Below are 72,089 nucleotides of genomic sequence, written 5' to 3'. Positions count from 1 at the left end.
GATATTTTATGTAATTTTCTTAGAGATATATTTGGGCAAAAGTCTGCCACAAAGACTTATGGTATCTTAGAGTTTGTTAGAGATAAGAGTCGTGTCCGATATGGACATATTTTGTAATCTCGGTTATAAATAGACCCCGAACCCCATGTAATACAACAACACACGTTCAATACAATCTCGGTGCATCGCCATCCTTTTACTTTTGTTTTGTTTCGACGAGTTCTTGCTTTCGGGTAGAGCTGCATTGGTTTCGATCTTCAACTAGAGGTAAAACTTGTTATGGCGGCTTGCGTTCTCGGGATTAGTGCTTCCATCTTTATGATACTCTAATCTTGCTTATGTAATTCGTCGAGTTATCATATATTCTATATAATCTTTGGCAATATTGTTATCTAACCTCCAGTCGGCTAACATCTGTCGCTATAAGGCAGCCGATTAGGTTAAATACCAATGTTGACTTAAATTATATAGAATATCCACCACTCTATGAAACATCCAACGGCTTGATTGTCTAGATATTGTCCTTCTTTTCATACTTATAGCTGCATCAGTTGAGTTTGACCTTATAAGTCGTGATTAGAATCTCAATATCTAGCCTGCTTTTGGTTGCCGATTAGGGTAGCATCGGGGTTTCAGCCGATTTTATCTGATTTAACTACTTTTATTTTATATGCTTGATTGACATGTTAAGTATGCCTTTTATATTAAGATCTTGTTGCATTCAAGTATAGTAGGCTTTTGTTTAGTATATTCTACTTGCTTTAATATCTTAATATAGAGTAATATCGGAGTATTAGCCGGTACATGCTAGATCTATCTGATCGGCTATGCTATGAACATATATAGTCTTGTTGTTAATATATATTTCGATAAGTGATTTATACTGTCTCGACATGGCGACCGATCTATCCCAATCACTTGATTCAAGTATATATCGACATAAAGATTATATATCGTTAATATCTACAGCTGATCGGGTAGATTTAGTTCTTTCTTGTTCATTCATGATTGCCGATCGATTCACATATGACATCGGCTCAGAGATAAATGATACGTCATCGGCAACTAGCCGATCAGCTATCGTTTATGGATTTAACCGCGTTCTCTTTGTTTTTATTTCTTGTTGATTGCAGGATCAAATCAACTGGCATGCTCACACACTTAAAGGCAAGCTTTTGGACCTGCACTGGAGTTAAGCAGATCTCTCAGGCCTCGTGTTTTCACATCAACAGGCTCGGAGGAGGAGCCGCGGCCCCTGCGCTCCTACGACGAGAAGGAGGAGCCCGCCGCCCACAGCGCTTGCCCGCTCGCCCGGTCGTCCTCCGCCTCCGTCGCCGGCCGCTGTCGTCCTCACCTCACCGCCGCCACGCTCCTCCACCACCTCCGACTCCGTCTCCGCGCCAACGTCCACGCTGTCCGCGCCGTCCTCGCCGACCACCCGTCCCCGCGCCGTCCTCGCCGACCGCCCGCGCCCACCGCCCGTGGCCCCGTCCTCGCCGTGCGCGCTGTGCGAAAGAGAGAATAGAGAGAGGGGAAGAAAGTATGACAGGTGGGTCCCACGTTTTTTATTAAATAAAATGCTGACTGGACTGCCACGCGTACGCTACGTAGACCAAAACCACCGTGGATTGGGTCGAGGAGGGTAATTCGTCCGGTTTGCATAGTTGGGGGTAAAGAATGTTCGGTTTTGTTGTTCAGGGGGGTAATTCGGACGACCGCGATAGTTTGTGGAGGTAATTCTTACTTTTTCCTTTCAGAAATAAATTAATAAAACACTAAATCTAGAGTGATATGGATTAATATTTATTATACTTTACAATTATTAAATATAGGAAAACTGAAGAGTTCATAATATTTACAATTGCATATTGTATCTAACGTGAGTTATCAATATGATCTACAATTACGATAATACGAACTATCTAATCAACAACTAGATTTTTCTAATTAGCGTGGGAGCTCCACTCGAGTGCAAAAATAATAAAGGTATAAATAAATTTTGTAATAAACATGAGAAATTTTGAACGATACGTATCATTTAGATGATACACATGGAAGAAATGTAGCATTTTAGTAACCCGTGGACGGTCCCTTTTTAAAGCAAGAAATCGTTAAAAACACCGGGTAAGCGCCTATAGGAGAACGATGAAGTCATTAGGACCGAACATGGATGGGGCAAGTTCCTCGATTTTGTGATAACTTCTACTTCTTTATAAAATGTGTAATTTTACGATACTTTGCCTCAATACTTCATTTGATAAATTAGTCGCTAACTATATAGTTTTGTGATAAAAACATCTTAAATATATAGTTCTTCCGATAGCTAAACAAGTTTTGATGCTACCAATGTATTGGTGGAGATTTCTATTGTTTGGCAAGTTTTAAAATCAACCCAATCAAACAAGTACTATTTCGTGTAGGATAAGATTTGACACCAAACCAAAATAGTCCTAACACCCGGGTGCAACTAGAGTAAATGCTCCCACCATTTGTCTTATAATTTACAATCCACTGATAGAATTTAAAAATTAAATATTTTTAAATTTAAAGTTGATTATAACTTCTCCCGTCGTAATTTACATCTCGCATTAATTTTTTAATATCTAAATACACATATACTCCCACCATATTATAATATTATAAGTTGTTTTGAATTTTTTTCATTCAAACTTATTTAGATTTGACCAAGTTTATATAAAGATTTAATAACATCTTCGACCTCAAATTAGTTTCATTAAATATATCCTTAAATAAATAATATGTTTATTTTCTATTAAAAATATTACTATATTTTTATAAATATAGTTAAACTTAAAATTATTGATTATAAAGAAAATCAAATGATTTAAAAATAAAATAGATGGAGTACATATTAATAATAGGCCAACGGATAACAACCCTGACCAGGCAGCCGGCCTGTCACCGGGTGGGTCCCAGGGAGAATGTGAACTAATACTAGGTGGGACCGACCAGGCCGGTGGCACAGTGGGGTAGTGTTGACCGCTCTACACCCTTCGTTCCATAAAAAACTAATTTCTAGAAATAAATCTAGATAAAATATTTGTCCAGATTCATTCTCAGATATTATCTTTTTTTTCTTTTCTTGGCCGGAGAGAGTACTCGGCAAAGCTTCCGGGAGTGTGGGTTCCCAGGAGGGAAGTATGGGCCCACGAATGTTGTTTTGGCTACAATGAACTTGTTGGCAGTTGGCTGAGGCCTTGTTGGTTGCCTTGGGGAAGCAATTTCGTTCGAAACATTCGGATTTGTTCGGATGTTTGTCTGTTGGATTTTCTGCAACTATTGTTTCCCAAGCTAATTAGGACCACTACTTATCCCATACTGTGGATTACTACATTTGTCCCAAAATAGTTATAATTCTAAATTATTTACTATATAATAAGATTTTAAAAGAAAAAAAAAATGATGTCCCTCATTAAATTGTGTATAGATAAAAGTGAGAGAGTAATTATTTAGCATATATTAAGATTTTAGAAGAAAGACCAAATGGTGTATAGATAAGAATTGCTGAGTGAGAGAAAGAAATTAGAATGATAAGTGATTGTTGAGATAATTAGTACACTATTGTGATAATTATTTTGAGACAAAATTAAATAAAAAATACAATTATTATGTGCCTGAGATAGTACTATTTAACTCATGTTTAGTAGTAGTATCTTGCTACCTTGCTTTATTCTCTTTTCTCATCTAATAGGTTGACATATCAAGTTTTAATCTATGTGATATATTATTTAATGCTACGAAAATCATTGTATGAGAAATACTGGGACCACTTGACCAGAGAGCACGTTTTAATTATAGGACGTGATTGGTTTGACAGTCCTCTAAAATAAACTTCGACTAACTCTTTTTAATTAAACTTCTTTTAACTTCAATTAAGTTTATAAAAGGACTGTTTAACACATTTTTCGCGAACGTAAAAAGATTGCACGTCAATATATTAGAAGAAAAAGAATTTTTGTTACACAACGTAATAAGCAAGACCGGTTTATGCCAGGGAAGGGAGAAAAAAACAAAACAAAAGTTGCAGCAAGGAAAAGGAGAAAATTTTACTACGACGGCTAAATGCAACTCCGATCAGCAGGAAGGGGGCAGAGCCACACTACACTCACATGAAATCCCAAAGACTTTTTACCACAATAAAAAATGTTCAAGACTAGATTTAACGAAACTAATTTGGTATTCAAGGCATAGGTACATTTTTCTATAAATATTGTCAAGCTTAAACAAGTTATAAAAAAATTTATAATATGAAACGAACAGGGTAGCTTCCCATGCATACGTGCTCAGGCTAAACTATGATACTCTAGAATTTATTTTTGAAAACTATTTATTTATGCTTACATAAGAGTAAATTTTAGAAAAACTACAACTTTAGTGATAAAACTATCAGTATACTACAACATTAGCGACATGTTTCAGTTTGCTGCAATAATAGTGTGGGAAATTATCATAAAACTACAACTTTTACGTTATATACTGCTACAGTACATACAGGTGACAACTGTAGCAGCATATAGTGTTAAAGTTGCGGTTTTATGATAATTTCTTACGCTATTGTTGCAGCAAACTGAAACATGTCGCTAATGTTGCAGTAAACTGATAGTTCTGTCACTCAAGTTACAGTTTTCTGAAATTTACTCCTTACATAATGAACTTCTAATTATTGTTGGTTTAGTGGTTAAAAAGTGATTACTCCCTCCGGTTTCATTTTTATTGACATTTTGGACAATGACACGGTCTACAAAATATATCTTTGACCTTATTTTTTTATTATAATATACACAATAAATAAATACATGTTTATTTTTATTATAGTGCTTTGAAAGACAAATCTATACATGTTGTTCTAGTTTCTTTAAACTAAATATTTTTAAAGTTATTGATAGTCAAAGTTATAAAAATTTGACATTAACCTTGTCTAAAACGTCAATTATTATAGAACAGAGGTAGTAGTGGATAAGAAATATCTGTCACCTAGTGAATAGATGGATCTCTCTTAACCTCTTTCTGTGTCTCTTAAGGTAGGGGATTAGGCTCTTGTTTGAGGAGATTATAGTGCCTGCAGCTCCCCTCAGACAATCCGGATTCTCATCCAAATTCTAAAAATTTATAGCAATAGAATTTTTTTAAAAAACTAGAAGTTAGAAATCGTGAAACCCCAATTTTCTATATTCCAAGCAACTAACTACTTACTAATGTTCCTCTGAATTTTCTATATAGCAGCATAAAAATTGTGCCTCCAATAGTTGTCCTTGCATGTGTAATTTATATATGAGTTATGGGTCCCCTAACAATTAAATATGGACTAACCAAACTTTTAGTAGTGGCATACGACCATTTTCTTATGAGCACATTTCACTAAATTAGAGGCATTTTAACTAAACAATTGTAAAACTATAGATTTAAGGTATTGTTTCATAAAACTATAGATTTAAAGTATTATTTCATAAAACTATAGATCAATGGTAAATTTATGACAAAACTATAGATTAAGGCTTAATAGCACTAAACTACAGATTTAATATTAAAGTTATCACAAAACTACTTATTCTAAAATTTAAATCCCTAGCACTACCATTATGTTGGACCTAAGAACATTATAGTTTTGTGATTTAATTGGCACTAAACATGTAGGTTCGTGATAAATTTTTCATCTAATTTTATTTTTATGATAACCTATCTTACATATGTAGTTTTGTGCTAATTTAATCCAAGTATATGTAGTTATATAAAATTTACTAATTTCTGGTCAATAGTCAACCCGACTTATTCATTGTCGTTTGCCTGTCGTTTATGTCCTGCCATATTTTGAATTGTAAGATATAAAAAAGATAGAAATCCAAATGCCATGTTTGTCTAATTATATAGAAATGTTAAGCACAGAAAAGAACGAAGTCGAAACTTTTATTAAACAGACAAAATAAAGGAAAATTATCAAGAGATTAGATCTCTTTGCTTATTTTATCTATAAAATTAAACCATAAGAACGTAATACTATGAAAAATATTCTTATTCTTCCCTATGAACAAAGGTTTTTAGGAAATTTTCCTAGGAAATTAAATCCTCTAAAATTCATATGGTAATCCTTAATTCATTTCAAATAGGACCTTAGAGTGGGCATATCCTTAAAATGTGCACTCACGCAGAAGAAATAGTCGGTCGTGGTTATGCAGGTGTAGGAGTGAAAATGGGGTGGGTATTTCCCGCCCGCCCGCTTGACCACATTATTTCGGGACAAATTCCGGTCGAAAATTCGGGTACCTGGGACTTTTCATGGATATCGGGTCCAAATACGAGTCTTTTTTGGCGGATACGAGATCAGGTTCGGGAACGTAGTATCCGACGGATACGGATTATCCGGTAAATAATCCGGGTATTACCCGGATAATTATACGGATATTACCCGTATTATATTTTTGTGAGGCACTTTTTGGTACTATATATTGGTTCTATTATAAAAACAACCTTCATAAAACACTGCCAAAACAACCTTCATAGGCACTTTTTGTGTGTTTAGTTCACGTTAAAATTGGAAGTTTGATTGAAATTGAAATGGTGTGACGGAAAAGTTGGAAGTTTATATGTGTATGAAAATTTTGATGTGATGGAAAAGTTGAAAGTTTGAAGAAAAAAATTGGAACTAAACAAGGCCATAAAATATGGGTTAGGATATAGAAAAGATGAGATCTCACTAATATGTGTTAGGATATGGAAAAGGTGCGTAAGCAGAAAGCCGGTAACGTTCTAGTAGTTGGGTGAACCGGCTTTACCCACCAGTTTCTTAGCTAACTCCAAATATCTTCACATAAAAACAACCTTCATAAACACTGCCTTCTTAGATAAAAGAACAAAATTTAAACGAAAGAATGCTGTTGTGCACTGACTCAATGCAATGACCTTTTAGTATAGTCGTCCTCTATCACGTACTACCTGCTCGTCATCTAGTATACGAGGGCCATCGCTGTCGTGGATGTCACATGGATTTCTCGTGTGGCCCGAGGAATGGATCGTGGCCGCGCGAGCAAGTAGTTGTAGTATCCCCAACTATGAAAGTGGGAGTAGCATTTAATATGATCAAGAAAGGCAACCAACAATCGCCTTGGCACCCTGAAATATGCCAAATTGCAAAGGTTTTTTTAAGCTATGTAATCATGCGGAGCAAAGCAACGTGGACAGATTCCTAAAGTAAAGTTGTCCCTGCGAACTGAGAACACATGAAAAGACCCTCAAGGCGGTTCTGAACTGGAGTAAACACCCTAGCGATGTGTTTACCGCTAATAAAAAGTTGTGGTGGTTACTTGGTTATCTCCGCAAGATACCCCGGTATCAAAAAACGTAAGCATGTACGAATCTGTGGCGGCAGGTGAAGTACAGTTGTAGAGAAGTTTCTCTCTCTTCAACCGCGAGTCCCCGCACCAACGGATTCAGACTCCACATGACTCGTCAGAAAAATCAGGGATTCAACCATGCCATGGAATCAGGAGCTGTTTCCACAAAAACACCCAGCTAAACACGCTAGGCCGGCTGTTTCGTCCCGATCGTGCGCAGCCGGCGGCGCCGCACGCGATCGTGTGGTCGTCGCTTCGCTTGGAAACGCACCGCGTTGGCGCGCCCTGCCTCTCCCGTTTTTTCCCATCCCTTCACACAACAATCACACCACCACGCAAGTTCTCACCTCGTCATTACGGATTTTACACTTGCACACGCATCCAAACCTTTCGCCATGGAGTACACGATCGCCCTCCCGGCTCTCCTCTCATTTACTCCGTACTATTTGCGCACTACCGGAGCGGAGGAGTGGGCCCCACATCCACGGCAGCGAAGGCTCAGGTCCCACGCACCGATTCACCGGACGTGGGGCCAAACTGTCAGCGTCACTGCTGCCGTATGGGTGTGGATCCACGAGTCAGTCCTTTCTTTTTTATTATTCGGGGAGTATATTAACGTCAGGGTGGGCCGTAAAAAGGTAGGCGTTTTATTAGGGGGAAGCCATTGAATGGCGCAAGCGGTTTATAGCCGCTGTAGGTAGGATTCCTCCACGGTAAGGTTCGTTCCATCCAAAGGCCTTTTTATTTCTCCTTTCTCTGTGTCTCGCTCGTTTCCATTGAGCCTTTGCTCTCGCGTCTCTCGTGTCTCGTGGTGTTTTTGGTCTTGGCCTTCCTCTCGCCATGGACCCGGCGGGTGCGCCGTGGTGCGACCCTCGCCGAGGGTACGGCGGCTACGGTGTTGGATCGGCGGCGTTGCAGGCGGCGGCGCGGCAACAATCGCAGCAGCCGCGATCTGATGGTGCGGGAGGCGCGGGCGTCACCGGAGGCGTGCTCAAGAGGAGCCTGGGGGAGATGGAGAGGTGGCAGCAGCAGCGGCAGGTGGCGGCGCAGCAGGCCATGTACCTGCGCTCGGTGAGGCAGCGCATGGATATCGGCGCTGTGCTCGGTGGGGCCGCCTCCTCGCCGGCCTATGGCATTTCCGGCTTGTCGTCTGGTTTTGGCGGTATCTCGCAGCAGCAGCCGTCGTCGACGATGTCGTCGTTGACCACCGCGTCGCGCACGGTGATGCCAGGGATGCAGCAGCGGCGGCGGATGATGGCCGTTCCGACCGCGCAGAATCAAGCGGTGGCGAGGGCGCCCGCTGCTAGGCCGGCAACGGCGACCGAACTGGTCTTGTTGCAAGAGCTGGAGAAGCAGCTGCTGGGCGACGACGAGGAGGCGGACGCGGCAGGGAGCGGTTGCGGCTCTGGTATCACAAGCTCCGATTGGGGCGACACGATCCAGAGGCTTAACTCCGTCACCGCCGCGTCGTCGCCGTCGCTTCCCCTGCCGACCGCCGTGAACAGCACCGCGCTATTGGCGCGGTCCCCGACGAACTCCTCTTCGTCCACGGCTTCGTCGTCAGCGTCCAGCTCGCCGCCGATCTCCGCGGCCTCGTCGCGGCAGCTTCTTTCCGAGGCAGCCGCTGCCGTCGCCGATGGCAACCACACGGCGGCGGCCTCTCTCCTGTCTGCCCTGAAGCTGTCGGCTAACCCGCGCGGCGACGCGGAGCAGAGGCTGGTGGCGATGATGGTGGCCGCCCTATCCTCCCGCGTTGGCACAGGCCCGTCTCAACATCTCGCGGACCTCTACAGCGGTGAGCACCGCGCGGCGTGCCAACTCCTCCAAGACGTCTCGCCATGCTTCGGCCTCGCACTCCACGGAGCCAACCTCGCCATCCTCGACGCCGTGGCGGGCCACCGTGCCATCCACCTCGTCGACTTCGACGTCAGCGCCGCGCAGCACGTCGCCCTCATCAAAGCCCTCGCCGACCGGCGCGTGCCCGCCACTTCCCTCAAGGTCACCGTCGTGGCGGATCCCACCTCGCCATTCACCCCGGCGATGACACAATCGCTCGCGGCCACATGCGAGCGGCTCAAGAAGCTCGCGCAGCAAGCCGGGATAGACTTCCGCTTCAGGGCAGTCAGCTGCCGAGCACCGGAGATCGAGGCATCCAAGCTAGGGTGCGAGCCGGGAGAGGCGCTGGCCGTGAACCTCGCCTTCACGCTGTCGCGCGTGCCCGACGAGAGCGTGTCGCCGGCGAACCCGCGCGACGAGCTACTCCGGCGCGTGCGCGCGCTGGGCCCGCGGGTCGTGACCCTGGTGGAGCAGGAGCTGAACACGAACACGGCGCCGATGGCGGCGCGCTTCTCCGACGCGAGCGCGCACTACGGCGCCGTGCTGGAGTCGCTGGACGCGACCCTGGGCCGGGACAGCGCGGACAGAACCCGGGCCGAGGCGGCCCTGGCGAGCAAGGTGGCCAACGCGGTGGGCCGGGAGGGCCCGGACCGGGTGGAGCGGTGCGAGGTGTTCGGCAAGTGGCGCGCCCGGTTCGGCATGGCGGGGTTCCGCGCCGTGGCGATCGGGGAGGACATCGGCGGCCGCGTCAGGGCTCGGCTCGGCCCTGCGCTGCCGGCGTTCGACGTGAAGCTCGACAATGGCCGGCTCGGGGTCGGGTGGATGGGCCGCGTCGTCACTGTCGCATCCGCCTGGCGTTAATCCACAAGGTGAGCCCGCATGCAGCATTATTGCCGTGATCAAATCGATTGATAAGCTTCTATTTTTAGCGTTTTTCTCCTTTGGTAAGGAGTAGTGAACCTGTTCATACCCACCTCAGTTTACCTTAGCTGTCATTAGCCTGCTACGTCAGGTAATTTCTTGATCGCTTTTAAAGTACTGCACTACTGCTAGAACTGATATGGAGTACTAGTATGTGGAGAAAATAGTAAACTATAGTAATTGGATGTGTAGTACTAGTACTGTAGTGTGTTTCTCTATTCCCACTGGGAAAAATTCGTTGCATGGGGCCGCCTGGTCTACTGTCTTCCGGGATCAATGCTATCCTGCCACGTCGGCGCTAGAGAAGGGACCCATCCGTGACGTGAGCCGTGACAAAACAGCGACTAGCGAGTGGCGGTGGCATGCGACCTGAGCTGTGTAGTGGCAACGATCGTGTTACAGCCCGCGGTATGGGCCGTCATAAATACTAGTACTCCCTTTCGCAAGTGAAAGTAGGGGAAGAAGATTAGCATGAAAATCGAAAAAAGGTTGAACACTGATACGAAAAATCTAGCGATGTAAGTCGAGTGATGAACTGATGACACGCAAGGGAAGAAGCAGTGTGGGTCGCGTTCAATTGCGCCGTGACGAGGAAAAGATCATCATCCTGCCTGCCGCCGTTGTCATGAGTGAGAGCCGCTGCGCGAGACAGCGGAAGGAACCACACTGCCCCGCTTCGATGAACTGCCGCCGGCAATCCGGCAACGAATCGTCGTCTTGTGTAACAGCCTCCGCATGCGGCTGATGCCGCTAGGCAGGTTGCCCGCTTCATATCGCTTCCTCGTCCGGCTAAAGCTAGACTGCTAGAGCCAGCGCGCATGCATGCATGGACGCTGAGTCCCCCATGTGGGGTGGGGACTTTGGAACCGTGCCGGCTTAACCTATGCCGGAACATGATGCATTTCGCAAGGACAATCTGTCGACTTGGGCAGGGTGCAAACGTGCAAGTTGCTCGATGCACCTTGCAATCCTGCATCACCACGCATGCACAAGAGAATGAAGGGTAGGAGTAGTCTACTTATATGTGTTGTGTGTGTCAGTGTGTGTATGCATTTCCACGCAGACGAGCTGAGGACCAGACTAGCTAAGCAGTGTGTGTAGTAGCACCAGCGTGCTCCTGTGGTGGCCGGTGAGTACGACGTACGACTTGGGGGGTGGTTATTATTAGTTGTTGGATGCGTTGACGTGCCACCGGCGCCACGAGAGAGAACACGGAGAGTTAATACGAGACTCCGAATACGGGCGTCAGGTTTGTTGGGTGAATGATACGTACTACCTGGTAGGTGTACTGAAAAGCAAACCAACCAACGTGGCAGGAATGAGTTGTGTTGCATCCACAATGTATCCACATTGTATTATAAAAGTTTCATAGAAAATAAACTATTCCATTCAACCACCTAGTAACATTGTACAACTAGTCCATATAAAAAAAATAACTAAAATACCTATATGCATATGGACGACCTATATGAAATAAATAATATTATCTATATCTACTTCTTTCTTTTTCTAATACTACCTTGTATCCATATACTACCTCCGTTTTTTAATAGATGACGCCGTTGACTTTTTCTCACATGTTTGACCATTCGTCTTATTCAAAAATTTTATGTAAATGTATAAGATATAAATCACACTTAAAGGACTATGAGTGATAAAACAACTCGTAACAAAATAAATTATAATTACGTAAATTTTTTGAATAAAACGAATGGTCAAACATGTGAGAAAAAGTCAACGGCGTCATCTATTAAAAAACGGAGGGAGTATATTGTGAGGATTGCCATAGTTAAAGTTTATTTATATTGGTCCTATCTATAGACCACTTTTACCATATATATTGGTGATGTCCTAACGACGACAGCCCAAGTTTCTAGTATGAATGGAGCAAAAACATATGGAAAACCAAGGTAGTGTGTATCTCCCGAATCATGTCAATCGCGAGCGTACTCAACCGCATTGTTACTGTATACATTCAGCCATTCAGGTCTTCTTTGCTTCAGAAATCGTCAGGGGATAATAGTCGTAAGGAAATTTCGCCACCGAGTGTGTACGTACTCTCTCTGTCGCCTAGCTCCGATGAAACGCCTCGTGTTTGGACTGAGAAATTAGGATTTCTTCATTTGTTGACTGTCGAGACCTTCAGCCACGGACATATCAAATATAGGCGAAAAGGTATTATTTCTTGTGCGTATCCTGAGAATGGGATGACCTCGAAACGTAAAGTTCAATATGTGGTATGGTATTTTGCCATTGCAAAATTAGGATCAGCTTATATAGTCCTCGAATGTATATACGAAGTTACAATCTTACCCTAAAGAATACACAGGAAGGGTGTGTTTGCTAATGGGGGTTGGGAACCCATCTTCTCTGCACGGAAAATAGAGCAATCCATTAGCGCGTGATTAATTTAATTTTGTAAGCAACTTTCGCATAGAAACTTTTTTTTTAAAAAGTACCATTTAGCAATTTAAAAAGCATGCGTGTGGAAAACGAGGGAGAGGGGTTGGGAACCCAGGACAAAGAACACTGCCTAAGTTACTACAATACCCCTAAATTCTAAGAGTACAATTGTACATTTGGTGGTCCCTGAAACTTTCAGTGCCAACTTATAATAGTGGTTAAAGCGATTTCCGCGGTATATTCGAGGGAATTTTTCTCATTTGATGGCTTAACCTTCAAATTTTATCCGCCCTGGTTGAATAGTGCTTTTCTCTTGTCGTAGGCTTGAATGCTTATTTCGAGACGCCGGTCATTTTGTATTTGCATTAAGTATTTACCATAAGTAAAAGTTTATTTGGTTGGCGAATGAGAAACTGTTTCGGTTGAATATGGGATGATTTTTTGCCTCCTATTACAACATTAACCATTATCTTTTCTGTTTTATCCGTAACACTTTTTTATATAGGTCGGCTTATCCTCTTCCAAGAAATATTATTTTGTGACACTAGATGTGGACTCACCAACATAGATTTTTTTTAATGCCGCAAACGTAGTTCCACACCACCACACGAGGACAAGACTACAAGATTATTATTTTCTTCAAATTCCCCCATTGGGTGATGTGGGAATGGTCAACTGCTAAACTCGGTGTGAAACGAGCTTCCAGAATATTCAGCCTATCCATTCACATTCATCCAGTAACCAACCTAAAATTCAGTCCAGTTGGAGAACGATGTTTTTATGCCTAGGGGCCTGCCTTCCCGTACGCTTCTTTCTGCTGGTTTCATTGGCAAAAGACTAAGAACTCCGTGTAGAATCGAATCATGAGAACTAAACCAACCAGAGAGGGGGGTGAATGGTTGGTATACGCAAAAATTTAAACTTTTAGCGGAAATAAAAGTTACCCTCGAAATCGATGGATCTCGGTCTGACCGAAGTAGATGCGCTGGTCTGACCGCTTGGAAGCCACTGGTATGACCGAGATTGGAACACCGGTCTGATTGCCTGATCAACTGCCGCGCCCTAGCCGGTCTGACCGCCGGTGCGTCGCCGGTCTGACCGCCGGTGAGTCGCCGGTTAGACCGTCGAAACCCGATGAAACACAAATCGAAGAACTCTCAAAGTATATGATACCTTTATTACTTCTCTCTGTGTTTACAAAGTGCACCAACAGCACTCCTTACAAAAATCTCGACTAAAGTCAAAACCCTAACTAAACTAGCAACTCAATTGCTCTCAAAAACGATACCGGGAAGCCTCACCCTCCCCCTCTATTTATACATGAGGTTGGCAGCCTAAAACCATGAACCAAACTCATACTATGAGTCCTAAACACCTTAGGAAACCATCTAGTACAAGAAAGAAACTTTACATAACCAATCGTACCAAATTTAGACTCCTTCCAAATTCGACTCCGCATCCCATACGCACATAATACCTCCATCGTATGCCATATGGAATCTTCACCAACCACGTGCATCAACTCTAGCCTAAGTATCGCGCATGATATCTGACCACCACGGACATCGTCTTACCACCAAGCCGACTCCCGATCCATCACCGCAAATACTCTCCCAAGGCATCGAGTCACCTACACATAAAACAAACAAAGAAACCATATTCTGAGACCAAGCTATCACCTACTTGACTCATTGTTAGCAAACAATAGTATTACATATGTATAGTATCCATCTAGAAGACATAGCCATGAAACAATCACGGATATCCAAAGAAACAACCCGAAACCGACACAGCGTCGGCCGGTCATACCGAGGGCAAGCCGGTCTGACCGCCGCTCACATAGCGCCGGTCTGACCGGCAACCACCGCCCGGTCTGACCGATCCCGACAATACAACAAACCCTGTTCATCACCTGAAAATCAATTATCTCTAAAACCACTTCGTGAATAAATTCCAAATATCAAAACCAATAACCACATATACCAATTGTTTATCACAGAATAAGAATCAAAACACACGTTTATCTTACACTCGGAGTATTGTACTGTACACTGTTGCCATTAGCATCAGCTGTACGACGTGAAAAGGCAGCACACACACAGAAGCAGTGGACGCAAAGTACAAGAGGTGTGGCCGGCCGGCCGGCATGCGCGACTCAACAGCGCCTGTCCATCCGCAGAGACAAAATCCTCTGTTGCATGTCATACGCCCCACGGAAGAAAGGATTGTCTCATTTCGCGTGTGCGCGTCACTCCGGTCTCCGGCTGTGACATGAGATGAGAGAACCGGGTGGCGCCACCGCGCCGGCCGGTGAATGCGATACATTTCGCTTGTCAAACAGGAGCTCGAGATATTACTATCGAAAGTCTATATTTTTTTAGGACTATCGTACACTGGTACTGCTTGCCTGCGCAATCAAACACGTCCAAACAGGAGCTCAAGATATTGTAAATAGGGAACCCTTGTAAATACGGTACACTTGTACTGTATGATGACTCTGGTGAGCATGCTTAAAGGATTGGCCGTACTGTTAAGTGATATCAAGTGTGTGGCATGAAATTCAAGACTCAGGGTGTGTTTAGTTCACGTCAAAATTAAAAGTTTGATTAAAATTGAAACGATGTGATGAAAAAGTTAGAAATTTGTGTGTATAAAAGTTTTGATGTGATAAAAAAGTTGAAAGTTTGAAAAAAAACTTTGGTACTAAACCAGGCCTCAAGAGCTAGCTTTGCAGCGTTTTTTAGCTCTTATCGATTTTGACTTTGCTCAGCACGGCGTGCTATCACCGGCTGCTCTGAACTCTGAAGGCTTATGTTTGCCTGTTGTTGGCGATATTTCAGACTTTTGTTTTCTACACAATCTCGTGGATTGTGACCTTGTTGTAAGGAGTAGTAGTGAGTTCGTCGGTGTGGTGACTTGCCTATAAAGTAATAATTCGATGGGCAGCCTGGGCTGTACTACGAAGTGAATAGTAGCTAATTAAGTACAGAATGAACCATCAATTAAGTAAAAGCTTGATCAGTCGCTGGACACTTGATAACATCAATTAAGTAGACAGCACAAGCAGAGATACTTTAGTTTTGGCCAAGGCAAAACGAGGCTACCATGATCGAGCACTACCAACCTCTTCACGGAACTACTCCCTCTGTTTCACAATGTAAATCATTCTAGCATTTCCCATATTAATATTGATGTCAATGAATCTAGATATATTGATGTCAATGTCTAGATTCATTAATATCAATATAAATATAGGAAATGTTAAAATAACTTATATTATGAAACGGAGGAGGAACTAATAAGCACCAAGAAAGAATCTGGAAGAACAGATCAGCTCCCTGTTGGTCCCCTGTTTTGTCGAGGGAATCAGCACAATTAGCACAAGCACCATGCGGCAGAGTCCACAGCCACAGACACACAAGCCAGTGTTGTAGTTGATTTGTTTTCTCAGATAATGGAACAGTACTACTGTTGTTGTTGATACATGAATTATTGGCACACGTCGATGAGCTGATGCGCGGGTGACGAGAGGAGCGGCTGTGTCTAGTGCTACTGGATTATTGTTTCTTTGGAAGCGTGACATCTTACCTTTCTTTTTTCAATTTTTAGCGAGGAGCGTGACATCTCACTATGTTAAGCACATGCATTTGTGCATGCTAGTGTGAAATTACAAGCCATAGTATGATCGGAGTCCTCACTTTTCTTGCAACTTGCTGGTAACATACGTCATCTACTCTTTTGTACTTCCCTTCGTCTCATTCCAAATGTTAAACAGAAGATAGGTAACATTTCTGCTGCTGATGTACTTATTTAATCACGCATATGGATAGTTCTATTAAAAAGTTTTTTCATAGAAAAATATTTCCAAGGTACTGTTGAAAAATCTAGAATTCTAGATGGTTCAAAATTTCTCATAAACATGTGGTACCAAGATACTATTTCATCCCTTTCAATCTTGGTTTTCGGCTTTTTACACTATACTAGCAAGTACTCCTACTGAGCCCTGCCAGTCATTGTACGTGAAAACGAGATCGAGCTGTCGATGGCGCCACGAGTTCACACACTTGTACAGCAGCAGCAGGATTGATAGCAAGGCATGCATGCATGGCAATTGGCACGGGCCCCCCGGGGTGGTGACAAACTGACAGTGTGACACTCTGGCCTGATACGAGTAGCAAGACAAGAGTTTTACATGAGGTAAAGTCGTTCATGTGGTTAGTTCATGGCTTGATGCAGGATGGCGTGACGCCAAGCCTGCAGAATGCAGATGATAACGCTCGTCCTCCCGTGGGCAATAATGTCCATGGCAGCCTTGAGACGTCACCTTCCAGCTGCAAATAGTTCTCATCTTGTGTCGATTCTGAGTCTCGGACGGATTATGCCATGGTTTCAGGCACACTTCAGCTCTGCAGGCCAAGTACGCAATTTTACAGCTACTAGCCTACCACTACTACTCAACTTGTCTTCGTCTTCTGCGTGTTGTGATTAATTATTAGGAGTATTTGATAATTTGAGTGATAGCTTGATGCCACTAAAATTTGGATGAAAATTTGAGTGATAGCTTAATGCCTCGCATGCCCCAGATGGCAACTTTTACTCTCCGCACAGAAAACGAAGCGGTCTATTAGTGTGTGATTAATTAAGTATTAGCTATTTTTTTAAAAAAATGGATTAATTTGATTTTTTTAAATAACTTTTATATAGAAACTTTTTTCAAAAAAACACACCGTTTAACAGTTTGAAAAGCGTGCGCGCGGAAAACGAGAGGGAGGGGTTGGGAAGAAGGGTTGCAAACACAGCCTAAAGACATAAGAGCACCCGCAATGGTAAAGTAAGGTGCTATCTATAAAATAAAACATGTACATCTCCGCAATAGACTAGATTAATAGTAAACCACTTTAATAGTATGTCTACATGCATGCCTCCAGCTCTAGTTCGTGCCAACATGTGCATTAGTACAAACCGAACTCTGATACCCGAGTTCAAGCATAAGGAATGTCACTTGGTGCAAGAGGATTAACTGATACCTGCTTGTATGTTGTGTTCTGTTTAATTACACGGTTATGGCTTGAGGGATGTTGAGAATAGACTGCAAAGTTGTTAGTTGCGTCCTTGACAGAATTGGATAGACGATTATAAGCCGGATCGCTTCAGAATGTAACAAAATGACAACAATCCCCTGCGTTGAAAATGTCCACGGTGGCCCAATTAACGTAATTCTCAACTGAAAAAGGCTTGGCCTGTCTAGGACTTTTTAAGTTACCATTTATGGGCTAGTGCAGCAGTGTGCCACGAATTAAGTCTATTCTACCTCCCTTAGCTCTTGTCCTTTGTTAAATCATATCCCTCAACCGAAAAAGGGGATATATTTGTTCTATTAAGTATTAAAACCAGTGCAAAATGACTCCCTCGACGGTTTTGATGGATGTTTTGGCTAGGGGGCGCTATATATCGGTATACCGTTCGGACGGTATAGGCCTGCAAGCAATTTAGCTGGACGATTCCTTCCATTCAATTAGTATGTCTGTCATCGTGTCTCAAAAGGTGCGTCATGTCACCCTATCGTTTGTCATTTTGTCCACGTTCATACGCAAAAAATCTTCATGTGATAGCTAAACTAGTTCAGTATAGCAAGTAGTAGCCTACCTAGCTACCAGGTGTCAAATCTGATACTAGGTAGGTATCACATCTGATACCGGGTGAGCATCAAGTCTATTATCAGGTATCACGTCTGATACCGAGTGGGTGCCATGCCTCATAACAGGCATCACACATGTCTGATACCGAGTGGGTGCCATGCCTCATAACAGGCATCGTGTGTGATATCGGTTGGTATCAAGTACCAGATAATCGGATGGCCAAGTATCATATTTGATACATGGTGGGATCGGTCTTGATAAACGATACATGGTGCTTATCAAATCCTGATATCTAACTGATATCATGCGTTTCTGCCACGTATTAGGTGATACTTGCGAGGTATCAGATGATACCTATTAGGCATCATGCAATTCTTACCATGTGGTGGGTGATGCTTGCGATGTATCAGGTTCTGATACCTAGCCGGTATCGGGTGATACCTATCAGGTATCATGTGATTCTACCACGTATCAGGTGATACTTGTGATGTATCAAATGATATCTATCAGGTACCATGCGATTCTTACCACGCGGTGGGTGATGCTTGCGATGTATCAGGTCCTGATACCTATCAGGTATCATGCGATTCTACCACGTATCAGGTGATACTTGCAAGGTATCATATGATACCTATGAGGTATCATGCGATTCTTACCACGTGGTGGGTGATGCTTGCGATGTATCAGGTCCTGATACCTAGCCGGTATCGGGTGATACCTATCAGGTATCATACGATTCTTATTACGTGGTGGGTGATGCTTGCGATGTATCAGGTCCTGATACCTAGCCGGTATCGGGTGATACCTATCAGGTATCATGCGATTCTACCACGTATCAGGTGATACTTGTGAGGTATCAGATGGTACCTATCATGTATCATGCGATTTTTACCACGTAGAGGGTGATACTTACGAGGTATTAGGTCCTGATACCTAACCGGTATCAGGTGATACTTGTTAGGTATCAAATGATACCTACTTCCTTCGTTTTATATTATAAGACTTTCGAGCATTATCCATATTCATCTAGTTGTTAATGAATCTAGCCATATCTAGATGTCTAGATTCATTAACATCTAGATGAATGTGGGCAATGCTAGAAAGTCTTATAATATGAAACGGATGGAGTATTAGATATCATGCGATTCTTATCACGTAGAAGGTAATACTTATGAGGTATCAGACAATACCTACCAGATATCAGGAGCCGGGCACTAAAGCATCGTCGCCGGTGGTCCCACCGTCCACGTCCCACGCCGGAGCTCGTTGCCGGCGGCCACATCCTCCACCGTCCGCGCCACGTCGGAGCTCATCGCCGGCGGCCGCGTCCTCCGTCATCCACGCCCCACGCCGGAGCTCGTCGCCGACGGCCGCATCCTCCACCGTCGACGCCACGGAGCTCGTCACCGGTGGCCGCGTCCTTCGTCATCCACATCCCACGACGGAGCTTGTCGCCGACGGGCGTGTCCTTCGTCATCCACGTCCCACGCCGGAGCTCGTCGCCGACAGTCACATCATGCACCGTCCACGCCACGTCGGAGCTTGTCGCGGGCGACCACTTCCTCCGCCGCCTCGACGAGCTAGCCAAGTACGTGCTCGTCGTGCTCTACGCCAACGACGCGGCGAGGGCAGCACCTTCGCGCTCTACTTCCTCATCTGCCGTTGCGTCCGCGCTGGGCTCCTCCTCCCCTGCGCCGGCGCCAGAGCTGCCGGCAAGGAGCTCGCGGTCGCGCGCGGGGTAGTGCGTCGACGGTGCGGGCATGGGCGCCGTAGCACCGCCGCCCATGTCAGCCATGCGTGCATGCTGGAGCGGCACCATGTCCTGTACAGGCTGCTGCTGCTCGGGACATGCATGGTGAGGTATCGCTCCTCTTTGAATAACAAGTGTCCCGTCCGGACGGGATTCCGGTATGTAGCATTTCCGTTTGGCTAACGTGGCATCCTAGTCATAGAAGAAATTATAAAATATATATGAGCCCACATGTAAGTGACTACTACTTTTTTCCTCCTACACAACTTGTCCCCCCTTCCCTCCCCCCTCTTCTCTCTCTCTCTCTCTCTCACCACCCACAGGAAGTGTTGTCTGCTAAGCTCCAGGCCAAGCGCGAGCTAGTGCATGTGCTCTGTCGTCAGCATGCCGCCGAGTCGAAGGAGAACGCCAGTGAGCCACTGGCTGCTGGTCGAGCCAGCCCAAGCACGCTGCGCACGTGATCTGACCGTGGGGGGAACAAGGACGGTGCATCCGACAGTAAGGAGGTGTTAACAACCAAATTTGGTAATATCGGCATCGGGAAAGAAGATTAGATCGAAGCAAAGTCGGAGGCGGAGATCGAGTTCGGAAACAGAGCAGGAATCGGCTGGAGTCCAGATAAGCTACGATTAGGATCGGCTGGGTCTGAGTCGGGCTAGGTAAGCCGATGCAGCCGATTCCAACAATGCAACTTGATGTATGACATCAGGTTGAATTGAGGTGCTTCAAGGTGATTGCCGCACATGGATAGAGTCCTGAGAAGACAATTGTATCTATTACTTAGGATGTTTTAGGTAATTTCATTAGAGATATGCTTTGGCAAAAGTCTGCCGCAAAGACTTATGGTATCTTAGAGTTTGTTAGAGATAGTAGTCGTGTCCGTTATGGACATATCTTGTAATTTTCGGGTATAAATAGACCCGAGCCCTATGTAACTTAGAACACACAGGTTCAATACAAACTCGGCGCATCGCCACCCTTTTTTGCTTTAGTTTTATTTCGATGAGTTCTTGCTTTCGGGTTGAGCTGCATCGGTTTCGATCTTCAACAAGAGGTAAAACTTGTTATGGCGGCTTGCGTTCTCGGGATTAGTGCTTCCATCTTTATGACACTCTAATCTTGTTTATGTAATTCATCGAGTTATCATATATCCTACACAATCCTTGGCAATATCGATATCCAACCTACAATCGGCTAACATCCGTCAATATAAGGTAGCCGATTAGGTTAAATACCGATGTTGACTTAGATTATATAGGATATCTACCACTCTATGACACATCCAACGGCTTGATTGTCTAGATATTGTCCTTCTTTTCATACTTATAGCTGCATCAGTTAAGTTTGATCTTATGAGTCGTGATTAGAATCTCAATCTCTAGCCCGCTTCTTGGTTGCTGATTAGGGTAGTATCGGAGTTTCAGCCGATCTTACCTGATTTAACTACTTTTTATCCTATATACTTGATTGACGTGTTAAATCTGCCCTTTACGTTAAGATCTTGCTGCATTTAAGTATATTAGGCTTTTGTTTAGTATATTCTACTTGCTTTAATATCTTAATATAGAGTGGTATCGGATTATTAGCCGATACATGCTAGATCTATCTGATCGGCTATGCTATGAACGTATATAGTCTCATTATTAATATATATTTTGATCTAAGTGATTTATATTGTCTCGGCATGGTGACCGATCTATCACAATCACTTGATTTAAGTATATATCGATATAAAGATTATATATTGGTAATATCTGTAGCCGATCGAGTAGATTTAGTCCCTCCTTATTTATTAATGACTGCTGATCGATGCATATATGACATTGGCTCAAAGATAAATGATATGTCATCGGCACCTAGCCGATCGGCTATCATTTATAGATTTAACTGCGTTTTTTTGCTTCTATTTCTTGTTGATTACATGATCAAATCAACTGACACGCTCATACATTTGAAGGCGAGCTTTGAACCTGCACTGGAGTTAAGCAGATCTCCCAGGCCTCGTGTTTTCTGTCAACAGGAAGTTCCGTACAATAGACTCGTCTGTGGTAAGATTGGGGGTGGCGGAGAAGACGTCGACGGCCATTGGGGGCCAGATCCAGCACTAGCGACCTTAGGAGGGCGGGATTCAGCGCCTCCTCTCTTCCGTCTCTTTGTCGCCGTCATGCACTACAGGTCTGTGTTGCCGCCGCCTCTCCTCTTCCTGTCCGTCGCTATCGCGCGCTCAAGTCTACACCGCCGCCTTCGCTCCTCCGCCTCTTAACCGGATCTGCGCCGCCTTCGCACTTACCAACCGCCCAGAACAATGACGCATTGGCCATGGGTAGAGTAGTCAGCGTGATTCTAGATCTGGCGGTGAAGAGGTCGTCGATGGATACGGGAGGGGTGGAGGAGGCGATAGTGTTGCGAAGAAGCACGGCAATGGAGCGGGCAACTGCAATCCAAGCATGCCATACACATGATCCATTTAGCTCGATCCTCCTTCCACGCTCGATAGATAGGAGATACCATCGCTGCCTTGCTCCTCTCCCACACGCCGCCTTGCTCCTCTCTCACCGGTCGGCCTGGAGGTCACAAGGAAGAGAGTGGAGAGGTGGAGAGATGGAGAAGAGAGGAGGCAGACGGAAGAAGATAGGGTCCCTGACATGTGGGTATTATTGTTTTTAATTCTTTTCCTGACCTAGTCAATACGTTATGTGGATGACATGTAAGCCCAAACCGGGTTCAATACTGCTTTGGGACTATTTTTGAACCAGTTTCTGAAGTTGGAGGAGACAACATACCCAATTTTGCGGTTGAGAGATACGACTTGACCGAGGCAAGATATGAGAGAGGCTAAATAGACTTATCTCTTCTCCCTTTTCCCTTCGGCCTTTGATTCTCAGCGCCATTGTGGACTGGCAAGGTTTGGAATCTGTCTGTAATATTGCTGGATGGAGGATCGCATCTCAGCTGCCGTATGTGAAGCCGCCAATTGGTGATCTATCGCTACTTTCATTTGGTACTCCCGAGTCCCGACGGACACAGAAATGCTTGATGCTTCTATAGTTCTATATGCAGTTTCTGCACAACTGAGTTGCAAGTAACAACCAACTTCTCCCCACGAAAACTAATTGACAATCCCAACCTCGCGTGTAACGTAACGACAGAGATTATTTAGCTACCTGCTCTCTATCGCCACTCGCTATTTACTACTAGTACAAGTTCTACCACTAACAAACACGGGCACTGGGGATGATTGGCCCGCGACACCTCACCGCGCTGCGATCCCGCCGCTGCTGGCGACGGACACGCTCTCGCCCGAGTAGTCGCCGAAGCTCTCGTCTGCCTTCGACAGCGTGTACGCCACGTCCACCATGCTGGGGCGCTTCGCCGGGTCACGGTGCAGGCAAGCCTTCGCCACGCTCACCACGCTGGCGACGCTGCCCGGCGGGCACGTCTGCTCGGCGAGCGCGGGGTCCATCCACGCCGCGACCCGCGCCTCCAGCCTCTCCTCCCGGCCGCGGAACAGCCTCTCGTCCGCGTCGGCCCACAGCGGCTCGCCGCTGTCGTCGCTGACGGCCTCGCGCCCCGACACGAGCTCGAGCAGGACGACGCCGTAGGCGAACACGTCCATCTTGGTGGTGACGAGGCCGTCGGCGAGGTACTCCGGCGCGATGTACCCCTGCGTGCCGACGATGTGCGTGGTGACGGCGTTGTGGCCGGTCTTGGCGAGGCCGAAGTTGGCGATCTTGGCGCGCATGCGGTCGTCGAGCAGGACGTTGCTGCTCTTGATGTCCTTGTGCACCACGCGCGGCCAGGTGTGCTCGTGGATGTACTGCAAGCCGTGGGCGAGGTCGAGGGCGATGTGGAGGCGCGCGCGCCAGTCCAGCCGCCGCGCGCGGTCGCGGTCCATGAGCCACAGGTCCAGCGAGCCGTTCTCCACGTACTCGTACACCAGGTAGCAGTCGCCGGTTTCCGAGTTGATGCAGAAGCCCTCCAGCTTCACTAGGTTGCTGTGGTTCACCTGCGACAATGTTGCCAACATCAACACCCACCTTGCTACAACCTACTGAGTACTGACAGGTTCTGATTTCTGAGATCAAATGGGCACACAACTGGTTCTTTTGCAAAAGAAAAAAAAAGAGAGGAAAATACATAATACTAAAAAAAATGCAAATGCCATTTGACAATTGGCAATTTGGCATACTTTGTCACTCCTATCATTATCCTGTAGTTTAGTTCAAAGCTTCCACAACTAGCCCTGAGTTGGTTGTGCATATGTGATGCAGGTCAAGGACCTGGTCCCATCTCAAAGCGTACTGTAGTCGGTAGTCAAGGAGCCAGTCAATGTTCATGCTGTCGATGCAGCAGCCTTCGTTGAAAAAACGTCGTAAAATCCAATCTCGTACATCACCGTGCGAAGAACAATTCGGCGGTGCACGCAGCTACCTAGGTACGTGGTGAGATGCAGTGCTCGTGCGTTCGTGGCAGAGACTAACAGAGACACGGATCAAACACGATACGGTATAGAAGGCACAAGGTTTCCAAATTTCCCAGTGGATCAGAGGACAACCCGAACTTCATCGTCACCTAACGTGACTCTTTGGCGGCATCATAATTATCACGGCACTACAAATCTCCCACGGTTCAAACGTATTCAAATAACAATCGATGGTGAGATTAAACATTGAAGCCTATCACATGGCCGGTACGTTTGCAGATGGGTCATGGGCGGCCCTTTTAATTTTCTAAGGCTCATTATGCTATCAGCAGGCCGTTAAGAATCGTCTCAAGGCATCTGACCATCTGATGGCAGCAGCTGAGTGACAGATCCAAATCTTAACTTCTTAACTCTACGTCTCTACTAGCAGAGTGACAGATCGAACACTAATTTCTTAATAACTCCATTAGCATCGCTACTGCTGGGCACAGTCCAAATTGGCACAACTAAAAGGCTTTTTACATCAGTGTCAGTGTGTCACTCCAAAACAAATTATCCATGTACCAACAAAAGGAAATCCAGACACCAACATGACTCTAAAATATTTGCTCTAGTGCCTCGGCCGCTAGTCCAATGAACAACTCACTGCGTTGGAATGTATAGAAGTGCGTACTTCTGTTTAATCTAATCATCGAATACGAGCACTAATTATTCTTTATACAATTCAATCACTCTCTCAGAACCAATGATTTCAGTGGACTCATTTGAGCTAGTACTAGTAAGCAGCAAGACACCTAAGCAATTATTGATTCGTTCTGTTAGCAGTAAATTAGCAATCCGAAGCCAATTTTCAGGGAAAATACAGGAAAAAGAAACAGTTCATTCTGAATTGGGAGTGAGCTGAAACGAACAATTCAGTTATGGAAGAAAAAGAGTGTACCTTTTGCAGGATTTTGAGCTCTTCGCAGGCGTCCCACTTCATCTTCTTCACGGCGAACACCTCACCGTCGATGTAGGCCTTGTACACGCTTCCCTGGATGAGGTGCTCGTCGTCGAAACCACCCGTGCCACTCTCCAACTCCTCCACCTTGAACACCTTGTACTTGTCCAGCCACTCGGATATGTCACTGACCAAGAACCTCCCGCCGCCGCCGCCGCCGCCACCGGACGCGGCCTTGGTAAACCTGCCGCCCTCGCCGCCATCGCCGCTCGCCACCGCCTCCGCTCGCCGCCCCCTCGCCTTAAGCCGCCTCCACAGGCAGCCCAGCAGCAGCATCTGCAGCAGCCACAGCCCACCGACGACGCCCAATCCAATGGCTAGCCCGGTCACCACCCCGTCTCGATTGTTGCTCACGACGGTGGGGCAGGCGTATTGGACGGCGGCGGGGACGCGGGCGTCGTGGAGATGTTGTTCACGCGCACGATTGGCGGCAGCCACTCGGGCACCTGCCTGCGGAGCGGCACCAGAATCTCCGGGGAGCTCAGGTTCCGCGTGCCCTGCTCGGGCCCGTTGAGGGAGACGAGCGACTGGGCGTCGACGGCGAACGCCGTGGCGATGGACGCGTAGGTGTCGCCCGGCTGCATCACGTAGGTGACGAGCGCGGTGGCGTTGTCCGCGGCGGTCGGGCACTGGCAGAAGATGGGGAACGTGACGATCTGGCCGATGTCGAGGTTGGTGGGCACCAGCGTGGGGTTCACCCGCTCGACGGCCTGGTACTGCGTCAGGTTCTGCAGCTTGGTGGTGGAGACGATCCAGTAGGTGTCGCCGGCGTTGATCTGGTACTGCATGGGCGCGTACGCGTTGGGCGAGCGGGAGGGGCACCCGCACTGGAGCGGCACCAGCAGCGGCTGCCTCGCGGCCAGGACGGCCGAGGTGGACAGGTTGTTGGCGTGCGCGACCATGAATCGGCTGGCCGCGAAGAGGTCGCCGATGGCCGCTAACTCGAGCGGCACCCCGCCGAAGCCCGCGCGGTAGAGCGCGTAGGCCTGGCACGGGTACGTGGCGTTCGCCGTGCAGTTGAACCCCTCGTTGGACGCCGGCGCGGGCGTGGCCGCGCTCTGTGACCGCGCCGGGGCCGGGAGCGCGCACAGGCACCACAGCAGCAGCGCGGGCAGCGCCAGCCGCCGCCGCGGCGTCATCCTCTTCGCTGCGGATAGGCGCGCGCGGCCGCGGATCGAGTCTGGGTTGGCTGGTAGAACACGAGCGGTGGTGCGGTGCGCCTCTCCGTGCGCTAGCGTGATATATGCGGGGGAGCCGCGCCGGCGACGGTGTCAGCGCAGCTCGCTGTTTCGTCTGCGGATGGATTCGTCAAGCGTGCGTCGCCCCGGGGCCCCGTCTGCGTTCGTCGCGTTCCGATCGATCCGTGGCATATTTTGGTCGCCCCGGTCTTCGCTGTTGACTCCTGTGCGCCGTGGTGGCCGGTGGGGTCGACGATATTTTTCTTCTTTGCTGCTAGGCAACACGATGTAAACTTCGTTACACTCCGGTCACTATCGTGGCACTTCGACCCCTTGCTGCAACGATCAACTGATTGGTATGACTTGGTAAGATTGTAAGAACTAAAGGGAACGGGCTTCGGCTGAGTTCGGATGGGGGAGATGGGAACCTAACTCCTGTGCACGGAAAACGGAGCGGTCCATTAACACTTGATTAATTAAGTATTAGCTAATTTTTTTTTCAAAAATGGATTAATTTGATTTTTTTAAGCAACTTTCGTATAGAAACTTTTTACAAAAAACACATCGTTTAGTAGTTTGAAAAGCGTGCGCGCGGAAAACGAAGGAGAGGCGATGGGAAAAGGTGCATGCGAACACAGCCGGCTTCGGAGACCTGACTTGTGTGGTAGTGTGGTCTCCATCACCCACCCTCTGATTTCCTAATCATGCCGTCACCCTCTGTTTGTTGGTGGCAACAAATGCACGCGGTGTTATCACTTCGGTTTTGCCCATGAAATGGAGTGGACACTCTCGATCAAACGTATTCACGACTCACAAAGGTGGAGATCGGCTTTGTGGAAATGTGGATCAGTCGTGCTAGTATCGTGGAAGAAGGGGTGGGGGTGTGCAGGCGTCAATTTTCCGACGGTACAATAAGAATTCTAGACCCCACAATCAACGGCTTCATTTAAGTGCTTGATCGTGACAAATTTGCTGCCGTGTGTTCGGGTTAAGAGAAGTTATGAGGTCTTGACCGTCTCAGCCTCTCAGGCAATCTGTTCTCTTTGCCTTTTGAATTGAGCATCTACACGCTATATAATCATCAGAGGAACTAAACCAAGTTAATGTATAACAACATATACTCCTACTACTCTACTCCCTCCGTCTCAAAAAAAAGACAAACCCTGAATTTCCATATCCAATTTTGACTGTCTGTCTTATATAATTTTTTTTTATAATTCGTATTTTCATTGTTGTTAGATGATAAAACATGATTAATATTTTATGCGTGACTTGTCTTTTTATTTTTTTTTATAATTTTTTAATAAGACGGACGGTCAAACGTTGGGCACGGAAACCAGGGTTTGTCTTTTTTTAGGACGGAGGGAGTAGTAGTCTAGTACATCTCAGTCTCTCAAACAAGAATTGCACGGACATTGGCCCACCAAGTATATGGGCTTAATGTAAGATCCAGAGTGCAGTTCCCTCATGGGAATAAGTTTACTTCACCATTTTTAACCGAGTCTAAAATTCGTTCGTCAAGTGAAATACCAGATACAACATATCTCTCAACTCTTAAAACTACTACAAATACGATCCTAAGGTAGTTCAGACACCAATTTTAGCTGACGTGACATCTATATGTATAGTTTGACTTGGTCCTCATTCCACGTGGTGTGGATGTGGCATTAGAATCAAAATTTAAAACAATAATAAATTAAATGAATATATGGACCCACATGTCAGTCAAATAAAAACATAAAAAATATAGTGGGACCCACTTCCTCCACCTCACCTCTTTCTCCTCTCTATCTCCTTCCCATCTCACTAACCACTTGGACCCCATCGCTCTACCGTCGTCGTCTTCCTCCTGCAGATGGAACTCTTTTGCACAGTCGAGACTGATGCCGCCTCCTCCACTCGATCCGGCCATGCCATTGTCTCTCCCTCCAAATTGATTAAAAAAGAAATCCATTGGATCTCCTCTTCTTTTCCTTCAAGAAAGCCCTGAAAATTTCAAAGTAAATATTGTGAATGTTGGTTCTGTTTCTATTTGATGAACTCGAAAGCAGCGTGACGGCTCCCCAGCCCAAGCCCCGCGAAACGTGCCGCCCACCTCATGGTGCTGCCCCTCAGTGACTACTGTCTAAATACCGACGCAGAGGGAGGCGAGAGCAGCAGGGCCCCGGTTCCCTCCGCAACCCGTGGTGGTGAACAACGGGCTGTTGCTCCGACGGCAGCGGGAGCCGGTCGAGGCTTGTGGGCTTCTCTCCTCCCCCCCAGGACACGAGGCAGTGGCGGTGGAGGGGCCTTGAGGAGGTAGGCATGGGGGAGTGGAGGCGACGACAGGGGGAGAGGGAGGGAGGGTTGCGATGAGATGTAACACCGTGGACATGAAGAAGATAGAGAGGAGAGAGGGGGCGAGATGGAGGAAATGGGATCCATCAACATGTGGGTTGCATTATATTTTTTATGTTTTTATTTGACTGGCATATGGATCCATATATTTCATTTTTATTTTAAAATTTGTTGATCTTGATTTTAATGCCACAGCTAAGCTACGTGGGACGGGGATTAAATCAAACCATTTATGTAGGCGTCACATCAGCTGAAACCGTTGTTCAAACCACTTTGGACCTTAGTTGCAGTGGTTTTGAGAGTTGCGAGATGCATTGTATCTTGTATTTCGGTATGAGGACTAATTTCAGACTTGATGATAAATTGAGAGGCCTATAGTGGACTTAGTCCTTCCCTCTTACGTCAAGAATCAAGAGCCCAACTCAGAAACTCTCCGTGGACACCAGAACACTATCATACAGCCCAACCCTCGGCCTTGGTTATGAAGGCCTAAATTTTGGCCCATATCACGGGAGGATGACAGGAAATTTCCGGCATAATTGGCTACGATTTTACTATATATTTGTCGACAAATTTTCTCTCAAAAATTTGATAAATGTAATTACAGTATAATCGTAATGTAATTACACTGTAACTTGCATGTAATTACACTGTAACTATAGTGTAACTTGTATGTAATTTTTAAAAATCTCTCCGTAATATGTTATTTCGGTAAAATAGAGGTTTTTGACCATCTCGCCGATCGATAAGCCTCCAAGCTTTGTCATGCAATGACTGGTGTACACTAAAGGGCAAGTCCTCGACCCTGGCCATGCCGCCGAGGCCGTTGAGTGGCGGGGACAAAGCACCGTTCGATCGATCCCGATCGCAAGGACGCGCATGACGCGCGGTTGGCCCCGCGAATCCCCGGCCGCCGTCGCTGTCCGGCCCCTCGATCGCTATGCCCTGGGGCCCGGAGACGTGCTGTGGCACTGTGCGCCAGCTCGAGTCGCTGTCGGTCCTCGCGGAGCGCGTGCCGCGCGAGTGCGTACCTGGCAAATACTAGGCGAACAGCGGCCAAAACTCGCGGTACCAACAGCATCCAGCCCTGGATCTGAGTGATAACTGTAGTCGCCTACTACTCCGTAGGGTCATATCCCCTGAGGCTTCGAGCACTAGTAGCGATCGATTGCCCGTCGTATTCATGGTCTGAACTCTGAACCCATCATCGTGGTACGGCGGCCGGCACAGCGGCCATGACATGGCCGGCCCATACCGCTGGTATGGTAGCGTGTGCATGCAGCAGCACAGCAGCCAGCAGGCAGGAACGCTTCGACGTGGATATATACCGACCCGATGCAACTGTGCACGCGTACGATGCAGGGCTCCGCTGCTCGCCCGTGCCTGCTGTTGATCCGTGCTTTCGTTTTCGTAGTCGGACATTTTTGACATCCGGTGGATCGTCCGTTACCCTACAGATTTCCGTGTGTCGTTGCCGCCGAGACAACGAGCTAGTGAGGGTTTGATCTGTGAGGGTTGATTGTTCGTCCACTGTACTTGAGAAAATTACTAGTCACTCCGTTTCACAATATAAATTATTTTACTATTTTTCATATTCATATTGATACTAATGAATCTAGACATATATATAAATAACTTACATTGTAAAACAGAGGAAGTAGCAACGATAATGGCTGCTCTCCGGTACAGACGGACAAATTAGAGGTCACCGTTCAGGAGCCCGGGACATGAGGAGAGGAAGTAGAGCTTGAAACTTTGCTACCTACGAAACGATCATACTTCTAAAATGATAAATTTTAACCCATACCTTTACAATTTACAAATTTACCATATTAAAAAATATTTCATTACTATCCATATCATTGCAAATATATTTTGATTTATGCTATTACAAATTTGTCATATCACTCTCCGTGAATCTTTTTTTTTGCCGGAATGACCGAAGGAGGTCATTCAACGTAATTAAGATTGGAAGAAAAGGTTACAAGAAAAATTTTACATCGACAGCTAGCTGTTGAGGAAGGATGTGCACCAGAGCACACGCCCTGAACCATGTGCCAATCGCCTAAACACACGCTACAGAGAGGGAAGCCAAGCACCGAACCGGACATCGCTATGCGAGACCAATCGCCACCGGGCCAACAACACCACCACGACACGAAGACTCTAAAATGACACCCTCACGAAGGTCGCGACGCCGAAAGACGTCGTCGTCATCCGTCCAAAGTTGGACAAGGTTTTCACTCAGAGCTCTTTGCCGAGGGAGGAAGGGTACCTCAACACTCCTCAGGAGGGTTACCACGCCCGGAGGCGAAGTCACTGTTGGCCCAAAAAAATTGGGCTAAGCTTTCGCTCGGAACCTTCTACCGCCGTGGTCCGTCACCTAATCCGAATCCACCATCTGAGCATCGGCGGTACATGGCTTCCGCCACACCCGACCGATGCCCCTCCGTCGGCTGACTTCATCGAACCACCATCCCTGAGAGCTGACCCAGGACCCCTCCGTTCAACCACCCGCCGACCTCCTCGCCAGATCTGGCTGAAGGAGAACCCGGGACTGGGTAGCATTGCTTCAGCAGCCTGAGCTTTCCCCGCTGACAAGCTGCCGCCTCTGTCATGGTTATGGATACCACATACCTAATAGTAGTTGACTAAATCTCGGCAGGACCCACCACATACCATGTCCTATACGGAAACAACCTGCGGATATGGAGGGAGTTCCGGATAAGGAAAGACAACCAGAGTTCTACATGGAAACGACAAGGACTACTCGGATTGTATCCATATTGGTCTCCCTAGTTCTACTTGTACAAGGGGACACCTATGGGTATAAATACAAAACCCCCTAGGAGGGGAAGAAGAGAGGAGACCATGGAAGACACCCATGAAATCAACACACGCCCACCAGAAGCCACAACATACAAGCCTACATACGCCAAGACACTCCGCCGGATATCGACTTTAGGGATAGGCATGGCTATTCCCCTACGGTGTCTCTGGATACCGTCAGGAGATACGAAAGCGCTATCTCTGATCTCGCCGGACACGGATTCGAGGAGGAAGGCTACCCTGTTGTCGACTATGAGTCAGACCTTCAGACCACCATATCGACAACAGTTAGATAGGCTACCCCACATATTGTACTGGTGTGATTATGGTGAATAAAAAGCAACATCGGCTCCGGCCAACAGGATGTAGGGCTATTACCTGACCGCTCAGGGACCCGAACCTGTATAAAAATCCCTGTCTCCATCTCTTTTACCTCAGTCTCGCATATATCCTAGCACCAACGATCCCCATACTGTCCAAATACCGTAGTCGAGACATCAAACGTCGACAGCCTCAATCCAGCCTAGAAACTCCCCACAAAGAAGGGGAGGAGCTCCAGGAAGGGCGAGGGTGCTGACCGACAATGAGGAAGACGATCCACCGCCGCCAACTCCCTTTGCAGTACCATCTAGGCCTGCGCCGACGCTGGAAACGCTGTCGCTCTGGCTCCGGCGCCACCTGCCGGCGCCCCCTTTGTCCGGCCTCCTTGCCCCACCTAGCCGCATCGTGCCGCTCCACCTAGCCACTAAGGGCACCTGCGGCAGCCCGACTGCCCAGTCGTCGAGGCCTAGCCGTGCCATAGGGCTCAGCGGCAGCGAAGGCGAAGGCGGGGGAGGTGGTAGGGCGCTGACCAGCGCCAGCACCGCCGCCAGCATGGGCGGGCCACGCCCCCGAGCTGCCGCCGCCGCACGGTTCGGCCGCACGCCGCCGCCATGCACCATGACCGCATCCGCCTCCGCATCTAGGCCGGCACCGCCGCCACGCAATGCCGCTGAGATGCCACCGCCGCCAAGCTGCCACCACCGCCGAGTTGCGACAACGCCGCCGAGCCGCCACCACCGCCCCTAGCTGCCTCGTGCCGAGATTCAGGCGAGGATGGCCGGATCAGGACTTAGGGACTCTGGATCCGCCGCCTCCTCGCACCGGCCCGACATCGCCAACTCCGACCGTGGTGGGGGTCATCGTCGTTCGTCCCGTCCACGTAGTGCCAAGGAAGAAGACGCCAAGAAGAGAAGGGCCTCGCAGCCGCCATCCCCGCTCGCTGCTGGCTTCGCCGCCGGCGAGCTCCGACGGCGGCGAGGTGGGGGGAAGAGGGGAGGCGTGGGCGGCTAGGGTTTTTCACCCCCCGAGCCGCCCGCGCGAGAGCGACGCGGGGGTATCTATTTCGTGATCACTCTCCGTGAATCTACCGCAAGCTGCCCAATCTGCTCCACCCTGTTAGTCCTCTCCACCTCGCTGGGAGCAACGTCTCTACTCTCTAGCTACTTCCGTCTCTCTGGATCCAACCAGTTGCTAGCAGCTGTACACCGCTAGCTGCAACGGCGATCTGTCACCAGCCATCTGATCAACTCCACTGCCGCCAGCCGCCACCATCTCATTGGATCTATCCGGCTCCGGCATTGCTTCACTGGAGAAGAACAGAATATAGGAGAATGAAGGAAGATGGGTAATTTTTTTTACAAAATATATTGAAAGAATAAGTAGTGGCATATACCAAATAACTGTGAAATGATATGGTTCAAAATAGGTGAATAGTAATAATACTATTTTAATATAGTAAATTTGCAATGGCATAAATCAATTTTTCCTACTACTTTTACATTACGAGAGGCATTTGGGTCTTTTCTCATATCTACTGATTTCTTCTTTGATATTCCAGGAGTCCACTTGCATTGTACAGAGGGAGTAGGAGTAAGAGCGGCAGATTGCCGCCAAACTGAAAGTGAAACGGTGAAATGGTATGCAATGATCGAGGGCCAAGAAAACTAACTAGTTCATCAGTGACACTGTATAAAAGCGTTTTTACAGGCCTTACTTTTTTTTTTGTTCACAGGCGGTTCAAATTTGCAGCCACCTGTGAAGGTGGTTAAGGACATATTGTAATCGTAGAGCCTTTCAAAAGCCATATTTCTACGTATGGTTTGCGACTCCTTAAAACAATCGCATATGAAAAATATGTGGTTTCTTAATTTATATGACAAAAATTAATTTACACTTGCGGTTTTTTAATTTATATGTGAAAAATATGAAAGCCAAACTTGCATATGAAAAATTAAGAAACCGCTTCTAAAAATTATGATTTTTCACATATTCAAACTTGCACATGAAAGCCATATTTCTATGCACGGTTTGCGACTCCTAAGGAACCACATGTGAAAAGTCATAATTTTTTAGAAGCGGTTTCTTAAGAAAATAGGGTGATTTTTATGTGAAATCGGACGATGAAAAACTTTATGTGAAATTATACCTCTCGACAAGACCTACCACTTTGTAGCAGAAAGTTTTTCATTTGAGATTTTTTTAGAGCACAAATATTCGATACAAACTCTCATTTTTTTTTGAAATAGGGTAATTTTACCGGTTGTCCTATTAAGAAACCATATATAATAATTTCCTAAATGTTATTTTGCCCAGTTTTTTGCTATGCTCTTGCTGAAAATTTGCACTGTTAGGAAAATTCCGAAACCACTGTAGCAACCTCAGAGAAAATTCAAAAAGTACTGTAGCAAACTCCAAGAGTACCGTAGAAAGTTCCGAAAGTTGTTTTCCTCTCTGATGATTTTCGGATATTTACGAAAACACTTCAGAAATTTTCAAAAATAAAATCTTTGCCTCCAACAGGCAAATCTGAGGGTGTGGCTATAAATAGCCCCTCCACCCACAAACTAGGGTTGTTGGCTCTATTGCTTGTCTTTGTGCAATTGTGCCTTTGGCTTGTATTAATTTGAGATTTATTTTGAACCTTGCTTTCTCACTTCTTTCTCTCCACCGAACTACAAGTTTGGATTTCGTGTATGTGTGAGAGAGAGGGAGAGCTTGGATTATAGTAGTTATTATACAGTATTGTGATCCACAAATGAAATGCGACGTGTTATTCATTTTCGCAGACGTAGTATGGTCCACAAAACAAAATGTGACATACCATTTATTTTTATAGGCGGTTCAGACTGTCATGAAACTCGCATTTACAGAGTCGTTAAGACTGTATAAATGAACTACATTATGTAAAAATAGTTATCCTAGCCGTGTGATCCACGAACGAAAATGCATTGCAGCCTTGATTAATTAAACACTTTTCCCCTCGCGCACTCACCACTTTATGTCATTTTCGTTGTAGCTATCTGCCTATCCAGTGCGTAAAGAGGCACCATATCAGGAAAAAGATCGTATATGTCATTTTGGATCGATAGATGTGCTACATTATCTATTATCTTGTGCAGGTAGCTTAGCTAGGACGAGTAAAGGGTAAAGGTTGAAGTTTGATAGAGCGTCATTTAGATTATCTTCATTAGTTATGCTCAATCACGCCTTGAACTGCCAAACTAATATATGCCGGTGGGGTTGTGGTACCCACGCACGATGAAAAAGAATTATTTTCACAACTATTAAACTATATATATATATATATATATATATATATATATACACACACACACACTCTTACAACACACGAGTACCACGCAGGAGTGCTCCCTTTTAACGTAAGACAAATTTTACTACAGGACATTGTGAGTTCGCGGTTTTAGCTGTAGGACACCACGCGAATTGACTTTTGGGAAAAGACACTCGTAAAAGTTGGATATTTGCTGGTGGACACCGCACCCATTAAAATAATAATTTCTAGTTAGAGAGGAGAGAGAAATTGCGTGAAACTTCTAAAATGCCCTTGGGCCCACATGTCAGATAAAAAAAAACCTTTTATGCCGAATTGCATCTGAGCTAGTACTATCATTTGGAAGAAGTTGATACTTCCCAAGTGTTGCCAAATGCCAACATCTCAAGCTAAAAGGGCAAGTGAAAAAAAGATGGATCCTTGTTTATCTATGTCCCCCTGAACAAATTAGAACATAGGTAGGATATAGAGTAAATTCTTGCAATTTGCGCCAACTTTTATTATCAAAGTTTTACTATGGATAACTATTTGTCCGGTATTTTCATTTTAGGTTGGGTAAATTTGTCTTTATTGCACTTAATTTGAACCTATTATGACAATGAATCATAGATAATCGGGGATAAGCAGAGAAGCCAGGAAAGATGTGAATATTCGGGATTAGCTTCTAGATTCTCAGTTGTATTACCTTTCCCCTGACGATGGGATGGGCGGATGCATTTATACATAGGCCTCCAAACCCTTGACGGAATGATGCTCTTAAAAAGGAATATAGGTCTAAGGTATTATAGTGCATTTTTTTTTGTTTTAAGTGGGGAACATAATACATACTAAGAGCATCACCAACATATTATCCATAATTTTCTCCTAAAAATTTGTTTTTGGGTTTCCTAAACTGAAAAATGGAAGTGAAAAAACTCCTCCCTCCAACAGATAGCCTAAATTCAATCCCCAAAACTTAAAAGTGGGCCCTTCTGTTAAACTACCAAGAGAAAATTCCGTTTTTTTTCTTTCACGCACAGAAAGATCGCTATCTCCCACGCACGGGAACGAAGGAGAGAGGCGGGATTGCGTGATTGGGAGCGACTTTCGCGCCCGCATATAAACGGAGCGAGGAACCGGGGGAAGGGAACTCCAAAACTCGGGCAGGAGAGTAGGGGATCTGTTGGAGCTAATTTTTGGACTAAAATCCCTCAAAATTAGTTTTGGGAATTATATAGGTAGACTGTTGGTGATGCTCTAATCATCACTGGTGGAGAAACCATCTTTCGTCGGTCGGCTGATTTCCACAATAGTCCCGGGTGCAATAAAAACCGGGGCTAAAGATGATCTTTAGTCCCGGTTCAAAAGGGAAACAGGCATATTTGATCTTTAGTCCCGGTTTGTGTTACCAACCGGGACTAAAGATCATCTTTAGTCCCGGTTCGAATGCTGTCAGGACCTGTCAGGCCCCCCCGGGATCTTTATTTCCGGTTGGTAACACCAACCGGGACTAAAGATCTTAACTTTAGTCCCGGTTGGTATTACCAACCGGGGCTAAAGATCCCGGTGATCTTTAGCCCCGGTTGGTGCTACCAACCGGGACTAAAGTCCCACCCCTATATATATCTTTCGTCGGTCGGCCGATTTCCACAATAGTCCCGGATGCAATAAAAACCGGGGCTAAAGATGATCTTTAGTCCCGGTTCAAAAGGGAAACGGGCATATTTGCTCTTTAGTCCCGGTTTGTGTTACCAACCGGGACTAAAGATCATCTTTAGTCCCGGTTCGAATGCTGTCAGGACCTGTCAGGCCCCCCCGGGATCTTTAGTCCCGGTTGGTAACACCAACCGGGACTAAAGATCTTAACTATTATCAACCGGGACTAAAGATCCCGGTGATCTTTAGCCCCGGTCGGTGTTACCAACCGGGACTAAAGATCTTAACTTTAGTCCCGGTTGGTAATACCAACCGGGACTAATGATCCCGGTGATCTTTAGCCCCGGTTGGTGCTACCAACCGGGACTAAAGTCCCACCCCTATATATATGTCTTCTTCCTCCTCCAGCTGCCCGAGCAAGCTTCAAAATTACTTCAAAAAAGAGGGGAGGTCATGCCAAAATTTCTATTGAATTTATTTTGGTGATTACATACAAATCGGAGGTGCCTAAAAGGTTTGTAACTTCATCCTCCAATGTTTTTTTTGTCATACTACATTTACACCTATGTTTTGCACACTTTTTTTTGTCTCCAAAATTTAGTTGTAAGTTGATGAGAGAGAAAATGTGTGTGGGGAAGAAAGAATATATAGAAATTTAGTTCATTTGCTAAACAAGGTTTTATAAAATAGTTGAGAAGGAAAACTCTAGTGAAAGTTAATCTTAAATAATAGAAAACAAACTAAAATGAAAATTAAAAGAAGTAAAACACATTAAAATTAGTTTAAAACTTTACAAATAGTTTTTAAGAATTATTTGGTGTAATATTTTATGATTTTTGTATGAATAAAGATATCTTATAATTATTGTATGACTGTCATTATTGTAAGAATAATTATTTGTGTGCGGTTTTTTTGACTCATGTAGATGGATCGGCAATGGATGTACGCTGACCGGCGGTCCAAAGAGTTTATTGACGGCGTGCACTATTTTTTGAGAGTGGCCGAAGCTAACAGGCAAAGGGGTTTTATTTGTTGTCCATGCAATAAGTATAAGAATCAGAAGGAGTATTCTGCATCCAGGACTATTCATTTCCACTTGTTTGAGTCGGGGTTCATGCCAAGCTATAATTGTTGGACATCCCACGGAGAGCAAGGTGTTGAAATGGAAGAAGATGAAGTGGAAGACGACAATATTCCGGACTTTGCTCAGTATGTTGGATTTGAAGGAAATCAAACAGGCGAGGAGGAAATAGCTGCTGATGGTAACGACGTTGCGGATGATCTTGGTCAGATGTTGCAGGACGCCAGGGAGGACTGCGAAAGTGAAAAGGAGGCCCATAAATTGGACAAGATGTTGGAGGACCACAGAACTTCGTTGTACCCAGGTTGCGAGCAGGGGCACAAAAAGTTGGATACCACTCTGGAGTTGTTGCAATGGAAGGCAAAAAATGGGGTTAGTGACAAGGCATTTGGCGATTTATTGAAACTCGTCAAGAACATTCTTCCGGGGGGAAACAAATTGCCCGAGACAACGTACGAGGCTAAGAAGATAGTCTGCCCGTTAGGACTGGAAGTTCATAAGATTCACGCATGTCCGAACGATTGTATCCTATATCGCGGTGAGGAGTATGAGAACCTAGAAGCATGCCCTGTTTGCAAAGCACTGCGATACAAGATTAGACGGGACGATCCAGGAGAAGTTGACGGGCAGCTAACAAAGAAGAGAATTCCTGCTAAGGTGATGTGGTATTTCCCTATAATACCACGGCTAAGGCGTTTGTTCAGGAACAAGGGGAATGCTAGAATGTTGCGATGGCACGCTGAAGAGCGTCAACAGGACGGGATGCTGAGACAACCCGCCGATGGTTCGCAGTGGCGAAACATCGACAGAAAATTTAAAGAATTTGGAAAGGACGCACGAAACATACGGTTTGGTTTGAGTACGGATGGCATGAATCCTTTTGGAGAGATGAGCAGCGGCCATAGCACTTGGCCCGTTACGATGTGTATCTACAACCTCCCCCCTGGCTATGCATGAAGAGGAAGTACATAATGATGCCGATTATTATTCAAGGCCCCAAGCAACCTGGTAACGACATCGACGTGTACCTAAGACCACTGGTCAAAGATCTTAAACAGTTGTGGAAGAAGGAAGGTGTCCCCGTGTGGGACGAGGACAAACAAGAGGAGTTTAACCTACGAGCGCTGCTGTTCGTAACCATCAACGATTGGCCTGCACTTAGCAACCTATCCGGACAGTCCAACAAGGGGTACAAGGCTTGCACTCACTGTATGGATGAAACAGAAAGTACGTATCTTAAGCACTGTAGGAAGGTTGTATACATGGGTCATCGTCGATTCCTTGCAGCAAACCACCCGGTACGGAAGAAAGGCAAGCACTTCGAACATAAGGCCGACCACCGTACGAAGCCTAAACATCGCAGCGGGAAAACAGTGTTTGCTATGGTTAAAGATCTTAAAGTAGTGTTCGGAAAGGGGTCTGGAAGCCAGCATATAGAGAGCGAAGATGGTCACGCGGCGATGTGGAAAAAGAACTCTATATTTTGGGAGTTACCATATTGGGAATTCTTGGACGTACGCCACGCAATCGACGTGATGCACCTCACTAAGAACCTTTGCGTAAACCTTCTTGGCTTCCTAGGTGTATACGGAAAGTCGAAAGATACACTGGAAGCACGTAATGATCTGAAGCATATGGAACAACGCGGCGACCTTCACCCGGAACCAAAGGAGAAAGGAAGCCATTACTTGAGTCCAGCCAGCTACACTCTTAGCAAGGCAGAGAAGGAAAGTATGTTTGAATGCTTGGAGAGCATAAAGGTACCGACTGGATACTCCACGAATATCAAGCGAATAATAAGCACGAAGGAGAAGAAGTTCACAAACCTAAAGTCTCATGACTGTCACGTGTTGATGACACAACTGCTACCAGTTGTAATAAGGGGTATCCTTCCAGACAATGTCCGGGCAACAATAACAAAGATATGTGCATTCATGAACGCAATTTCGCAGAAGGTCATCGATCCGGATAGATTAGAAGCCCTTCAAAATGAAGTGGTGCAATGTCTCGTCAGTTTTGAGTTGATATTTCCACCTTCATTTTTCAATATAATGACGCATCTGCTTTGTCACCTTGTGAAAGAGATCCGTATTCTCGGGCCTATGTACATACACAACATGTTTCCTTTCGAGAGGTACATGGGCGTTCTGAAGAAGTATGTTCGTAACCGTGCTCGTCCAGAGGCAAGCATCGCCAAGGGTTATGGAACAGAGGAGGTCATCGAATTTTGCGTAGAATTTATCGAAGACCTTCGCCCAATCGGGGTACCTGAATCACGCCATGAAGGGAGACTACGGGGAAAGGGAACTCTCGGAAGGAAAGCAATAACGACGGTAGACAACAATTTATTCCGTAAAGCCCATTTCACTGTTCTGCAACACTCTTCATTGGTAGCTCCTTACATTGAGGAGCACTTGGCTCTAGTTCGCGCCAGGAACATCGGTAAGTCCGATGCATGGATTACACGGCATCACATTGGTACTTTCCCCGCGTGGCTACGACAACATCTCATGGGTAACGAGTCGATCAACCAACAACTTGCCTTCCTGGCGAGGGGACCGTCTGGGTCGATCGCGACATTCCAGGGATATGAGATCAATGGGTACACATTCTACACGAGAGCCCAAGACATGAAGAGCACGAACCAAAACAGCGCTGTTCGTGTCGATGCCATGGGACACGATGGAACAACTGCCACGTATTACGGTGCCATCGAGGACATATGGGAACTTGACTATGGTCCTCTCAAGGTTCCTCTGTTCCGGTGCCTATGGGTTAGGTTGACTGGTGGAGGCGTAATGATTGATGACAGTGGGATGACAACTGTTGACCTTAACAAGGTTGGATACTCGGACGAACCTTTTGTCCTTGCCAATGATGTAACGCAAGTCTTTTTCGTGAAGGACATGTCTAGCAAAGGAAAGAAGGGCAGAGGGCCTGATGAGCCTAAGCGTCAAGTGGTTCTCCCAGGCAAAAGAAAAATCGTCGGAGTTGAGGACAAGACTGACGAGGATTACGATCAGTTGGATGGGCAACCCCCTTTCACGGTGACGATTGACCCTAGCATCCTCCTATCAAATGAAGACACCCCTTACTCACGCAGCGATCACAAGGAGGGAACAATAGTGAGGAGAAAGTACGTGCCGTAATTATTGTGTACACGATGTAAACTATTTTGGATGTATTGATTATCCATATAAATCAATTGATGTATGGCATATGTTAATTACGCACGATTATTAGAGGTTTCAACAAGTTTAAATCATGTATATGCTAGTTATATGTGATACTTACAATTTTTAAAAGTTTTAAATCACACAGGTGGCAATTTCATATGTATGTTAATTAGAGTTTTTAACATTTAATTTACTAGCATTCATATGCTAATTATAATTGACTAGAGGATTTTTAAAAGTTTTAAATCACGCAAGTGGCAATTTCATATGTTAATTAGAGTTTTTAACATTTAATTTACTACCATTCATATGCTAATTATAATTGACTGGAGAATTTTTAAAAGTATTAAATTTAATATATTTTTAAAACTATCATTCATATATCAGAGTTTTTCACAATTTAATTTACTATCTTTCATATGCTACTTATATATGACTATTCGAACTTTTAAAAGGTTAAAATCATGCATGTGGCATTTACATATGTTAATTAGAGTTTTTAGCATTTAATTTAATATAATTCCTACGCTAAGTACATATGATGATTACAATTTTTATTAATTTTAAATCATGCAGTATGTACATACATATCTTAATTAGAGTTTTTACCAATATAATAATATCATTCATATATATGCTAAGTATATATGATTATTGGAATTTTTATTAATTATATTTGCTTATTACGATTTATCCACTTAATTTATTACAGCCAAAAATAATTTTTCGAAGTAATTGTCATTAATCTTTGTACTTTAAATAATGTTAATGCATTAACTTCTATTTTATAAACACATATGTAAGCGAAAATCATATGCAGTGCTATAATCTTTAGTCCCGGTTCTTAACCCTAACCGGGTTTAAAAAGAATTTTGAAATAGCGGGAAAAGATATTTACTCCCGGTTGTTGAGAACAACCGGGACTAAAGATATCTTTAGTCCCGGTTGTTGAGAACAACCGGAAGTAAATATCTTTTCTTTACTCCCGGTTGTTCTCAACAACCGGGACTAAATATCAAGATATCTTTAGTCCCGGTTGTTCTCAACAACCGGGAGTAAAGATCTTTTCTTTACTCCCGGTTGTTCTCAACAACCGGGACTAAAGATATCTTTAGTCCCGGTTGTTGAGAACAACCGGGAGTAAAGATCCAGGGGTATATATATTCCCGGTGCGCCCTCGTCTTCTTCACCAACACTTAAACGTTTTCGGCCGATCGATCTCTCTCGGCCTCTCTCCTTCGCCGCCACTGCCTAGGGCAAATCCCCGCGCCGACGCCGCCGTATCTCGCCGTCGTCTCGAGCTCGTCGTCCTCGCCGCCGCCTCCGCCTCCTCCGCTGCCGCCGCATCTCTGGGGTGAGAGCCGCCGCCGCCAGATCTCCCTTCATGCATCTCGATCTCTCCGATCTCGATCTCTCTCCGTCGCGCCGCCCGCCACGAGATGCCGCGCCACGACGACGACGCGCCACGCCGCCGCCTTCGACGCCGCGCAACGCCGCCGCCGCATGCCAACGCCACGCCGCCGCCGCCGTCGCCACGCCGCCGCCGCCTTCGCCGCCGCGCGCGCAATGCCGCCGCCGCCACGCCACGCCGCCGCCGCCACGCCACGCCACGCCACCGCCACGCCACGCCGCCGCCGCCACGGCCCCACAACGCCACGCCGCCGCCGCCGTCGCCACGCCGCCGCGCCAACCGCCGCCCCGATGCCGCCACACCGCCGTTAACGAACGAGAACGAGAACGATCGAACGAACGAGAGCGAGAACGAACACGTCAACGTACGTTGCCGCGACAACGTGAACGAGAACGAGAACGATCGAACGAACGAGAGCGAGAACGAGAACGATCGAACGAAGACAAGCGAGAACGAGGGAACGAACGTGAATGAGAACAAGCGAACGAACGTGAATGAGAACGAGCGAACGAACGTGAACGAGCGAACGAACGAGGACGAACGTTAACGTGAAATGCAATATATATATATATATATATATATATATATATATATATATGTATATATATATATATATATGTATATATATATATATATATGTATATATATATATATGTATATATATATATATATGTATATATATATATATATGTATATATATATATATATGTATATATATATATATATATGTATATATATATATATATATGTATATATATATATATATATGTATATATATATATATATATGTATATATATATATATATGTATATGTATATATATGTATATATATATGTATATATATGTATTTATATATGTATATGTATATATATGTATATATATATGTATGTATATGTATATATATGTATATATATATATGTATATATGTATATGTATCTTGCAGAAAAGACGTGTTGTCGGAGTCGTCCGTCAAGCCTGAGTGGAAGAGCTAGCCCTAGAAGGAATTGGAGCAGGCAAGTGACGTAATAATATAAATGATTGTTATATTTGTAATGCAATTAATTAAGATTATTAGACCTGTAATTAGACTTATCATATAAGATTGTGTAGTGTTCTAATATTATTTGAGTTTTAATATAAGATTATTTTATTGCAAATTAGACTTAGTATGACATTATTGACTACGGAATTGGTGCAACTCCTAGCAATTGACTATTGTAGTCTTAATTAGACTTAGCATATACGCACGAAACACTTAGCATACATTATTATTTTAGTCTTAGCATGTAATATTATTTGAGTTTTAATATAATATTACTTTATTTGTAATTAGACTTGGTATGTAATTATTGACTACGGAATTGGTGCGACAAGTAGCAATTGACTATTGTAGTCTTAATTAGACTTAGCATATACGCACGAAACACTTAGCATATACATGACTATTTTAGTCTTAGCATGTAATATTATTTGAGTTTTAATATAAGATTATTTTATTTGTAATTAGACTTAGTATATAATTATTTACTAGCTAGGGTTGTATAATATACGTCACCTAGACTTAGCTTATATCACGATTTGTAATTAGACTTAGCACGTAAGGTTGTGTAGGGTTCTAATGTACGACATTTACACTTAGCATACATGACTTAGATTGTTAAAACATAAATGTCTCGTGACTTAGCAGATGTTTCTTGTATCAACAGATGGCTGACCGCGATGAGGAACAGATATTGTACGATACAATCGCGGAGGGAAGCAGCCAGTACTGGAATGAAGAAGAGGGGAACGAGGATCCAAACCAGTACTTGAACGAGGAAGGGAACGTGGAGAGGGATGCGGAGGGGAACCAGCAGGGGCACGTGGAAAGGGATGTGGAGGGGAACTAGGAGGAGGAGGCTAGTGGTAGTCAACCCTCCGTTGGACAGAAGAGGGCACGCGGGCAACGAGGTGCAGCGAAGAAGCTTGAGGGTCGGCACATCATAACGGAAGTGGAAGAAGATGGACGTCCTAGTGCCCCGGCCGAAGCCGCCAAGAACTATGTACGTCACAGCGGTTGGGTTGTGCGGGATAACGTGCCTGTCAGTACGGTGTACTGGCGAAGAACAAGGGCACGCGGAGATCATGAGAGCTTTGTCCCAGATTCGGAGAAAGAGATGCTGTGGACCACAATGCTCGAGACATTCACCCTTCCTGCGGGTACAGAGGACAAAGTGAAAAGGTGGACTCTGAAGAAAATGGCAGAACAGTTTCAGAGCTTCAAGGGAGATCTGTACCAGAAGTATATACTGAAGGGGCAGACACCGAACTTCGACACATTCCCAAAGCTAAGGGATCACTGGGACGAGTTCGTTGCATATAAGACAGGTGAACAAGGGCAGGCGATGATGGAAAGAAACAAAGAAAATGCCGCCAAGAAGAAGTACCATCACCACTTGGGGTCAGGAGGCTATAGCGTCGCGATGCCGAAGTGGGAGCAGATGGAGGCTAGCTTGATTGAGAGGGGTATCGAACCGGCAACAGCCAATTGGCCGGAACGATCGAAGTTCTGGTACTATGCTCACGGTGGAACGCTCAGCCCAGCTGATGGCTCACTGGTCTTCGGCTATCAGATACAAGAGGCTGCGCGACGACTAACAGATGCAGTGGAAGCCTCCTCTCAGGGCACGTTCCGACCAGACAGAGATAGGGACGAGCTGACACTCGCCCTGCAGACTCCAGAGCATCCAGGACGAACTCGAGGGAAAGGGGTGATTCCTTGGAAGATTAGTTTCAAGGAGGACATCCACACGTACAGGAGTCGGATGAGGAGCAAGAGAGATACCGAGGCGAAGATTGCAGACCTAGAGTTCCGGGTATCGAGCTACGAACTCAACATGCAAGAGGAGGTGGCAAGGAAGGTTGAGGAACGCATGGCCGTACATCGGTCCCATGATCCCCAGCCGACCATTCCTCCTGCAATGGTGAGCCCGTCAGGAAACCGTAGCAGCTGCGCCTCAACGGGGCAGGTAGGATCACAGAGCATGGACGCCATGCAAACACAGGACGAATCGACCTGTCCCGTTGATGACATCACTCAGCAGACACCATGTGAGCTGCATATTCCTTTCAAGAACTTATCAATAAAGGTAAGATTTAGCCATTCCGCTAGTTGCTGCTTATATATGTTGATTACTAATAAATAATCTCTCACAACATGAAGGTGGCGTCGGGCATGGCCATCCCAACGGACCCTTCAGGTACTTACCACTGCAGGCCGATTCCAGCAGGATACTCCAAGGTCGAAGTTGAGTTGGTCGAAGGCGCGTACGAGGACCTCGAGCTGGATTACCCTGGAGGAGACGGTGAGACGCATCTACGAGACACATGCCATGCCATTGTTCTATGGCGCAGGCGGTACATCATCCTCCCTGGGCGACAAGCGGCGTCTCGTGCACCATCTCCTCCGGCTCCGCCATCTCCTCCTCAGGATCCTGCACCGTCTCCTCCTCATGCTCCGCCAGCACCGTCTCCACCTCAGGCTCCAGCATTGACTCCTCCTCAGGATCCTGCACCGACTCCTCCTCGTGCTTCTACACCTACTCCCCCGCAAGCTCCTCTTCCGGCACCTTCAAAGTCAAGGGCCCCCCCAGCTCCACCGCTTGCCCACACAAGGGCAACAAAGAAGGCGAAAGTTGACGCCGCCAAGAACAAGGACCCGGGGTACGATTGCACGCAAGAGGAGCTTGACGCTTACGTTGCATCAGAAGTCAAGAGACAATTCAAGCCTCGAAGTCCAGAAAAGAAGATTCCGATAGACCCCAGTGTCAGGAACTTCTTCAGGGGTATGTCTGCATCTGTCAAGGAGGCCATCAAGCTATCGAACTATGAGCGAACGCTGAAGAAAACATCTTCTGGAAAGTCCAAACCAGTCCCTCAGCTTGGAGAGCAACCAAACCAGGAGATCGAGCCGTTGGTGACCGGTAAAGAAATGACGATAGAACAATTTATTACTGACACCGGTCTAACTATGGATCAATTGCTAGGAGTCGCACCAATCGAAAAGGCGGAAGTGAAATACATGTACGAACTCGGTAAACCGCTTGTCAAGCCTGAGCTGCTGCAGTCCCTACCCACACAAATGTACAAGTTCCATCAGCTGTACATGGAGATGAGCGCCACCGGTAGAGAGATGATCGGAGCGAGGATCAGGGACACGGACTTCTTGCAAGGAGATGACATTCTCTGGATCAATTTCAGAGGAATCTACGAACTATACCAGCTGGACGCCCTCGACGTCTCTATTATGAGTTGCTGGATTTTGTAAGTATATCGTTCAGTTAGATTTCTTACTATACGTCTCCTTTAATTAATTAGGTCCTTGTATATAAGTAGACCATAGAAAATAATATACTCCCTTTTATCGTTGTAGAATGGAGATTCAAAGGGCCCGACGGCGGAGGGTTTTCGATACTGGATTCATCGACCCTCAGAAAGTAAACGTCGCAATGCTCGACCAATATCCACAAGAAACAGAGGACAATCTCGTCCATCTCCTGAAGGCGCAGCATTACAAGACGTTCATACTGTTGCCATACAACACAGAGTTAGTTTAATTTTACTGTCTTCCTACATACCAAATTTCATTCCCGTACGAACTTGCTAAGTGTTTCATATGTAATGCATCCCACGCACATTGCAGATTCCACTGGGTGCTTTTACTCATCGACCTGGAGGCCTGCACCGTCAACGTATATGACTCAATGGATAAAAAAGAGTCTACGTTTGACAAGGTTTTCGAACTTATAGACAGGTACCGTCATAAGTTCCTTTGTTAATTAAGAAAATCTTGTTATGTTAATTGCTACTACGAATCATAGCTTTAAACTCCATGTAGGGCTTGGTATCGGTTCCGTCATTTGGTCCGCGGCAAATGGAGAGAAAGACTTAGGCGGAAGTTCAAATTTCCTGTGAGTACACATGCTCTACATTTATATTTCTCCGATTCAAATACATACAAGTGTATATTAATTAGATCTCTCGTTGTTTGTCATTTATTTGTAGTGCGCAAAGCAAAAGCAGGGAACTAACTTGTGCGGCTATTACGTGTGCGAGTATTGCCACTGCCTTGCAGACCAAATCATCACCACAAGAGAGCTCGATGTACGTACAAATAAATTCAAAATTTCATTACGTAGCGATTTCTTGTTTAATTACTAATCAATTTCATACATTCATATAGTTTATTCGCATGAGGGATAACCTGACCACACACAAGGAATTTATCGCGGCGGTTCAAGAACAACTCATGGGATTCATCAACGAAGAAATCCTTGATCCCAATGGTGAATTCTACTACGACGGAAACACAATTCACCGGTCCTTAGCTTCTGAGCTAGCAGCGAGTACTACTACGTCGAAATCGTAGCTAGCTAGGACATATAATGGATTGTAATTAATACATGACTACATATGTTTCTATATGCATGTGTACACATTTTCTATAATGTAAATATATTTTGTTCATATATATATCTATATACATATGCATTTGCATAACATATATATGTATAAATACATATATATTATGCATGCATATATATGTATTGAAACATATATATGCATGGTTTATATATATATATATATATATATATATATATATATATATATATATATATATATATATATATATATATATATATATATATATATATATATATATATATATATATATATATATATATATAAACCATGCAGCAACAGGGGCATGCAAAAAAAAAAGGTCAGCTCGATCTTTAGTCCCGGTTGGTGTTACCAACCGGGACTAAAGATCGATCTTTACTCCCAGTTATTTCACCCGAGACTAAAGATAGCGATCTTTAGTCCCGGATTGGTACTCCCGGTTTGGAAACCGGAACTAAAGGGGGGTTACGAACTGGGACTACAAAGGGTTTCTCCACCAGTGCATCCTCGGGACTACTCCATCAGGTGAAGCTCTTACTCATAATATAGCTGCTTTCCTTGCTTTGGTCCCCCTAACGCCACGTCTTGATGTGCAATGACCCTCAATCGAAACTTGCTAGCTAGCCACCTTGCTTCGTTGACAACCTCTTCTTCTTTATAAGCAACCATTTGACCGTCACTTGTCCATTCGAACGTTCTTGGGTTTGAACCGGCCGCGCCTCTAACTTGGTACCTGCAACACAATTTGAAACAAGCAAGATGCACATTCTGCCTGTCTTTGGCAAATCGGAGGTGGTGTGTGGTCCCTGCTATACTAAAGGACCACCTTAATTATCTTCTCTAGTTATATGTAGCCTCTTCTCCGGTAAACAAGGACATGCATATATGTACTTTCTCCATTTCACAATGTAAGTCATTCTAACATTTCCCACATTTATATTGATGTTATTGAATCTATATAGATATATATGTCTAGATTCATTAACATCAACATAAATGTGGGAAATGTTAAAATGACTTATATTGTGAAACAGAGGAAGTATGAGAGTTCGTTAGCGTGTCACAGTTGATGTGCTTGAGGTCTTTGATGCCGCGAAGAAGTGTTTTGGAGTGATCTAAAGTATGACAAAGGCAATGCAAACTTACGTAGTTCATCAAATTAAAAAGAAGGATAGTTTCAAAGTAAACTTTAGTAATAAAAATATGGTTTAAAATACAATTCACTCTAAAATTATATACACACCACTCAAGCGTCATATTGATGGTGCTTACCGGCCGGAAAGTAATTACATTATAGTGCTAACTAAGCTACTAGCAAGTGTGCATATCTGATTGAGTGCCACATCATCTTAAAATACGCACATGATATGCATGTGTGCATGCCTGCGACATATATTGTCATCACAAGAGAACTAATATATTGTCAATTTGTCATCTGATCATCGTATTGCCTTTATTTTGGTTGGATGTGCGACCGACGGACCAAACAAGACAGCAACCAATCGCTCGCCAAGTCCCACATGCGTTTTGGCTAGGTTTGAGAGCTATAGCCAAACTCTCATGCCTATCGTGCCTTATTGTTTCTCATTTAGCAGTCAGCTGACACTTCCATTCATATCCTATCATAACTGAAAATAGTCGGAAACAATATTACATTTTAACTTTTAGGAAAACTGTTATGTTATGATATGATCAGAGTTTTATATTTTTATGAATTTAACTATTTAGCATTGATTTCAATACGATCGTGTTAAAAATAAAAAAGCTAAATTTTATATGACAAAATCTGAAATTGTTATAAATGATATTATTTTTACGGGAACGACATCGGCACGATCGAAAATTTTCTTACCATCACCCCTCACCGTAGCTAACAAGCCGACGAGTGTGTTGCAAGAGTAGGTTGTACTATTGATGTTTACTACTCCTATAGTAGGAGTTGTATATGTTAGCCGCCGCCGGGTCAGTGGCGTTTCTTGGCACTAGCAGCTGGAGAGACTCTGGAAGTCATGGCAAGGACCGATTGACCGGCCGCCGGCTGGGGCCTAGCTGGCTTGGCCATAGACGTCCCTTTCCGTCCGTTTCTTCACCAAACCAAATTCTCGCCTACCTTTGCAACCTACTACTCCCTCCGTTTCACAATGTAAGTAATTTTAACATTTTCTACATTCATATTGATGGTAATGAATCTAGATAGATATTTCCACATTCATATTGATGGTAATGAATCTAGATAATGAATGTGGGAAATGCTAAAATGATTTATATTGTGAAACGGAGGGAGTACTAGCTAGTACTTTCTTAACCAGTTCATGTGTGCAAACAACTCAAGTGGTTTGGTTTAATCATGCAATAACTTTGATCGACAAGCAGCTTTGGCAGCCATTGCTGGTCTTAAATTGGCATCGTAGACGTTCATCTATAGTGAAAATCTGAGCTGGTTAGGCGTCGATCAGCAGTCATGGGATCAAACTGCAGTAACCCACAATTGACGCACAAACAACCAATATTATCAATGGTAGTTATGTGCTCCGATCCATTAGTAGAGTTGTATTAGCCACACAATGGTGCGAGCATATCTGAATCTTCAGACATAGCAACCAACCACAAATGCTAGATATGACAGTTAGAGAGAGAGAGAGAGAGAATCGATGGCCAACCTGAAAATCGGCATAGTTATTAAAAGGAAAAAAAAAATCTTGCCTGACCATTTAGAACGGGGCACGCCACCTTCTTTTCGAGATAGAAGTATAGCCACTCAAATTAGGGTATTGTACGTGCAAGTGTGCAATTTGCAAATGGCCAAATGCCGATCGAGGAGGAAAAAAAGACCTGCTAGCTATTAGTTAGCCGGTCCAAGAGGGAGGCTGCAAGCTGATCGCTGGAGCGATGCCAATGTATGTCATCTTTGTCACCTACCGGCACCTAACATAATCCTAATTAAGCAAGTGGCATGCATGCATGGTGCTTAATCCCTCTGTCGTTTTATTGAGAGCTAGCATTGGGCTAGCTTTTAATATGTGGCCATAAAGTTAGCTTCAGCAATCAGAAGGCTGCAGCGAGCTAAAAGTAATAATATACTATCATCTGCAAATCACAGGCATTAGCGTCTTCAGCTTACCTGACCTAGTTCTAAATTAGAGAGACAAACGAAGGAGAACAAAAGAAAAGAACAAAGAGCCAGTGTTTCGCCTGAGGTGCCTAGTTTAAATGGAACAGAACTCAAGTCAAGACCAAATTCCTCACTAAAACGACCAAATGCTTTCCGAAGAATTGCTGCTCTGATTTCTGAATCAGGGGAAAAGTGGAAGCAGCAACCCTGATCAGAGAAAGTTGGTCAAATTATCGCCTAAGAAAGCATGCGGATGATGACATCCAAACCCAGTGGGGATTGGCTAACTTGCGACTTGCTGCGACGAGACAAACCGGGACGGGACCAACCTGCTAGAACTAGCGTCTCCCCGCTCTAAATCCTGAAGAATCCAAAGAACCTTCCCCGCAACCATCAACCATCCCTTCCTTTTTTATGCCCGACAGGACAACCCACCCCCCAGCAGTAGACTATCTTCGATCCAGAAATAATCAATTCTACTATTTAGGAGAAAATCCAGATCCACACATCCGGGCATAGCTCTGATAGGGTTGTATCATTTAGATTCTTAAACTCTTAAAATACATATTCATATCCCACAACTTGTTAAAGTGTATCATTTAGATCCTAAATCAACACAACTAATCCCTATATAATCCTATGTGGCGCTGATGTGGCAATGCCATATGGACTTGACGTGTCATTTTTCTTCTTTTTCCCCTTCTTTTTTCTTCTTTTTCTTTTTCGTTTTCTTCTCATTATTCTTTTTTTCTTTTCTTCTATTTGGGTCACAAACAAAGGAGAAGAAAGGAAAAAAAAGAGAGAAGAAGGAGAAAAGGATAAGAAAAGGAGAAGAAAAGGTAAAAGTAAAATTTTTAAATGGGTTATATTTGTTAGTCAAAATGATGCCACGTTCTGTCCGTGTGGCATGCCACATCAGCGCCACGTAGGTTCTTATAGGGGTTGTGGCGATTTGGGACTTAGATGACACACTATGACAAGTTCTGGGACTTATATATGCATTTTTGAGAGTTTAAGAAACTAAATGACATACCCCTATAAATTTAAGAATCGCCCATGTATTTTACTCCATATATTTTAACTGTATAGATCAGTTGGATGGTTACAGTAAACTCATTTTACTTGTGGAAGAATCTCGGGCTGCGTTGGAAACCATTTCTTTCGGCACGCAGAATAAAACGATGAACTAACGCATCATTCATTAAGTATTAACTAAATATTAAAAATATATTAATATGATTTCTATAGATTTTTTTTAAAAGAAATATATAGTTTGAGAAGCGCGGACATTTAAAAAAAAATAAGGCAGTCAAGATTAGGAAATTGTAGCACGGACGCAACCTCAAAGGTTGTTTTAGTTTATGAGTTTTGTGGCACTTCAATAATTCAATGCTACGTACAAGAAAAGTGAATACTGATAGAACTAATTGCAGGTTGCAAAGTTTTTCACATGGCTATTTTGTTAAGTATCACGTGGTTGACTGTGAGCAAATTAGCCGTGTAAAGAGACAAAAAGCTTAAATTACAATATCTTCGGTTGTATAAAAAATAAATAAAATCCAACAAAAAGACATGTCGTCCCACCTGACAATAAAAAGATCACTTTGATGAAAGAAACACATCAAGCTCAATACGTAGTGGTACTGAAAACTGGTTTGATGAGTGAGCTTAGGGTGGCTTTGCAGCCCCAATCCCCCCACAAAGTCACAAGGTCAAAGTTTCTCCACTTTAGCTCGCATCGGCCCCCTTCTTAGCTCCCTCTACCTGTATACCATTAAAACTACGGAAGTATTTGATTTATAGGCATACTTTGTAACATCACACTTTTTACTATCACGGTTTATTAGGTATATATTTGGTTCACTGCCATAGTTATAGCTTGTATATTTTTTTAATAGCATGCTTCACACATTATAGACTTAATTTTCTCATCAACTTTATCCACACTTTGTGGTTTAGCAATATATTTATCCACAATATTTTTATAGCTACCAAAAACTTGTCCGATCTTAGTTATGGCAAAGTGTGATTCTCAACCAAATACACCCTCCGTAGTAGAAAGATGGACTATGATTAGTTTACTTCTAATAAACCAACTTCGTATATTTTAACTATAAGGTTATTTGTGGTTTTCAAACTAAGTGCCACTCCTAATCTTAGGGTTGTTGGTCAGTCCATATAACTTCTTAGATTCCTGGTCCATTTGTGATAGACTAGCGGAGTTATTTTATAACTCCAAAGGGTGATTTATCGTTTTCCATTAGTATGTTTCTCAAACTACTAAACGGTGGGTTCTAAAAAAACATTATTCTATAAAGAAGTTTCTTTTAAAAAAACCATATAGATCCATTTCTAAATTTTAGTTAATACTTAATTAATTATGCGCTAACGGTTTACCTTGTTTTACGTGTCACCGAAAAATTTATCCAAACAGTTGATCCGAACTCACCCTTAACTTCGTGTCCAACTTTGCCTAAGGTTGGTGGCTAATTTTGTTGCCACGAAAGTATGGAAATGCTATGGATAGTCATCTGGCGGAAGAATGTGTGGCAAAATTCACTACTGGAGAAACCTTTTGTAGTCCTGGTTGAGAACCTTTCAACCGGGGCTATGAATCCGAGTGAAATAACCGGAACTAAAGTTGGATCTTTAGTCCCAACTAAAGAGGGCAGCGTCAGTCCCGGTTAGTTTCCTTTTCTCTTTTTTTTTCATTTTTTTTGCTACTTACTACTTAATCCCTAAGTGATTTTCTCCCAAATCGAGTGGGACGTATATTCCCAAATCAAACCCAAAATCAAAGTAACATCTCAAATATCACAAATCAAATACATCATAGATTATACATCTCAGATCCATGCAATGAATCACATATTCTCAAAAAAGAATTATGCATCTCAATTCATCCAATGAATCACAAATTCTTCATCTCAATCCATACAATGAAACATAAATTCTCCAAAAAAAAGAGAAAGAAATGACAAATCTCCAGCAGAGGGGATGCCCGGCCGGCCTCCATGCATGCGCGCACCCGCAGGAGAGGGCACTGCCAGCTGACGGCCGTCGCTGCCACCGCCATCCCCTCCGCTCCACCGCCGCCACCGGATCTGGCGGAGGGGAGCGCGAGGCCGCCGCGCGCGCCTCCCCTGCCACCGCGCCCGCCCGGCCACCGCCGCTCCCGCTCGGCCGCCGCCGCTGACCCAAAGAGCAAGAGAGGAGAGGACTTGGCGGGGAGGGGGAGGAAGGGGAGAGGAGAGGGGAAGTGCCCGGCCGATGTTGCATCAAGATGAGAGGAAGGGATAAGGCTGATATTAAAGATAGAGGAAGGGGAAGGGGATTGATAAGACCAGTTGAGTCCCCAAGAGAGGACTTGGCGCGCGCGTTGCTCGGGAGGATTTTTGGTCCCGCTTGGGATAAACAACTGGGACTAAAGATATATTTTTAGTTCTGGTTGTTTATACTAGCCGGGACTAAGTTAATTAGGGCCTGAGTAGACCTGATAACTTCTTTTAACTGGGACTAAAATTGATCTTCAAAAAAAAAATTTAACTCGGAATAAAAATAATCTTTAGTCCCGGACTATTGTGGTTTTTGGACGACCGATGAAAGATGGTTTCTCCGGTAGTGATTATTTGTCAACCAGACATGGTCTCGTAAGATTGTAGATTTTAGAAAAATATTGTACATTTGCATATGAATAAGTTTTAGAATATTGTATGCTTGTATAAGTTTTAGTTTTGTTTATATATTATATTCTTGACTTACAAACTTAATTGAAAATTGGATCCACTATTAAAAAAAAGCTCACTTACCTCACTCTGTTCAAATTTGCCCCGTTGAACTATTTTTTATTTTAAAGCGAAATTTATTCAATTTTTAACAAAGGCTGGTATTACTCTGTCTCGCATCGCTAAAAAATAATATCAAGTAATAGAGAAAAATAAATAAATAAATAAATACCGAAGAAAGTTCCATAAGGGCATTCACAATGTGCTTAGTTGGCGTTCGGCCCCGGGCTGCCACATCGGAGATTCCACTCCAGATACACATCTGCCGCTACCAACCTGAGGACCGCGTAGCCAAAGTGAACCACCCGTTTTATGTCTTGGTTTGTCAGGGTGGGGCGAGGAATGGGTCGGACGACACGTTCGGAGAGGCATGGCCTCGTGCGACGCCCCCACATCCCATGCAGCGGCGGTCGCCGGTGAGGCCACCATCCTGAGGAAAGAAGGGAAGATGGCGGTAGCGGAAGAAGAGGAGGCAGCGGATCTGGCGCCTGACCTTGTTGTCGTCGTTGTTCCGTCGTGACCCGATCCGTGCCGCCACTAGCCGCCGACCCATTCGCCACCAGCAGATCCTTTGGGGGGGGGAGGAAGGGGAGAAGCGCCCGCTTCTTCTTCCAAGCGGCGCTGGATCTGTGCCGCCTGTCGGAGGTCGCCGTGTGAGCGAGAGAGAGAGGGGGAAGGAGCGAAGGAGCGGCGGAGAAAGCAACAAATGCTTTCGTGGTGGAACAGATATGGGTAAAAAGTTTTTTTTGGTGAGCCCACATTAAGCTCCACGCACTGTGTATATAGAAGCCCTGTTTGCATTTTCCTACGTGGACGCCCTTGAGCTTCTTAGGAGGTAGGGCGCACTGCTGCTGTCAAAAAAAACTGAGCCTACTCAATTTCATCCTGTCACATGTAACGTGCAGTATGGACGTTATGCTAGATGTAAGAATCTTACCAGGTTTACCGCGAACTTGCACGAGTCCTCGGCAACAAATTTTTCATCGGTTTGTCTGTGTTTAGTTCACGCAAAAATTGGAAGTTTGGTTGAAATTAGAACGATGTGATAGAAAAGTTGAAAGTTTGCGTGTAGGAAAGTTTTGATACGATAGAAAAGTTGAAAGTTTGAAGAAAAACTTTAAAACTAAAGGCGGCCGAAGTAAACTGGGAGCGGTGTTTGCAGCCAGCCTGCAGGGACGGTGAGGGCCTACTTACGCAAGAGGGACGGGGAGGGCCTACCTACACAAGTAGGAGTAGGCATGTTGCTACGGCTAAAGCAGATCACGCTGCTACGCCTTGCTGCTACTCCACTCTGCTACTGACCGCGCGCCTAGCCAGTCCAGTCCACCCAAGCCAAGCCCACGACCCGCACCGCAACACGCACACCCACGCGCACGCACAAACCAACAAGGTAACCAACCAACCAGCGACTCCCCCCAGCCTCGACGATCTTTCCGCGTTAATTCTCCGCCCCCCTCTCTCCTCTCCTCTGCTTCCCTCACCTCCTCCCCGCTTTTATATAACGCCGCCTCCTCACTCACTCCCCTCCCCACCACGCACGCACCGCACAGACGCAAGCTCACCTCAGCTCAGCTCACAATTCGGCTGTATCCAAGATCGCCATGGGCTTCCCGGTGGGCTACTCGGAGCTGCTCCTCCCGAGGCTGCTGCTCCAGGTGCTCCTCCTCCTCGGCCACCTCCATCGCTTTCTCCTCTGGGCCTTCCACGCAGTCGGCCTCGGCGACCTCATCGACAACCCGCCCGGCCTGGCGGCCACGGAGCAGGACCTGATGCTGCAGGGGCGCGGCGGCGGGATGGCGGAGGGTTGGGCGTCGTCGTCGGCGCTCCAGCACCGCCGGCCCGAGTTCAGGGCGATTCCGCCGATGGCCATCGAGGAGGCCCTCCCCGTGGTGCGGTTCGACGAGCTGGTGGCGTCCGCCCCGGCGGCGGTGTGCGGTGGCGGCGACTGCGCGGTCTGCCTCAGCGGCATCTGCGGGCGCGACGAGGTGCGGCGGCTGTCCAACTGCCGCCACGTTTTCCACCGCGGCTGCCTCGACCGCTGGATGGCCCACGAGCAGCGCACCTGCCCGCTCTGCCGCGCGCCGCTCATCCCCGACGAGCTCTTGCCCGCCGCCTCCGGCCTGCCTGACCCCTCCGACTACGACCTCTCGTACTACCCATCCCCGCTGCCGCTGGCGCCCACCCCGACGCTGCTGCGACCACACGAGCTGCTGCTCAACGGCTTGGGCGGTTTCCAGTGAGCCCGCCAATCCACCGCCCCGGTCAATTTCGTTGCAACCGGCATGACAGAGCTGCCTCAACTACGGCACACGGGCACATAGGCGTCCTGATTTGTACATAGGCGCCAAGGAGAACTCCCCCCAAAAAAACACAAGTAGGAATAGTTTGCTGCTATATAGGTCGATTCCACCTTCCAAGCCTGCGAAGTTGTGAATCCTTTTTTTTTTGCAGATTACTAGTAGTATATTAAATTTGTTGAAGCAGAGCAGTGCCACAGTTTGGTGCTTGCTAATTTGGCAAGCCGTTTAATCCAATCTCCCCACGCTATTCAAATCTTACCCGTCTCCTTTGGCTCACCGATTCTGAACGGTCACCGAGTTTTACCTCATCTGAGCACGAAGATCTCGCGTGATCTAACCGACCGACGGCCTGTGTTGACCGGTTTCACTCACGTCATCGCGCGGCTAACAGGACGGACGGGTAGATAGAGAGCACATCCATTAAATATGCGGCTAAATCCGGTCAACGCGTTGCTCTCGACAGCGACAGACTACCGGCTCCAGGCAGGCAGCGGCAGCAGCAGCCACGCCCGGGCACTAATCTAATTCCGTCCCCGTGCAGCTGCGTCGAACATTCGTAAGCTCACGCGGCGGCCATCGTAGGTTTCGCGGCTGCCAGCCTGCACGCAACACAGCTATTATACGAGTATAATAAACAAGAAGAAATCTCAAGTGACAAGTGAAGTCCAGAAGCCGCCTCGTGCCTTCGCATCTTTACACTACACCGAAATCGGCAGAGCAGCTATGTACTATCGCGTGTCATTCCGTCACAGTTAGAGCGACGAACCCATCGCGTGTGGCAAAATGTGGTGGATTCCTCAACCTGAGAAGCAGCAAGCCAGCAATTAACAAGCGAACTGAGGCCCAACACGCTTTCGACGTGCCGTGAATCGGGTGGACTACGCCCGATTCCCGTCTCGCTGTCGCGGGTTCACCCCGTAGAAAGGGACCAATATCCTTCCCGAGTTTGTCTACGAGGGAAGAAATCTAAGGACGATCTCTACAGAATCTCTTCCGATAGCTCAAGTGGTACGACTACAGTTCAAAGGACATCAAGTGACCCACTACAAACTGTAGTAGATTGAATAGCAGAGATCTAACCCTTTTTTTCTTTTTAAGGAACTTCATAAACAATAAAATCCTACTATCTGCATCACTTCAGCCTTCTTGAAACAACAAGAGGGACATACTTCATATCATATATATAGATGCGTGCTGGCATGTAGAGACACTCTAGCAGCAGGACTCCCGAACTTGACCATGCATGGTCAGTTGGTCACTCGACACAGATGCCACCCGCAGACAGATATTGTGCATCTCATGATCCATGTGCCTCGCCCTGACGACAAGGGAAGGAATCACATGCTTTTTTAGCTGTAACAGTGACAACCCGAGCACTCTCTCGCCCCTGTGCCTGTCAAGATTGGGCGTTTGTCCGTCCGGAGAAAGAGACCGCAGGTTCAGCCTTAGAGCGGAATCAGAGCGACTATTTCTCTTTTCTGCTGGGCTCAAAGTCCAAGTCTCTTCTACTGGTTTGGGCCATGAGCCCATCTGCTGCCCAGTTACTGTTTCTGAAAGCCCATGAACCACGAATTGAAGCCCACGAAACCATAACCAGTGAGGTCCACGGAGCGAAGGCTGCGAATCGAAACCGAAGAGGGGGAGATCTCTTGAAACAAACAAACGGAGCCGAGGAGGAGCCAAACCGCTCCCATCAAACGCGCCACGCGCGGCGCGCGAGCAGAATGCGCGACCCGACGAGCTCTCACGCCACGCCATCCCAATCCGATCCATTCCCCGTGAAAATCTATCGCTTCCAGCGAATCCAATCCGTTCCTCTCGCCAGGAGAGCTCTCGCTTTTCGCCGCCGACGGCGACGGCAACGGCAACGAGGAGGTGAAACCGTAAAGACGGTCAGAGACGGCGCGCGCAATGAAGGCCGCCGCCGCCACCGGCGGCGGCGGCAAGGAGACCCTCGCGGCCACCCTCCTCCGCTACCTCATCATCTTGATTGTTCCGTTCACCGTCCTCTACATCCTGTACACCCTCCACGCCATTCTCTCCTCCACGCCGTCCTGCCCACTTGATCGCCCCATCGTCACCTCCTCCGTTTCTCTGTCCCAACTCTCCACCACCCGCAACCACACGCCGTCGTCGTCCTCCTTGTCTACGCCGCCACCCGCCCCGGTGTCGATGGCGGCGACGACTCTGCAGCACGTGGTGTTCGGCATCGCGGCGTCCGCTCGGCTGTGGGAGAAGCGGAAGGATTATATCAAGATCTGGTGGCGCCCTAACGCCGGAATGCGCGGGTTCGTGTGGATGGATCAGCCGGTGCGGGAGTCCGGCGTGCCAGACGGGCTGCCACCAATCAAGATCTCGTCGAACACCTCCGGCTTCCCTTACAAGAACCGCCGCGGCCACCGCTCCGCCATCCGCATCTCCCGCATTGTCTCCGAGACGTTCCGCCTCGGCCTCTCCGGCGTGCGCTGGTACGTCATGGGCGACGACGACACCGTCTTCCTGCCAGACAACCTCGTCGCGGTCCTCCAGAAGCTGGATCACCGGCAGCCGTACTACATTGGCTACCCTTCCGAGAGCCACCTGCAGAACATCTTCTTCTCGTACGGGATGGCGTTCGGCGGCGGCGGGTTCGCCATCAGCCAGCCGCTGGCGGCGAGGCTGGAGCGGATGCAGGACGCCTGCATCCACCGGTACCCGTCGCTGTACGGGAGCGACGACCGGATCCACGCGTGCATGGCGGAGCTGGGCGTGCCGCTCACGAGGCACCCGGGGTTCCACCAGTACGACGTGTACGGCGACCTCCTCGGCCTCCTCGCCGCCCACCCGGTGGCGCCGCTCGTGTCGCTGCACCACCTCGACGTGGTGCGGCCGCTCTTCCCCAACGCGCGGTCGCGGCCGGCGGCTTTGCGGAGGCTGTTCGAAGGGCCGGTGGCGCTGGACTCGGCGGGGGCCGTGCAGCAGTCGATATGCTACGACGCGCGCAACCGGTGGACGGTGTCCGTGTCGTGGGGGTTCGTGGTGATGGCGTCGAGGGGCATGATCTCGGCGCGGGAGATGGAGCTGCCGGCGCGGACATTTTTGAACTGGTACAAGCGCGCGGACTACAAGGCGCACGCCTTCAACACGAGGCCCCTGGCGCGCCGCCCCTGCGAGAAACCGTCGTTCTACTACCTCTCGTCGGCGCGCCGCACGGTGGCGCGCGACGGGGAGACCACCGTGACGACGTACCAGCGGTGGCGCCACCGCAATGACATGCGCCCGCCGTGCCGGTGGAAGATCGCCGACCCGGACGCGCTGCTCGACACCGTGGTCGTGCTCAAGAAACCTGACCCCGGCTTATGGGACCGGGTAATCCTCACCGATCTCACATTGATGATTTATGAACAGAGGATTGAGCAATTTTTAATCACAGCAGTGTACAAAGTATATTAACTGTCAGTTTTACATGAATCTGCAGTCTCCAATGCGAAATTGCTGCAGGGTGCTGTCGTCTCCCAAAGGACAGGAAGGAAACAAGACGATGACCATAGACGTGGGTGTATGCAAGGATTGGGAATTCAGCCAAGTATAATCCATTAGGCGGACAGAACACAGAAGTGCATAGGTGATTCATCTTTCATCTCCTTTTCTTGTATCCATGTAACAGTAGGATGACAAAGGGTCACTTCCTTAAATAGGAAAGGCATATGGCACATGTGATCAAAACATTAGAGTATGGGACATGAGAACTCTATTTACAGTCCCATATACCCATACCAAACTAGAAAAAGAGTAACCACTTTAACCTCTTCTCGCAGTAAAATGGAGAGGGATAGAACAGAACTGTAATGTGCTCGCAAGTTCAAGATTCGTATTGCTTGACAATGCTGGCAGCTTTCAAAAGAATATCTTGTTCCACTGTTGTCCATTCGTCTCTTCTCTACAAAAGTATCATAAAAATATTGTTAGAGTAATCAAGAAAATAGAATACAAATGAATTTTCTAACTCTCTAAGAACAGCTCTTTATAAACACATCATCAAGTTCAGGTTGAGTTATTAAGCCCCACTAAAAAGAGCAGTCATTTTGTTAATTTGCTTCCTAAGAGCATTTCACAACGTAAAAAGCGCTTTTGCCATAATAACCTGAAAGAGTTGTAGAAACAACTTTTACAATACAACGCACTGTTTCTAGCTTTTTCTGCCTCTTCCTCGAATATGTGTCAAGTCACATTTTGTGATCTCCATTGGTGGATGTGTAGAGACTTTCACTATATATTCTCTCTTATCTCATCGCCATCTCTCCTCCATTCCGGATGAAAGGCTGAGGTGCGTATAATAACATAGTCATTCTGCATTTTGAATGCTCTAAATGCATTTATCTGTAAACAACTAACATAAAACTGCATGATGTAATCCCAAGATTTGACAAAATCTAACAAAATACACAAATTGTCCTACTCTTACGAAGCAGTCAACAACTGTGCTGTGGGAGCTCCTAGACTTCTTGCAGTGTGAGTGCAAGACATCGCTGGAGCCTATGACATTATGTTCCTACTATAGTGAATAATGTGTGTTGTTTTGGACGGTCTATTACTTCGCTCGAAACCATGGTTCTCTGTAGAGCTCGTGTCAATATGCAGTTGTGTACGAAACATGCATACACATCAGTGCAGACTATACCACTAGGACATACCAGTCGGTACCAGTTTACCATAGCAAGTGCTTGTGAAGCCCTGATTTATTTCACATCGAAGTGCAAGAGAGGTAAAAATCACTAATATTCCAAACTTGTCAAACTATGATAAGAGTATAATTAACATACCATGCATTTGATGTTGCAATCACTAATATTCCAAACTTGTCAGAACTATGATAAGAGTATAATTAACATACCATGCTTTTGATGTTGCAACCAATGGTAAGCTCTCCATGTGAACTTTCTAACCGTGAGAGATAGCAGTAAGGAGCATCAATGTTTGGGTTGGACCTTAACTTCACTTTTATCTCCTCTGATATAGTAGGAATCTTTTCAAGGTCTTCAATTATAACAGGAATTTTTACCACCCTAGCACGCCACACAGCTCTTGATTTATTGACTATAATCTGTATCATCAGACGAAATCATATGGAGGGTCAACATGAAGCAGTGTCAAAACAATGGTCTATGAAATGGAAATCATGTCCAAGGAGCATTGTCTTTCAGGAAACAAAAGTAAAACAGAATCACCACAAAGGTGGAATTACTTGGCTGGAGAACAGTGAGTTAGGAACTACAACAGGGAGGTTTTCTGGGTTAATCAATAACGTGGATGTCAGTCCAATTTCAATAACTTTTCCTTCTATTGACCCAGCCTGCAGAAGGAAAGAACTTCAAATTACTCAGGTATTATTGCTCTGAATTTCGATATAGGAGTATCAAAGCTAAAGAGACACCTCAAGGCATGCTTGCTGATCAGGATTATGGAATATTGAATGGTTGATAATTTTAGTGAACGTTTTTGTTTTTCTAAGCCTACATTTACTCCTTCCACTGATAGTTTGACGTTCTCACTCTTCGAAAAAAGTCCAATAAGAATCTGATGTTACACAGGAGGCCAGGATATAGCGTTCACAAGTCAATTTTGGATGGTTTCAATACTTAGTCCTTTTTCTAAGAGTTGAATCAATTGCACCTTTTTTTTTCTGAAAGAACAAAAATCATAATGCACTATTCTAGACTTAGGATGCATTTAATCGAAACATGCTTGAGATAGGATGGGTTATTTCAAACTTTATCAAGTAGTTGAGTTATTTTTTATTTAAATCTCCAACGTTTTTTATCTCCTTTGTTGTCGTAAAATGATTATCTTCCTAACAGACCGTGACTTGGCTAGATAATAAAAAACATATATCTGAACTTTCCACCATATTAGCTATTAAGACAAGAGAACGTCTCATCCAGAGTATTTGAAGAATCAAGACTTTAAACTTGGTAGCTCATACAGATTTTATGTAAAAATAAATTCATGGTTCCAAAAAATGAGCATGCACCTTTATGTTATCCCCAACCAAGAATGGCTTTGAAAATTGTAGAGAGAGCCCACTCAGTATGTTACCTAAGACATCTCTAGCAGCAAAAGCAGTAGCAACACCTAGAGAAGCATAAAGGAAAAGCTGTTAGTTCACATTTTATCCAGATTTTAGTTATCGGCAGGAAAGTTACCATAATACAGATTGAAGAGGAATTTGTCATGAAAAGAAATAAGTATGAGTTGAAACAAACAGCCTCTTATGTGTACTATTTCCTGAAAACTTGAGCATACCTCCGACACCACCAACAGTCAATATTGACTGCACAGGTACACCGCAAGCTTCAGCAAGAGCCATTCCTCCAAGTGCAATTAGTGCTAACGATGACACCTTATCAAATGTTAACAATCTGTCTCTGTCCATCCCTATAGCAGATTGATTGGTCATAATATTAGCAATGAAGTTAGTTTTCCACTTCTGAAGAAACCACAGAAGAGATACAACAAATGTTCCTCTCCATGCCTGTGGAAGATAAACTGAAATACTTGGCACAACAATTGCAGCCCTGAAGAAGGAGAAAGAATTAGATGCATTCCATACATACAGAACGAATTACAGCACTAAAAATCATTTCACTTACATATTTATATCTAACTAAGAAAGTATCTATAATTTGTATCATATTGTACAAAAGAAGAAAATAACATCATGCTACCAATCTGTAAGGAAAAGTGAAGAACATATATTTGCCAACAAATTTCTTGCACATAATGCTGCAGACAAATGCTTTAGAGGACAAAACAAGTGTGAAATGCATCATATAGCATCTTTGTTAAAAAATATAAGATACACTAGAGGAATTTCGGAATTTCCCTTAGAATAAGATTAGGTGAATTTAGATGTCATTTCTAGCACCTGTACTATAACAATACTATGCATCAAACGAATAAATTTCTCCTTGAAGTGTGAAATTGGACCTACATCTGTGAAAATGCCATAAAAGTGATAATACATTTTGCAGGATCTTCCAATGCACTCCACAAGCTTGTTTGATAGGACATGTATTTCTTAGTTGACTCCCCTTCAAGCGTTATGAGAGGATTTTCTGAAGTGTACTTGTGGAGCTTCCTTAGAACAATAGGCATCACAAACCATGCAACTGCTGTACCCATCAGTGTCCCACCAAGTGGGATGACCATCCTCTGTAGATCTGGATAGGTAGCATATAACTCCTGGATGCAAGGTACAATTGGATCAGTCATCGCCTTCAGTTTCTTAAGTGCGGCTGCAGTAGCATCTATGGTAGAGTGACGGGCACTATCTAAAATATCAATCCAAGTGTTGCCACTGTGATCTGTGGCGCCGACTTCAGAAGTTTCTGTAGAAGAAACTTTGGCCATAGCATTTTTGTAATCTTCTGGCTTGGCTCTAGCATCAGAGGAATACATGCGACGAGAACTTGAGACACTTGAGAAACCCAGTGAACGACTGTGGTGATAACAGTGGTTTACGTGAGATGAAAGGGGATGTGTGCAGATTTTTGCTACACTACTAATTGGTGAATATTGATCTACGTCATCAATCTGATAAGATGTAGAAGTTTCCCATTTTGAAGTTTGCTCTGTGCAGCTTAACCATCTCAGAGGAACACCAAAATATGGGCATGACTGAAGAGAAGTCTCTACGAGGCTCTGACTGGCAGCTGCTTGACGAAATCGATGCAAAATTATTGCAGTCCTGGACATTTTTTTATCCTTTAAATTTTCAAGTTTAACTTTGCAAAGTAACTAACAAAAAGACCCTTGCACCGACTGAGACATCTAGATGGTTGACCTGCAAGAATAAATTAAGAAAACTATAGAGTGAGCATGCATTCATGGCTACGGAAGAACACAAAAAAAATCATGTATTTTAATGAAAGATGAAGATGAGCAAATTCTAAAAACTTGAAGGTAAATGACACTCTCCTAGAAGCACAGCTGCACAGATTGTCTGCATCCATATTTTCCTCCTCTTTTTTTTCTCTTACATTATTCTTACATCAGAGCATTGACAGTGATATGGTTATTGCAATTCAATTGTAACAACAAAAACCAGTTGAGAATCCAAGCACTTTCATAGGGGAAAGATACTATTAGATAAAAATCTGACACACGAATGACTGATAATTTTTAATAAAGAATACTGCTAAAGCAAGTGAATGAGGTTGTTTAAGCAAAAATGGCACGAAAAATTATGATAGATCATAACTGACATACTGACCACAATTTTCAACATGTTTTGGCAAATTTGGCATGTCTGGTCCTAAAAATTGGATATCAGCCAACATTTGCATGTGGGTGCAGCCATCACACTGTTTTAAACAGCGGGTTAACTAAAAAGTAACTGACGCGACATGCACCAATCTAATTATAGTAGGCTAACAAGGATGACCGCGTCAACATGCATGACAAACTGCAAAAGTGAAAACTATTGACGGACAAATCTGTGCAGTGTGCACGAAAATTTAACGGCTTTCCAAAACATGATCTGAAAATTGACTGCATAACAAGGGGATGTTTTAAATTAGCTTTCCATGGTCTTTCAGCATCCCGAAAGAAGATAGTACACTCCATCAGATCAGCAACAATCACTGCATGTAAGGGGAGGATGTGGGGAGGGTATGGATTTCCAGACAAACAACCGTTTTAGCCTACAGGCCGCTGCTAATTCCAGTTAGCACACTGAAATTGCTATAAGCCGCACCTGCCCATGGTTGATCATAAGGTGTTCGACAGAATGCCACAACAGCTGAACGCACGGTTCTAGCCACACGCGCGATAGATCGATCGCTCGATCGACAACGACATCCACAGTTCCGTCGAACCGCACAAAACAAGCAGCCGATCCAACCGTCCGTTTTGCACTAGAACATCCAAAATCCGAAACTAGCAGAAGTAATTTAGGCGCCTAATCCCCTCAGCTCGATTCGGACCCAAAAAACAGCAGCTACAGCGAAAGTACAAAAATACCAACACAAGGTAATCGGAGTGGAGCGTGCGCTTACGATTAGGGAGGCGGAGGAGGCACGGGATGAGACTGAGAGCCGGGCCGCCTGCTTGTTTCGCCGCCTCGCTGCTCTCGATTTCCAGCCTTCCAGGTCTCTCTATCTCTCCCTCTCTCCGGTTCCGACACCTGGGAGAGGCGCTGGCATTGTGATGGCGATGTGCTATTCAGCTATTGGACCTTGATGCCCCGAATCCCTGATACGCGGCCAACGGTGCGTTTTCTCTCGTTCTCCTGCGGGAAAATTGAAGAGAAAAAGCATACGCGTGGCTGCATGTGACGCTGCAAGCGGGGGCCAAAAAGAAAATGGCATCCCTTGCTCGCGTGGCGGTGGAATAGGTTCGAGGACAGCTATACAATGGGATCCCGTTGCTACGGGATAAGATCTCCACTACCTTATCTCCTTCCCTTCTCCTCCACAAACTCTCTCTCTCTCTCTCACAGGAGAAAATAACGAGAGGCGGAGATGAAGCTGGCGGGGTCGTCGTCGTCGTCTCCGGCGGCCGTGGACAACGACGGCACGATCCACGACGTCGTCCTTCGCCCGCTGCGGTGCCGCCTCCGCGCGCTGTGGCGCTGCTTCTTCCACTAGCGTTCCCGTCGCTGCCGGCGCCGGGGCCTCTCCCCTCCTCCCTCGCGCTCCTCGCCAAGGTCGTTGTCGTCCTTGCCCGCTGCTCCCGTCGCCTCATTGCCGGTGAGCGCAGGTGGCTCCTCCTCCGCTGCCACAGAAGCAGAAGAAGCCAGCGGTCTCGGTGTCTCGGTCACCACAACGCCGGCGGCAACATGCTCTAGAACCTCTACCTCCTCTCCATCCTGATACTTGGTACCTTGCGTATCAGTTGGTACCTAGTACCTCGTACCCTGGTATCGACTGATACCTGGTACCTTGGGTATCGAGCTGATACCTAGGTGTCAAGCATTGGTACCTGGGTATCGAGCTGATACCTAGGTGTCAAGCATTGGTATCTGGGTATCAGGCCTTGGTACCTGGGTATCGACTGATACCTGGTACCCTGGGTATCGAGCTGATACCTAGGTATCAGTGTGATATCCCAAGAGAGAGGAGGAGGAGGAGGAGTCGCGGGTCGGGGAGGTCGAGCAGCGGGGCGGCGGCAAAGGAAGAGGAAGAGGAGGCGATAGATCTAGTGCCTACCTTGTGCCATTCCGTCGCTCGTCATCGTGCCTCGCTCCAAACCGCCGAACCTGTGGCTCCATCAACGCCGCCTAGAGCAGCTCCTCATCACTCATGTTGTGCCAAGCGCTCACCCCCGGTGGCCGCGTCCACCGCTCCCCAACCGTAGGAGGCGCCAGCGCCGCCGATGAGGAGGAGGGTGGCAGCGGCGAGGAAGCCAGCGACAAGAACAACGAAGAGGAGGAGCGGCTTGAGGAGCTTGATGGGGAGGCTTCTCGACGGTGGCCGTCGCCCGTGGTGGTCGGGAGCCCTGCCGGCTGTCATCCAGGTCGTCCGCGGGGGCTGGTGGTGACGGCACCGTCGTCGTCGTCGTCATCGTCATCGCCGCCTCCATGCTCATGGGTGGTAGTCACAGAGAGAGAGATCGAGTGGAGGGGAAGAGACAGAGAGAGAGCGAGTGGAGAGGAAGAGACACAGAGAGAGGGGAAGAGGAGATAAGGCAGTACTACTATCCCGTCTCCACGGGATGCCGTTAGGTAGTTTTTCTGAATAGGTTCGTGTAACATCTTTTCGCTTTTATTTATGCTTAGCAGTCAAAATTTAAATTTTTAATCTTAGATTTGGACCTGATTTTGTGGTTTTCTCATTAAAATTTGTTTTTCAGCATTTACTTTTAGATCACTAGGAACACCTATATAAAAATTTTATTCATAGATTACTTTTCGTTTGTAAATATAACCTTTCACTTATTCCGCGAAGAAGCGAAACGATAGCTCCGAGAAAACTCCAAGCTAAGCATCATTCCAGATTTCCAATCTTCAAACGTTGCGGGTGTGTTTAGTTCACACTAAAATTAGAATTTTGATTGATATTGGAATGATGTAACGGAAAATTTGAAAGTTTGTGTGTAGGAAAGTTTCGATGTGATGAAAAAGTTGGAAGTTTGAAGAAAAAGTTGGGTACTAAGGGCAAGTTTTATAAAAGAGGTGAATGTTGCATCTAATCTTGACCACATCATCAACTAATAAATGTAGAGGTAACATGTACAATATATCAAATCTATACTAATTCTAATACACTAGCCCCAATGTTTGTTTGCCCAATCTACTCTTCCTCTCTCTCCTTTTGTCTTGAATTTTGTGTAGTGGTTACCTCTTGCATGAGAGGTGGCTGCTTATCTCTCTCATCTCTTCTCTCCTCCGCCTCACTATTTTAGCTTATGTGACACCTAGGAGATTGTGCTTGGATGCCTATAGTACTTGCCCTAAACCAGGTCGTAGTACAGCATAAAACTTATAGCTTTGGCTCACGCAAAGGTGTGGGGATACAGTGGTGCAGTTCTGCAGTGGAAAGAATTTAAGCACAGATCACCATAGATGGTGGTGGTGGCTAGGGAAGCACAAGCACAAACTAGGTAATGATAACTAATACAGGGTTTCGATGATTGATCCAGCATCATCGGTAAGTTATGGAAGTCGAAGAGAAGATAGCCGAGGCTACGGCGAGGATAAAGTAATATAACCCTGTTCATCTCTGACTGTGTTTGAGCAAGTTTAATAGCATAGTCCACTACTAGTTTTAATTCATCTATAGCCAATCTAATAGCTAATTCATACAATAGTTGTCTACTATTCTATTAGTATATGGTCCCACCTATCATACATACATTGCGTCTTGGAGTCCGTACTGCAGCTGGCTGCAGATCTATAGCCTGCTGCTATTCTCTCTTATCTTTTATCTCATTAAAATATACTTGTAACTGACTAATAGTCTGCTATTGTACCTGCTCTTAGCTAGGTTGCTTGGTCTAAAACCTTGTATACAACAACGTAGCCATCGCCTGGCTACCATTGGCTGCTGTTTGGGCTCGTCGCTAAACATTCAATTAAATTTTCAGCGGTTGAAAGGATTGGCCATGGAATTTCTATAACAAAAACTTGATATAGTAAAAGTTTTATCGGGACTTAAATATCTTTCTACTTTCATCACAGCTTGTATGCGAAACACTAAATTAAAGGCTCCATTTGAAACATGATAGTAAGAAGGTAAGAATATAAGAAACATAGTACTGAATATGATTGTACGTGTAAAACAAATAATTATAAAACATATGAATTTTGTTGGATTGCTTCTTTGAAACATAGGAATAAAAAAAATCGCACAATAAGTCATAACTAAATTTTCCACGCTGTTGGCAATTGGCCACAAGCCCACGACAATCACACAGTTGTTACCCTGTGTTGATCTTATGCAATGGCAAGAGGAAAAATAGGTCGATCTAGATGGATTTATTTTTGCATGCACTTTTTCTATGAAATAATAGGTGCAGGATTTTTGTTCCCTCCGTTTTTTCTTCGTTGTTTTCCTAAGGCATATACCATTCTCAAATCGGAATTTGAATCCTGAATTTTTCCTTAAAAAGCCTCAATCCAAAGGAGGCTTAAGTAGGCATGTTATATTTCTCCAACATGTTTTTTTATACTTTATCCATACCAAAATATAACAACTCATAAGTTTAAATTTTATATCAAATATAGCAAGCTGCACTACTAGAGAAATGATCTTTACTGGATCGACCCAAAACCACATAGACATTCTATGATCTTTAGCCTCGGTTAAAAACCCCATAGCCATTCTATGATCTTTAGTCCCGGTTCATTCGCTGTCAGAGACATGTCAGGGGGCCGAGGTCCTAAAGATCACCACTTTAGTCCTAAAGATCACCACTTTAGTCCCGGTTGTAGGATTGAGATGTCGACTAGAGGGGGGTGAATAGGCGATTTAAAACTAAATGACACCTAATCAAAACTAACCTAAGTTGCTAGGCTTGGTGAGGGTGAATTCTAACTAAGCAACTAAGTTATGTTTTGCAAACCTAGAGTGATAGTGGCTCAATTATATCTCTAGGAAAGTAAATCACACTCCTATGTCAATGTTTAGCAATCCTAGGGTGATATGATCTCAAGTATGTCTCTAGAAATGTAAATTGCACAAATGTAAATGCGACAATCAAATGAGACAAGGAGACAAGAGATTTTTCACCGAGGTTCGGAAACTCGCCGGTTTCCTACTCCCCGTTGAGGCTAGCCCAACTCCACCGCTCAACCACGAAGCCACCGCACGCCCCCTTCGTCAAGGGGTAGGCAAGGCGGGAGCCGGCCCACGGAGAGGACTACCCAAGCCTCTATCACTAGGGTAGTTCTTCCTTCACTCCGAAGGTGGTGAACTCCAAACCACTCACAAACCGGCGCCGGGCCTCCTCCACAATCTTCTCGGAGAGGTCACCGGGCAACTCCTCCACATGCCGTCTAGGAGGCGGCAACCTCCAAGAGTAACAAGCAATGACCCGGCGTGGAGATGATCAATCAAGTGCCATACTAGCTCTACAAATGGAAACAATGCACTTGACTCTTGGCTAATTAACTCTCTAACACACTAGATGGATGAACACAAAGCTCAAGTAGGTGTGAGAGAGGTGCAAGGGGTGTATGCAATTGAATTGGGTGCCAAGAGAGACCCCTTGCTGCTGGAGGGGGAGTATTTATACTCCCACCAACCAAAACTAGCCGTTGGGGGCGAAATCCCCTAACTTTGTGCTCTGCCGGTCTGACCGGAGGTATGCGGCCGGTCAGACCGTGCTACTCTACAACGGCTAGAAAACTAGCTGTTGTAGTGTTGTCAGAGGGCCCCATCGGCCTGGCCGGTCAGACCGGCGTTGAGTGGGCGGTCAGACCGACCTCGGCTCGGTCAGACCACCATCGCCTCAGTCTGACCGAATACGGCTCCGTCGGCTCTGTATCGGCCACCCCGAGCAGCACCATCCCGGCCTCCAGGGGGACGGTCTGACCGCGCATGTGCCGCCGGTCAGACCTGCCTTATTCGCCGGTCAGACCGCCATCTTGCAGCCGATCAGACCGGCCAGGGCACGCCGGTCAGACCGCCACTATGTGGCCGGTCTGACCGCCCCTGGTCAGGCCGAAACCAGTGAAATCCCAAGTGATTGTGTGTGATGAAAAGCGAGCACAAGTCTAAATGCATAATGACCTAATGTGGCAATTAAAATCATCTCTTTGCTAGGTCATTACCCCTCTTAATAGTACGGCGAAACTAAAAAATAAACTAGCAAATTTGATCGCCCTACACCTCGATCAATTAAATTAAAGCACTAGTTTTACCGTCTTCTTTCTCTTTGCTTTGCGCCGTCAATTTTAATCCATCGATAGTCATCCATGCGCACACATGACACCTAACTTAAAATATTATCTCAATAGCAACGGTTAGTCCACAATTAGCGTTTGTCATTAATTACCAAAATTAACAACGGGGGACTAGATGCTTCAATCTCCCCCTTTTTGGTAATTGATGACAAACACCACAAATATATATATAATCAAACATAGATCACATGGACATATATTGCAATGGAAATCAAAAGCTCCCCCTAAACCTGTGCATATCAATCATAGACAACAAATATGGAGCCAATGCACATTTCAATTTCACATTCCAATAAGCACAAACACATAAGCAATATTTCAATGTGAACTTCAACAAATATTCATTCATGAGCATAAGATGGTCATATATATATATATATATATATATATATATATATATATATATATATATATATATATATATATATATATATATATATCAATATCGCATACACCATCCATCATCGCACAAGTTCACATCACTTA

At 45.5% G+C, this 72,089-nt stretch overlaps 5 protein-coding genes across 6 annotated transcripts; 3 read left to right on the top strand and 2 right to left on the bottom strand.

The window, feature by feature from the left end:
• The first annotated feature begins 8,118 nt into the window (after window positions 1-8,118).
• Window positions 8,119-10,306, top strand: LOC4330327 (scarecrow-like protein 8). Its single transcript, XM_015767670.3, has one exon. The coding sequence runs from the start codon at window positions 8,190-8,192 to the stop codon at window positions 10,044-10,046; it is 1,857 nt and encodes a 618-aa protein (XP_015623156.1). The 5' UTR covers window positions 8,119-8,189; the 3' UTR covers window positions 10,047-10,306.
• Window positions 10,307-22,918: 12,612 nt separating this feature from the next.
• Window positions 22,919-26,665, bottom strand: LOC112936050 (serine/threonine receptor-like kinase NFP). Its single transcript, XM_026022804.2, is given in 3 exon segments — window positions 22,919-23,904; window positions 25,262-25,686; window positions 25,689-26,665. Coding segments are annotated over 3 exon segments (1,950 nt in total). The 5' UTR covers window positions 26,461-26,665; the 3' UTR covers window positions 22,919-23,151.
• A 29,785-nt stretch (window positions 26,666-56,450) lies between these two features.
• Window positions 56,451-57,478, top strand: LOC4330324 (brassinosteroid-responsive RING protein 1). The gene has a single exon (XM_015767985.3). It carries the CDS (start codon window positions 56,522-56,524, stop codon window positions 57,158-57,160), a length of 639 nt encoding a protein of 212 aa, XP_015623471.1. The 5' UTR covers window positions 56,451-56,521; the 3' UTR covers window positions 57,161-57,478.
• Window positions 57,479-58,906: 1,428 nt separating this feature from the next.
• LOC4330323 (uncharacterized) lies at window positions 58,907-61,105 on the top strand. The gene is made up of 2 exons (XM_015772163.3): window positions 58,907-60,568; window positions 60,678-61,105. The coding sequence occupies exons 1-2, from the start codon at window positions 59,132-59,134 to the stop codon at window positions 60,789-60,791; spliced, it is 1,551 nt and encodes a 516-aa protein (XP_015627649.1). The 5' UTR covers window positions 58,907-59,131; the 3' UTR covers window positions 60,792-61,105.
• LOC4330322 (mechanosensitive ion channel protein 1, mitochondrial) lies at window positions 60,822-66,385 on the bottom strand. 2 transcript variants are annotated; one of them, XM_015772164.3, is made up of 7 exons: window positions 66,256-66,385; window positions 64,191-65,042; window positions 63,503-63,774; window positions 63,231-63,331; window positions 62,445-62,552; window positions 62,094-62,303; window positions 60,822-61,139 (listed from the first exon to the last, which is right to left on the bottom strand). In XM_015772164.3, the coding sequence occupies exons 2-7, from the start codon at window positions 64,952-64,954 to the stop codon at window positions 61,062-61,064; spliced, it is 1,533 nt and encodes a 510-aa protein (XP_015627650.1). In that variant the 5' UTR covers window positions 64,955-65,042; window positions 66,256-66,385; the 3' UTR covers window positions 60,822-61,061. The 2 variants fall into 2 exon arrangements, with proteins under 2 accessions (XP_015627650.1, XP_015627651.1); XM_015772165.3 differs by lacking the exon at window positions 62,445-62,552.
• Window positions 66,386-72,089: the final 5,704 nt, after the last annotated feature.

This window comes from Oryza sativa, chromosome 2, assembly GCF_034140825.1.
Source record: "Oryza sativa Japonica Group chromosome 2, ASM3414082v1".
Classification (NCBI taxonomy): Eukaryota; Viridiplantae; Streptophyta; class Magnoliopsida; order Poales; family Poaceae; genus Oryza; species Oryza sativa.
This window is presented reverse-complemented; position numbering and strand designations above follow the sequence as displayed.

Coding starts and splice junctions, on each gene's coding strand:
- LOC4330327 (XM_015767670.3), top strand. CDS start 8,190: ATGGACCCGGCGGGTGCGCCGTGGTGCGACCCTCGCCGAGGGTACGGC.
- LOC4330324 (XM_015767985.3), top strand. CDS start 56,522: ATGGGCTTCCCGGTGGGCTACTCGGAGCTGCTCCTCCCGAGGCTGCTG.
- LOC4330323 (XM_015772163.3), top strand. CDS start 59,132: ATGAAGGCCGCCGCCGCCACCGGCGGCGGCGGCAAGGAGACCCTCGCG. Junction 60,569..60,677: donor ACCCCGGCTTATGGGACCGG/GTAATCCTCACC, acceptor ATGAATCTGCAG/TCTCCAATGCGAAATTGCTG.
- LOC4330322 (XM_015772164.3), bottom strand. CDS start 64,954: ATGTCCAGGACTGCAATAATTTTGCATCGATTTCGTCAAGCAGCTGCC. Junction 63,332..63,502: donor GACTGTTGGTGGTGTCGGAG/GTATGCTCAAGT, acceptor ATGCTTCTCTAG/GTGTTGCTACTGCTTTTGCT. Junction 61,140..62,093: donor GTTGCAACATCAAAAGCATG/GTATGTTAATTA, acceptor ATACTTTTGTAG/AGAAGAGACGAATGGACAAC.